The 72,089-nt window shown below is 41.4% G+C and overlaps 3 protein-coding genes across 4 annotated transcripts; 1 reads left to right on the forward strand and 2 right to left on the reverse strand.

The window, feature by feature from the left end:
* Positions 1-8,306: 8,306 nt before the first annotated feature.
* On the reverse strand, positions 8,307-11,777 carry utp11 (UTP11 small subunit processome component). Its single transcript, XM_084556315.1, has 8 exons — positions 11,541-11,777; positions 11,323-11,384; positions 11,129-11,231; positions 10,932-11,051; positions 10,130-10,223; positions 9,871-10,001; positions 9,556-9,666; positions 8,307-9,464 (listed from the first exon to the last, which is right to left on the reverse strand). The coding sequence occupies exons 1-8, from the start codon at positions 11,598-11,600 to the stop codon at positions 9,381-9,383; spliced, it is 765 nt and encodes a 254-aa protein (XP_084412441.1). The 5' UTR covers positions 11,601-11,777; the 3' UTR covers positions 8,307-9,380.
* A 6,738-nt stretch (positions 11,778-18,515) lies between these two features.
* Positions 18,516-43,272, forward strand: fhl3a (four and a half LIM domains 3a). Of its 2 annotated transcripts, XM_084557921.1 has the most exons (7): positions 18,516-18,705; positions 33,616-33,678; positions 38,088-38,260; positions 39,217-39,391; positions 40,957-41,126; positions 41,272-41,458; positions 41,873-43,272. In XM_084557921.1, the coding sequence occupies exons 2-7, from the start codon at positions 33,666-33,668 to the stop codon at positions 42,022-42,024; spliced, it is 870 nt and encodes a 289-aa protein (XP_084414047.1). In that variant the 5' UTR covers positions 18,516-18,705; positions 33,616-33,665; the 3' UTR covers positions 42,025-43,272. The 2 variants fall into 2 exon arrangements, with proteins under 2 accessions (XP_084414047.1, XP_084414048.1); XM_084557922.1 differs by lacking the exon at positions 33,616-33,678.
* A 13,102-nt stretch (positions 43,273-56,374) lies between these two features.
* rspo1 (R-spondin 1) lies at positions 56,375-68,262 on the reverse strand. Its single transcript, XM_084556823.1, has 5 exons — positions 67,547-68,262; positions 65,305-65,499; positions 62,891-63,034; positions 62,091-62,315; positions 56,375-58,039 (listed from the first exon to the last, which is right to left on the reverse strand). Exons 1-5 carry the CDS (start codon positions 67,641-67,643, stop codon positions 57,861-57,863), a joined length of 840 nt encoding a protein of 279 aa, XP_084412949.1. The 5' UTR covers positions 67,644-68,262; the 3' UTR covers positions 56,375-57,860.
* Positions 68,263-72,089: the final 3,827 nt, after the last annotated feature.

Genomic DNA, 72,089 nt, shown 5'->3' on the forward strand with positions numbered 1-72,089 from the left:
AGTGAATGGGCAAGGTCGTGCCAGCCTATTAGCCATATTAAAAACCAGCCCATTATGGTAATTGCGGAAGTCTAATGCATGTACAGGTTGCTTAGCGCCCATGTATTAGCTCTGATAGATGACTCAGTGATTAGCATTGAAAGGTACATTGTGGTACAGCTCTGCTGCTTGCCCCCGTGTTCAGCTTCCACTGGTCCTGTCTCTAAGTGTGGTGACCTCTACTGTGGACACTTAGGTCAGTTATGCATGCCCCTGACCAAAGGTTTGGTGCTGGGAATCCAAGTGACTACTAAGGACAAGGACATTTGCTGTTCACTATGACAATGACACGTAACTTATTTTTGTGTACTTAAATTCCATTTGGCCGGAAGATGTGATTGTGGTTAGAATTGATAGAAGGTACAATCTAATTACCTTAGCTAAATGGACATGTAAATATGGAAACTACAGACAGCAGACTCAACACACTTATACATTCAAAAGAGCAGTACATGCCAAAAAAAAAAAAAGATTCAAGAAGACAATATCTCAGCTCTGACATTATTTAGTAAATTGTACTGATCTTTTTTATCTTAGGATAATCTTATTTCATTTTTGTGAATGCAAATTTCCCCCAGTTCAAAAAGCAACAAGAGATTCTCATTCTCCATTCTCTGAATGGGAGTGAAGTAGAGAAAACCTACAGTCATTCTGACGATGGCATTAATACTTCACAACAAGTTGTTCATTTAGAAACCCATGAGGGAAATGTTTTGCCTTGAGTATCCAAATCACATTTCATTAAATTTTACCATCTGTCCTGAACTACCGGCACCCACAACGATCCTCGTCTTACTCCCAATCCGGAGCTCCCATCCCCTGCTCTGTGAGCGGCCCTGACTGGGTCTCTCAGGGAAGGGAGCACGTTCTCCTTTCATCCCCTCTTAGAGGACAAACATCAGTCCCATCTCGCTGCCCATCCATATTCATGAGCCGCTTATAAATATCTGATAGCAGCCTTGCTACAGCTGTTTAGCTGGGAGAGCAACGTAAAGCGTCTTGCGCATACACACACATATGAAAACACTCACTGGGGTTTGCATTCATGTGCACGTATGTACATGCTTAAAGATGTACTGTATTGTTTTCTTTTTCACATATACATACACTGGTCAGAGGCCAGATCTTAGTGGTTTTTACCGTCCTGGCCCCCTGATAGCATCAGCTCATTGCTGGGCTATCGTTCTCTGTTCTTCTCTCTCTCTGGGCTTTAATTAAAGTGTAAGTGTGACTACAGAATGAGACAGGAATCCTTAAGTGCCGTATTTACCTTTCCTCTGACAGGGCTCACGCTTATCAGTAAGGCTAGAGTGCTGGAGCTAAGAGACTGGGACTTCTCTAAGGCCTAAGTAATCGCTAGGGTCTCTTTCCCTCAACACACATATACACACACATGCAGTTTCTCAATCTGAGCATCGTCTTCCTCATGACGCCTCTCTCCCTGCTTGATATGGACTCAATCTCATTCATTGCAGAAATTAAATTGGTAAAACGAAACATAGAATATGTACAAAGAATTGAGCTAAATCAGCATTGGCAACACCTCATTAAGACAACAGACAGCGTGTGAAAGAGGGGTGTTGAGTCATTTGGTTGTCGTGATTCCAGCTAATTCTTATTTTAATTCAAAACAAACAAAGTATTTTTACTTTTTCTGCACCATGTCACTTCCTCCCGAGAAATTTTCCCTGGAAACAGGACAATTGGCATGTAGATGTCTGAAGCAATGTACATGCTAAATGCTAAATTTGCCAGATTGTGTACGGTTCTGCAGGCTGGGGAAGCAGCCAGACTGTGCAAGGAATGTGCTGCACAGGCTGTGAGGGATGGCCAAGCAGCACAGAGGGTAAAACTGAAAGCTGAAATATATATGACCTCAAAGGCTGGAATATTGTGGCACAGTAACCAATCAATCCTGACATCCAGCCTATATTTGCTGTAAAACATTTATGTTATCATTTTACTATTGAAATAAAACATAGTTCAGGTTTAAGTGTCTAAGATTAGCAACTGTTGTAGATAGAACGTGGATACAATTTTAATTTTCATCCTAGTTAAACTCAACTCAAATAAAATAAATAAATAAAAAAAATGGACATTTTGCGAAATTAGTTTATTTGCTTTCTTGCTGAAGGATAACGGTGAAAAATCAGAAGAAAACAAGGCCTGGCTGTGTTCAAAGTTGTGGTGGATGTTTTTTGACCATGTCTTGGCCAGGACCAGTGAGTAAGCTTTAAAGATGGTGTATTATTATTATTATTATTTTATCTTTTTTTGCTTGGACAGAGTCAGGCTAGCTTGTTTCCAGTTTTGAATTAAAGCTAAAGTCCACTGGTTGGTTCATATTCAGCATAAACAGCATACACATGCATGCAGCATCAATACTGTCACTCGACTCTCTGCAAGGAAGAAAAACCAAAAATTTTGAACTATTCCTTTAAATCTCACATCTTCCCTGTTTTTTTTTAACCTTTATGTTTGATGTAAAACCCTCCTCACATTTTTACATATACGAAGAGTTGCCTTGCGGCCATTTACAATGCAGAATCCATGGGAGAGGAAGGGGCCTTTTTTTTTTCTTGGGGCTCCAGATTAGAGCGGTGATATGAACACCTCCCTATCACTGTCTGCTAGTGGCTTCCTAATCACATCCCTGCAGCTGATACTGAGGCAGAGACACTGGATGTGAGAAGGTGAGCAGAAAGAAGAGAAAAGAAGATAGAGAGAGCAGGAGAGAGAGAGAGAGAAAGGCAGCTAAAGGCACAATCTTGGAAATCAAATGCCACGATCCACCACGTGCTTAGTGCACAGTACAGAGACAATATTCAAAGGTGACATTGCAATCGGTGGACAACACTGGCACAGGTTTACGGTACTTTTGGCGATGCAGAAGCACCAAAACTTCACTTCTGAGGAAGTTTTCTGGTGTTCCTCTTCTTTGCTTGTGATTCTTTTTTTATTTACTGATACCTAACCGCTTCCAGTAGCTCCTCTACTCCTCCAACTCATTAGAAACATTAGAATTGCTGATGCCGGCAAGAAAACACATTTTGCTTCGGTCTAAAGAATATCTTTGTTCTGTTTCCAATACAAATAGAAGGAGATTTAAATATTGCTCCTCTGGAGTGTGTCTGTGTGGCTCTGCGAGAGAGGGAGGCAGAGAGTCTGCATCTGAAGTTGAGCAGCGATTGGTTGTGCATACGAAAAGATGGGATATTGTGCAGGCTTGTATGTATGTGTGTGACTGTATGTGTGTTCCCAAAGGGTGTCTCTGTTCCTTGTGGGGATTACAGTTAAAGCGAACAATAGGCTGTGCTGCACTGTACCCCATGCAGCCTGATACTACGGAACATCAACAAAAGGCTACAGCTACAGCTTTGTAGATGAATCTGGAATCCTGCGTGGTCAAATAAATGGTCCAACATGTTGTTAGGTTTTTGCCTTGAGGTCTTAATGTTACTCACAAAAAAAAACAAAACACATCAGCAGTTGAGAGAGGGTAAAGAGTAGAGTATCTAGAAAGGTGAATTCAGCCATTGTTATAGGTGAAATATAAAAAGTAGAGTAAAAACACAAAACTGAAAAGAGAAAGGGGAAGGGGAATGTTTAAGCTCGCTAGCCTTTCTCATTAACTATGCAGAGCGTCTTGGCTCCTCTCCACACCTCCCGGCTCAACATCGCCTGGGCCCTGGCTGCCAGCGAACCCCCACTTTCATGAACCATTCCTCTCTGCCTCATCCCTCTTTCTCTCCCTCCCCTTCCAGCCCCTATAATCACACCCGCAATCACAGTCCCTAATTAGGTTAATTAATTTGTATCAGCCCTTGTAGGGACTTGGCTGATGAGGCAGCCATAATAGCGTCAGCACCCCCATCTTGAAAAAAAGAAAAAAAAAAACACAGGGAAAAAGATTTGATGCAAGCCCGTCTGTGGCAAGATAGTACTATAAACCACGGGGTCACATTTACATCCCCACCCCCAAACCTTTCTCTCACCAACATCTTTTCTCCCCTCTAACCCCAACACCTCCCTCCCCCCGCTCTCATTATTCAATAGGGGTGACACTGACACCTAAATAGTGATATATAACCCGTCATGTCACAATGTGTCCACTGGAATGAAAACATCCTGTATAATAATAATTGAGTCTGCATCCTCTCAGTGACATACTTCCATGCATATAGACGTGCGTATGGAGGTGTGATGTTTTGCTTGTTTGTTTACACTTTGGCAGTCTGTCGTGGCGTACCAAAAGTGTGTGTGTGTGGGGGGGGGGGAGGGGGGGGTAAGAAAAAGTGCACGGGTATGATAATGATTTTCTTGGCAGTTTGTCTCTGCAGAGAGACCGATCGAAGCATCACATTACAATCAGCGGCCCTCATCGCCCCTCATCAGGCCACTGACGAACAAACTCTGATTAACACCCCCATCTGATTACAGCAATCACCAAGGCTAACCACGCACCAGCACTGTCCCCCACCAACGCACATACACGCTCGCGCTCATTCTCACTGTTTGTACTACTAGATATGTGGCACACGTGTGCACTAAAGTAGCTCTCATCATTGTTGCGTAGTTATCATTAGAGAGGTAAGCATTAGAGCGACAACACACTAACAAATCTGAGAGGAAGAAAAGAGCATGGCACGACGTGAGCGTGTTTGTGTGAAAGACAGAGGTGGATGCTGAGATTTTATAATGAAGCGAAAAGGAGCATGGCAGGAGATGAACTGACATAATGAATGGTTAAAAACGAGCTGCAGTATAAAGCTGAAGTGCAGTGTCCAGTGTGTGCGTTGCAAGAATGTTACTCAGTTTAAACACATAAACCCTTTAATATACGTGAACTGGGTGCATTCAATTGTGATGCGAACAGACACTTGCATAAATATACATACACGCAATCTCAGGCAGACAATGACACTGGGAGGCTGTGAGACAAGGACAGATCCGGTAGTTAAAGCGTAATGAACACGTCCCCAAGGCACACGCCTGGCATTCCCCTGAATGATGGACTGACAATAATACTGGGGCAGATGGGTGCGATTCACACCCCGTTCAACGCCGCACACACAAGTGTAGGCACCCTCCCCCTGGTCTATCCTGGCCCTCTCTCCTGCAGAGAGATACCCCCTGTAGGTCTGATGCGGAGGTGGGGGGCGTAGCAGGGGTGCTGTCTATGTGTGTGTGTGTGCATCTAGAGGTGGGGGGGCACAAGTATGAGGCCCCTGTCATGATTTAGGCTCCCATGCAAATTTAATCAATTCGAGTACCTCTCGCCAGCCAGGGCTCATTAGCGGCAATTTAAAAAGGAGGCTCTGTGATCCCCACCTCGTTGCATGAGCCAGACATTCAACTCACACACAGATGTATACACACACACGCACATGCTAAGATGCACATAGATATCCAAATACTCACACACAAATACACAACAACGCACGCACATCAGGGGCACTGTCAAGACTGTAAAGATTTTCCTTCAGACATCTTCCCCCTGGCATGGAGAGAGACCCTGCCTGCACGCCAACCCTCCCCTTGTCCTCCCCCTCTTCTGTCCCTCCTCTCTTTCCACTACTTCAAAAGCCCCATGACACCGGGCTTCAAGTTAAAGGAGAGAGTGATCCGCAGATAAAGACTACCTCTCATCCCCCACCACTCTCATTCAGAGATACCCTCCCAACACTCAAACCCCAGGCTACCTCTCTCTTCTCCCCACCTCTTACTCGCCAGCTCTCCGTAATTGGAGGATCGATTAGTACTGTCCTTAACCATCTTAACCCCAGCTCTGAATGCCGGCTTTGGAGCGGGGCAGAGAAGCGTCGGTGAATGAGGAGGGTGGAGGTGCAGCACTTGTGGGGTGTAAGGGTCAAGGACCAGGTTAAAACCACGTGGCAAGGTGACTTATTTGTATCTCGCCGTCGTCTAATAATAAGAAAATGTAACCACAAAGTAACCTGGAAGTTACAAACATTGAGAAAATGTTTTTTTCCTAAAAATTGTGTCCCGCTTGATCCACAGAACAAACTGTCAAGCATTTTACAGTAGAAAGCAGTTTTAATGGAAATTGTGCACAATATAGTGTGTAAATATCTCAAGAAGAGTTGCTGTTTAATTTTTCTGAACGTAAAAAGTACTGGAAGCAGCGGACAGGAAATATTGTTCACCCTTACTAAAATCTTGTGTGTGGGCATCTCAAAACATAAGAACAGGTCACAGAGCTGTTACACATTATTTAACTTGGATGAAAAATACGTCACATGAATAATACAAATACTTGTGTACCGTACAGTATTAAAGACGCCAAGTGTGCCACCATTTAAAGGATTTATTTCACTATGGATATGTCTGACAACTAAACCTGGACAACAAAGATCTGTTGTTTTGTACTCCCACTTAACTAGGCTACACTTTTACTCCCTAACAATTCACAGTCTATATATCAGGGTCAGTGTCATACCCTGCAGCTGTGGAACTACCACACAGTACTCCGCTTCCGATCCCCCATTCCAAAAGTGACTATTCGTTAACAAACTTCAAGGGTCATTAATTTTAGAAATGCCGTCTGAGAGGACGGGGTGGCCTGTGCGAGTAGTCAAATGAATTACGAGGCTTTCGACTATACAGAAACGCCTGTCTATATCTTTAAAATCAGAAGGTCATATGCTACCCACCCCTGAGCCCCGTCACTGCACCCCGGCGCAAGAGTCCCGTTGCTGGGGGGAATGAAAGGAGAGCTTGAGGAGGAACAGTGGCTTGTCTGTACTTTCGTCGCATAGTCAGATAGGGGTCCCGGAACTGCGCACACAGTGTTTTGACCCCTGGGCTCTCCTCAGCGACCTCCACCCCCTCCGCTTATGGACAGTGGGCCCCAGGGTCCCGGTACACGCACGCTCTCTCAGAAGAGTGACGCAGTAACAGAGGGCAGGGAGGGTGAGAGGAAGGCGTAAAGAAGGAGCGAGGGAGGGAGCGAGGGAGGGAGCGCTGGCTGAGGTTGTGATTCAATCATGTACAACGCAATTCTGACATGAATGGTCAAACACTGAAATGCCACTGAAGGACCTCGTGCGTGCTTGTGTGACTTTCACTGAAATCCATCCATGCACGCACATACTGTATGGATACATTTACTACACCTGTAGAGGTATTGATGCATTCAAAAACCTCTAAATCAGCATCTCTATTGATAGAATAATTTGTATCGCGAGGCCTAAGGCTTTTAATCCTGATAGTGTTGTATTGAGTTTTAAATGAGAGCAGCTAAACCAAGTGGACACTAGCCATCACTCTTTCCCTTTTTTGGCCTATCCTGAGTTGTTGGCTCACCTTTGCTCTGGTCAGCAGTGTTTGGGCCAAGGCCCCTGGTCCTCCTCCTGTAGCTCCTCCACCTCTCCCTATGCCTAGTGACACATCCACCTGACTTCGCCTTCCAGTGTCCCCCAGGAGAGGCTGATGGATGGGCCCTGTTTATGAAGCTGCTGCCACCACAATGATCAATCAAGCCTGGGTCACTGTGATCTGCTGCTGCTGCTGCTGCTGGGCACCAGGCCTTCAGTCTATTTCACACCATGGACTGAAGGAGAAAAATAGCTCGATGAAGATCAAGAAAGGGCTACAGCTTTTATAAAAATTACAGTGTGCTTGCTTTACTTGAAATACAGCAACTGAAAAAAAAAGACATGAACTGGACTGGAAGGGCTGATTGTGGGGCGGTCAAAGTTGAGTGAGATTACATTGCATAATCATGGCTGCATGCTATTTGGGCACACTGATCTTCATTGGCACACACTTTAATAATTGGCCAAACACAAACCCTGGGTGAGCTGTTAGGCGTGAGGCCGACATGGAAAATGCCAGTCCTTTTTCACAGAAGGCATTTTGAGCCGTCACTCAGAGCAACACAGGTGTGAATAACAGAATTAACAACGGCTGAATTCCATTTAGCTGCTCCCGTCTCCGGGATATGCATGCTGGCTCTCTGTCCCACTGTCATGACTTAATGGGACACCTTAATAGAATGGAGCAATCATTGTTACTAGTAAAACCCATGGTGCTTCTTCTACTGCTGTACAAATGCTCTTTATTGTGATGTTGAGTGAGAGACCTGCTATGATTATTAAATCTATTCGAATACCTGGTGACCTGTGCGTCAAAATGAATAACTGAAGAAACTGATATGACAATTTGTCTCTCGAGGGAGCCTTTAAACAGAAGTCAGTGCATAAGCACAGCTGCAGCTAATAAAATTAATAATGGGTAATTTTGATTAAAGTGAGCTAATGAGCAAGCATTGACGATTGTGTTATTGCCATCGATGCTAGCTAGCTGACACCTAAATCATACTTAATTTTATTAGCTGCAGCTGTGTCTACCCTGCTGTGACACATGAAAAGGGTGTTCGAGGTGCGCCGCATCCAAAGTCAAGGGCTGCAACAAAGACGCGTCCTTCCGAGCTTCTGAAGGCTAAACTGAACCTGCGACTTCACCGCGCACAGTCCAGTTGTGACACTTGGCTCCAGCTGTCAAAGTGTACCAGGTTAATAGCAAGTACGTGCAATTTCAGTACTCTATACAACATGTCATAGCTGCTAGTATTTACACATTTAAGCGATTTCCATTACTTCACAGGTCAACTGGCAGTGACTCAATGAAAACACCTGATTTCCTGACTTTGAGGTGAGGAAGAAACGTGGATATACTCTGGATTACAGAGAACTACTGGAGTATTTTTATTTATTTTTTTGTTTTTTCAAAATTAGATCAGAAGAATATATTCCTTGGCTGCCTCTGAAGGACCTTTGAAATTCACCCGTCTTTTCTGACAGATGAAGACAGAGGACTGTCAAACATGAGACTTGACCACATACTGAATGAGAGAATTCTTAGCTATGCCGTCAGACATCAAGTGACAAATTTTAATAGCCACAATTCTGACTATAAAGTCTAAATGGCAGTCATTTCTGGGACCTATCTAAGTCCACTCAATGCGCTCTGTGTTCCAGCGGCTTCAGACAGTGGCTTTTTCCCCTAAGCTCCATAAAGAACACCAATGCCCCCTAGTGGTGGTACACGATCCAAATAAAATCTACTTCCCGAAACTACTTTTACAACAGTTCCAAAACGTTGTCCAAAAAAAAAAAATATCACATAACTTTTTCTTCTGGTATTTATTTGAAAGAAACTAAAAGTCTTAAATATGTACAAAACTGCATGGCCGCAACAATAACAAGGAAAACAAAAGTATTATCCCATATCTCTGTTGTGATAAACACTGTGCAGTTCCATGGGGGAAGAAGTCCAAGTAGTTTTATTTCTTTGTATTTTTATTTTATTTTATCTTCTTAGCGTTTCCTCTTGGCTTCAAACTTGTAGATAGCTGCGGCATTGGGCGTCTCCCTTTTTACCCTAACTTTCTTGGTCTTGTCCTGGAGAGTGAGGAAAACATTAAAACATATATGAAGACAGTGATAACACGTTGACACCAAAATATTGTGTGTTTAGTAACCTCCTCCTCACCTGTAGGTCTTTACGGGTCTGAATTTTCTGGCTGATGACAAACATTTTCTTTTCTCTGTCAACCCTCTGGGAAAGGATCTTATACTGGTGCTTCCTTTGCTTGGCCAGCTTCTACATGTTAAAAAAAAAATAAAAAATTGATACCATCAGTAAGTTGAACTGCAGAACTTTAAAATCACTACAGTTTGAATGAACTATTTATTTGAGTGTTGGAGGCCAGGGCTGCAATTTTCCCTTGGATATTTTATCAGAACATTCAGTACTCTCAGTAAAGATTGGAATTACACCATATTATAACAACAAAAATTCACAGACCTTAATATTATGAGGTTCTACAGCTCCTTGGATGCTTTTAGTCTCCAGGGTTTTCAGGGTTGGTCTGTTGTACACTCTGTCCACCAGCTCTGGGGCTGTGTTGAGATGGTCTGCCAAGTTGAATGACACCACTGAGGGCACACAAGAAAATAATTATTTAAAAATGAAACTAAATATATGATAGTGTATTAGCACATCAGTTACCATTTATCTTCTGCGCACTCACTACAATTACTACTGAGCAAACGTGTATATTTACCTTCTTTTTTGGAATCTACAAAAAACGTGTGCTTGTTTTTTTGTTTTTTCTCTGCATCCAGAAGATGGAGCTCTCCTTTCAGCCTCTCAATTTTCTGAAAGCACATTATATACAGAGGAGGATTACAACAGGCACCAACATGGACATCTAATGCACATTTAATTGACATTTAATGGACATTTAAAGCTAATAACCACAACACCAGGTGCTGATGCAGAATAGACACCAGCTGACAACTAATGGGTGAATGGTTTCTGCTACTGTTATTCCTGGAATAAGGTGATAGCTCACAAACAACTTGAGGTTATAAATATCATTCATCTGAGAAAATGTAAAGCTTTATTAGTTTATAACAATATTAGTGATTGTTTTCATTTGTGTGGTATGGGTTGAATGAATGACTCTTGTGACATACACTTGTGGGTGCTGTAGCTGGTAACTGTAGCTGTTGGCCAAGAGCAGACAGCATTGTTGTGATCCTCTGTATATACTCTGTCATTATGTGTCTCCAGGAGATCGTATTTTTATCTCAATGATGCTACTGCAGTCATGCTGTACTGTTGATGCTTGAAATCTATAGTCAGTCCTGTCTAAGCAGATATCAAAATAATGAATGTTATTCTACGATGAACAGTGCATGCCATTTGGCAGTGTGAAAACGTCAATTTGATTTGAAAAGCAGTGAGATGAGTTCGTGCTGGTAACTAGCCATTTATGCAACTGTCGGAGTGGATCATCAAGTAATGTCCGTTCTGTTGCGATTTCCTGTATGCTTGATTTATTATGGAGAAATAAATCATACCTTTGCCTCTGCAACCCTTTTCATCTCCACATATTTAACATCCTGTGTCCTCAGCATTTTCTTCTGTTCCTCCGTCACCTCCACCTCCTCCTGGGCCTTTTTCATGATGTGAACTCCATCCTGTCAACATGCCAAGAAAATTAGGATGAATGAATGTACAAGGTCAAGAAATGCTCCAATAGTGACCTTGTTCTCACCTGCACTTGAGAGCTGATCATGTTGAAGTAAAACTCATCCGGGTTCTTCTCCAAAGCTTTCTTTCGCAGAGCTGCGAGGGTATTTTGCTTCTTGTGGTAGTCACTATAATAACAGAAATGATGTAAGCCTCATTGGTTATTAGTGACTTTAAAAAAAAAAAAAAAAAGTGTCTGTTGAAATAGGATTTACGTACTCTGCACGGAGTTTGTAGTCTTTCTTTTTCTCCAGCAATCCCAAATTCTTCCTGAAACCAGGCTGGTCGGACAAAATGATACAGTTAGGACCCATTAAATATTAATATTTTTTGCTATATCACAAACACACTACCTCACATTTTGGTAACAATCTGTTGAGATCTTTAAAGTGGCTTAGTTAGCCAACAAGCTAGCCAACAAAACACCAAAGGCTCACCTGAGATCTTTCATGATGGTTCCTCTGTCGGGATTTTAGCGCTTTCCTGAATGAAGACATGTTTGAAGAAAATGTCCCCGAGTGTAATAACACAAAAATCCGTCAACGCAGACAAATATAGGACTTTTCTGACATGCACAGAAACGCAGAAGTCTCTGCTGCTCAGTTCTGTTTCTTCTCTGGGAGCCGAACACGTGGTTTCCTGCCTTCTTCACAGCGTGTCATTTCCCTGCCGCAGATTCGCAACGCTCGCGGTAAAAACTTCACAGAAGTTTCAAATAATTGCCCTCGCAGTCATTATATTACCTAAATAAATATATCGTCTTTATTATATGTGATTTAAAATGAGATGTAAGCAGTGTGACTCGTATTTTTGATTAAATAAAATGATTTGAATTTTTGTGCCGTGTGCTGTAGCTGTGTGAAAAATACACTAGGGGGCACTGTTGTATTTACTGTATTTATGTTCTTTAGTGGGAGTCACCGCTTGTTTCCTGATGTGTGATCCTCGGACTGTGGACACAAAATAAAACTGTTACACAGAGGTGGTATAAGAATAGTTTGAGATACATGTATTTGATTGTGACGATTTTCTGTCATCTAGGTCATGCTAGGCTCACATCTCAAACAAAACTAAAACAAAGGCAACTGAGGTTTCTTGAAGACGTGTCACCACCACATATGCCGGAATTTCCTTTTTTTTTTTTAACTTTTTTATTTATGGACTATTTAGTAGCTGCCTTACCATGTACAGTAACATTTTACAAACACAATATTTTCAACATATTATAACTGGTAAAATGTTTTTTTTATGCTCCCCAGTAATATTGAGGTGAATATATATCCAATAATATTATCTAATTCTGCAGCTATATAATTGAATAAACATTCACAGGGATCTTTGTGGTGAAAATAACACTGCAGAAGACTCACATGTAATAAAATATTTTTATTTTCATGAGCAATCTCAATACTTTTTCAACCACTAGTATATTATTATTAAGTCATTTAGAAATTACTACATTAATTGAAATGTAATAACATTTGAACATTCATTCATTCATTCATCTTCTGTAAACGCTTGTTCCTGTGAAGGGTTGCGGGGTCTGCTGGAGCCTATCCCAACATTTGAACATATTTGGCCAATTTACTTTTCATTTCCATATCTAACGGCATTATATTATTTATTTTATTAAGTCCTGTAATGTTTCATTCAGATCTGAATATGCAGTTCTATAAAAGCTCCATGGTAGGTCTGACTGGCAACGGGAAATAGGATTAATCGTATTTATCCAACTAGAAGGCCAATGCATTAGGTATTTGCCATTCTCAGGTGGTCTACAAGCCAGGCTTGGCACAAGAAAGATTAAAACAAGTGAGAGTCAACTTAATTGACCCGGCTTAATATGTTTTGGCTGCGCTGTTCATACATCAAATTGCTTTGGTCATTATAATAAGGGCCAGCATATGCCAGGGTGAAGCATTAACGCTAATTGGTAACAAGTTTATGTTTTTCCACTTAGAACATTTACTGCATGTTTGCATTGGGATTCCAAACCTCTGATTTAATTTATGTCCAGACCAATACAATTAAGACATTACGTGCAAAAAGTTCTTTAAAAAGGCCTGCACTCTCAAACAGATAACAATGTTCAACTATTTAACAAAAAAATCTGTGTTTTTCTCTCCATTTTAGAGAAAAACAGTGCTCCAAGAACTCAGAAGATGAGGGGGGTCTCTACTCTTCCCTGGGAAAAAAGACTATCCACTTCCTGACATGATACTGTGGGGTGAGAGAGACAAAGACAAAGCCGCAATGGCACCAGTAGTCTAATCTCACCCAGACTCCCAACTCTTTGTGGATGTGAGAAGAAGCCAGACAGAGAATGATATTCCACTAAACAGCCGTTTTTTCCCCAAGGAAGCTTGCTATCCCCCCACTGACCACAAGGAATTTCTTTTATATGTGTGAGATTCGCACGGCATGCTGAATGTTTTGCCAGTGATGAGACCTATGAATGGGATCAGTGTTTCCACATTATGTCACAGCCTTGTTTATCAGTCTGATGGCTAATGACCCCGATTCCTGTGAAGGTTTCACCCCAAGGCCTGACTGATCCACTCACCCACAAACATGTGTTTAACTGGGCAAACACAGACAGAAGCCAGGATTTACGGGTTAAATGTCTGCGTTCTGACTTACTGGGCTCCGTGCTGTTTAATTCATGTGAGTATTTATCATTACAAGTGAAACGCGTAGTGAGCCACGGCAGGGGTAAATACTACTTTGGAAATCAGGGGCTTGTAACCACCCGATGCAAAAACAGGAGCACAAGAGCTTGTGGGTTTGTCCAGGGTCAGTAATGGAGGAATGCCCTTGTTGGGCAGATGCAGAGCGATTCGGTTTTCAAATATGACCCTATAAAAATAACACTGCTGACATATTGTAAGACTGCTGCACTTGGGCTGATCTCAGGACTTTGGTATGTCTCCCTTGACCATGGTTGGTCCTCATCGGCAGCAAGTCGTCTGGCCAGCCCTGTTGAAAAATGCCTGAGCCAGGAGTTCCTCTTGTGTTGTTTAGCTGCATCTCCTAAAATTCATGCAGTGAAGAGAGATTCAGAACGATACAGATGTCAGCCTGTTAAACAAATGAAGTAAAATGCATACTTGTGCTCCTTCTTTTTACCCTCCTACATTTATTTGACAGCTACAGTTACAAATGACTTTCTAGATTAAGAATGTATTTAAACACATGTTATGAGCTAATAAAATATGAAATACATCAGAGTTCCCATCATTTTTGACCTCACTAGTCCAGTTGGAATCCATGTTACCTTTCAGATGTGTGTGTGTTAGCAGTTCCACCAGCAGTGTTTTTCCTTACTTAGTGCATTTCCAGGATCCAGGGCATACGTACAGCAGATAAAGCTTGGGGGAAATGATTTTATCCTGAAAAAAAAGTCTCAGTTTGGAAAATGGGACAGAATCTTTTTTTTTTTTTTTTCAAATACAAGAACTTTGGGGCTGGGGTTTGCTTTGGTTGAATACTTTCAGCAGTTTGTGCCTGATGACCGTGAGTGCATTTTAGTCAATCTCCACAATAGCTCATAAAGTCTGTTTGCTTATGTAAAGGCTAGCATTTCCAGCTGTTTTAAATCTGCTTTGCTACTTTTGCTTTTCCAGCGTCGACCAGTTAAACCCCATTTGAAAATGAGTGAACAAGATCTCTTCCATGGTTACTATTGTTGCAGTGTTGATGCTTTATCGTTGTTGTACAGTCTTTCGCATCATCCACTGCAAAAACTCTCAGCAGACTATTATGCCTAATCTTTGCAGGTCTAGCTCACGGTGGAAATGCAAAGAATTACCGGTCTGAGGGAACCTTTCAGTTCCTGGGCCTTAAAGTTCAGTGTACTTTAGCTGGAAACTAAGTGTAAAAAAACCCTAGCTAAAACCAGTGCTGTCCCTCCACATCCCTCCACCCTCCACATCTGTAAAATACTTCTTACATATTAATCATCTATTCAATAACATAATCTATAATAAAGTAACACTTGACATTAATTGTGGACTTTTAGCTAAATAACACTTAGAATGGAGAGCTTTTCCTTTGCTTCTTGATGCTTCATGTGCAATGCAGTATAGGTGCACTCCTGGGTGGGATTCCCCCCATAATCCCTTAACCACCAACTCTTGTAAAACAAAATTGTCTAAAATTACTGCGCTCATTTTCTCTGCTTGAGTTTTGAGAGTGTATATCGTGGCATGGCTGGTTTTATACTCAGCAGCAAAGAGCGGAGAAGTGGACGGGTTTTCAGATGTTGCCCAGTATACTTGAATGGCTGTAAAAAAAAAAAAAAAAAAAAAGCTATAACTGCTGATGTTATCAAAAGCTCCTACTAGTTGATGGTCTTTCAATAGATTGTTTTGAGCAGCACTTTGGCTAATTCCACATATCACTATATCCAAAGATACATTCATTCATTCATCTTCTGTAATCGCTTGACCTGTGAAGGGTCGCGGGGGGCTGTAGCCTATCCCAGCTGTCATCAGGCAAGAGGTACGGGGTACACCCTGGACATGTCTCCAGTCTATCGCAGGGCTAACACAGAGAGACAGACAACCATTCACACTCACATGCACACCTACGGCCAATTTAGAATCACCAGTGAACCTGATGAGCATGTCTTTGGATGGTGGGAGGAAGCCGGAGTGCCCGGAGAGAACCCACGCAGACACAGGGAGAACATGCAAACTCCACACAGAAAGGCCCAAGTCTAAATAATGGCTTTTCAGTATCTAAGTTCTCTTTGATTGTGTGAGACTTGTGCTTCATGCTACTGCATATGATGATAATTTGTTACGTTACAGCACCATGCCATTCCAGTTGCTGTTATGCATGTGATGAAACAGACACATACAACAGACAAGCCTTGCATACAAGTGGGACATTTAACAGCTTAACTGTCTCATTAGTCCAGTGCTGAAGGTCATGATGCTCATAAGAGTTAATTTCATTGAGGTGTTCCAACATAATCCAAGAAAGGAGTCCACAGTTTAGAATAAAGCACTAATTTAAATTTCATTTAGCAGAACATGACTGTCACTTGAGACGTTTTGATGAACATTCACATGCTACGTGAATAGGTGAAGTATGTAGTGTTTAAGCAGTCCTGTCTTCTTGGTCTAAAAATATCTTGAGTAAAGTTAGATTTTCATTAACCTTATCCATGTGTTTTTTGTTTTTTTCCTGTCATGTGTTTTTAGCAGTATGAATTTTGATGTTGTTACTTAGTTAACCCCTGTTAACCTTTAAACTTGTTTTTCCAAACTAAAACAGAAAGATGTTTCATGTAAAAAGGTAAGAAAATCTACCCTTGATCTTTTTTTCAAAGAAAGATACAGTGACGAAGTCATCAGGCCCTTTGACAGGGAGATATCCTCTAATTTGTAGCACACAGTCTGAAAGAACCACGCCTCAGAGTGTAAAATTAGAATTTATAATTAGGGGGTTGTGGGGAGTCATTGTGGGGTCAGACCAGTACGGATCACAATCTTTGAGTTGTCACAGGACCATAAAAAACAAGAGTCACATGTGTGGGAAGTTATGAGCAATTCCATGTGTGGCATTTTTTTAAATCTTCTTTTTTGTTTTACAAAAAAAAAGAAAAGAAAGAAAAATTACCTCATGGTTGTATGATGGAGCTTAATAAAAGTGTTTTTGTGGAACATTATGCTGTGACAAAGAAGTTGACCATTGACCTTCAGGATAGTTATCACTTCATCGTTTTATCCTATTACACAATTCCCAATGACATTTTGTCACAGTTTAAATTTGTTATGGCAAACCAAAAAACATGTTGTTTTGAAGTCACAGTGATTACCACCAAAATCCAATCAGCTTGTCTTTGAGTCCAAGAGATCACATGTGCCCAATTTTAAGAAATTCCCTCAAGGTGATCCTGAGACATCACGTTCGGACAACCTGACAACATAATGAATATTTAATAATTTTCCATTGTTTGCATGCCCAGCTTCACAGAACTGATACGGATGATTAACATAAGCATAAAGGTAACAGGTAAAAGACAACACAACAGAAACTTTTTGTCATTTGTTACACTGACTTTCTTATAAATATCTTGCTTATCAACGCTGAATCATTTAAATGATGCATTGTATCAGGAGGGTGGTTGTCAGATATCTGAATCTCCAGATATCTGAATCCCCACCCCACGTATTTGCACATTTGCTCTTCAGAAACCATCAGTCTGATATTTGCATGCCCATTTCACACCACAATTTAGAAGGAGTGAAAGAAGGCATGGTTTGAAATTCTCTTGAAAGTAGTTTTTTGTTATTGATGTAGCTATTTCTTTCACTTTCTTATACACAAACATGTACAAATGGTTCTGGAGTGACAAAACTAATCCTCAGATGAAACACAGGCAGGCTGCTTGATCTGTGAATATGTGCCTGCCCAGTATTTGGGAGCCTGGTGCAGTTTGCTACCTGTTTAATGATTGTGGAATTTGCCCAATAGATCATTTCTGTAATTTCAACACAATTTCCTGTGATAAAAGCTTATATAACAGGGTGAACGCTTGCTCTCCTGCAATAGGTAAGACTGAAAACACCACAACCGCTGCAAGTGTACCGTGACTGTTTGGCTAAGTATTATTCACAATATGTCACAGGCACAAAGCTATCTGTCATACAAGGTGGTGCTTCTGTCAACAATGCTGTGCTTTAATGTGCGGGGCACTTACTGATTAACCATAGTGACTCACATGATAAGATGTAAGGATCCTTCCATTTACAACAATACAGCAGGCAGCTGCATCCAGGGTAAACGTCACTCCCACTTGTTGAGTCATGACAAGAAATGAAACATCAGGACTGGAGAAAGGGCCTGCCCTGTAAAATAGGGAAGTGTAATTTAAGAGCTGGGCTGGTCCTTACCCTGTTCGGTACTGCTGTATAAGGGTTTGCTTCTTAGGAAAACTGACATGTTTTGTAGCTCACTCTGACTTTATGCAAAATATCTACCACACAATGATTCCTCTTATCACAGTGATCTGGTGTGGAACACATATTTAACATTTTAGGTCTATCTTGGTAGATTCATTGATTAATTGGATGACTGACTGAGAAGAATTCAGCAGAAAAAGCTCTAAAAGTAGCAGACAACACTTAATGAAATGCAGAGTTGTTCATTCGGCATATACAATACACTCAACAGTAGTATAATTTTACAAATAATGGCAGAATATAAGCAGCAGAGACAAAGGGCCCTGCTGGGATCTACTCTCCACTGCCTGGACTTCTCTCTGGTCTCGTTTGAAGTCGCTGGAGAGAGGCAGGGAGACAAGAAGGGAGGGAGGGAGGGAGGGAGGGAGGAATGCTTTTTGGGGGGGAGGCGGGATCTTGTGACTCACCAGCAACTTCCTCAGTAGTAGGACAAAAGTAGCCGGCAAGCTGCATCCTTCTTCGCCGCAGAGCTTTGACTACAGTCAGAAGAAGCACAAAAGTTTCACAGCTGGCCGGAGACGCTCCTGAGCCGTCGGAGGAGCGATCTGTTAACCGATCCCGATCTATCAGCTGGCAGAGAGAGAGAGGAGCGGCTTGTGAAGGTGCCTCCAGACTTCAGACATTACTCCTGGTAGGACTTTTTATTTATAGGCTACCTACTTTGACTTAGTGTTTTTTTTTACGTTTACAGTGATCGGCTTCACACTTTACAAAACAATGGATTCACATGGATAGACAGCTGTCAGGAATGCAATTAGAAGAGTTTATAATATTTTATGGATAAGTAAACTTTTCATTTATATACACCATAGTAATTATAGCTGGAAAAGTCACAGAAAATCATTGAAGTCAATGAAGTTGTTAAAATTAGCTACAGCCATATCTACAAATAAATAAAAAATAATAATAGTTGTCGGAATAATGCGGTTTTTTATTCAAAAGATCATTTCCGAGACTTTATTATTGTTTTCATAATTACTATTACTACTGGTGCTTGCACTGTAATCTTGATCTATTAATGTGGCTATAATTTAATGCCTTAAGATCATATTTACTCTGCAGAGACTTTTAGCTGTCTGGTAAAAAAAAAATGTGAGTGTAAAGATGAAAGCAGGCATGGGCTTGACGTTATGACAAGCCTTAATACTTCACACCTTAATCAAACACAGAGCCTGAGGGAAAACCTGGGAAGTAAAACCCACACAACACAAGTGAGGGGGGATTTTCTGCCGACCTGTGTGTTTTTCTGCCTTCCTCGTTTCTGGCTTTTTCTTCTTTTCCTGTCACACAAATCACAGTCTCTCACCTGCAACTCGTGCAACTCTGGCAAAATAAAATAATCAAGCAACATCCTCTCAGCGGAGGAACAGATTAGCTTGTGTGACCCACTGAACTGTGTGGAGGAAGGATTAAGGAACAACTGGTGAGTCACAGCAATTCCCAGCTGAGCAACGTGTGAAGGCCCCAGACAGCAAAGTCCCTGAGGCTGAACTTGTCTTCGCTCCAGTAGCAGGAAGAGGGATATGGCAGAATGTGTCTGGGATGGGTATATCCAAAAAGCACTGAAGAATCGCAACTGGTCTTGCAGAGTTTCTCGAAAAAGAAACTCTACAAGTTCAGTTGCCATTCTTTAGCATTTTTTAGATTCACCACAACCTGTGTGACTGAGAACCTTCACAGGCATCTGGGATGGGTGTGTCTCTGCCGTAGATTCTGGGTTTGTTATGGGGATTCATCATCCCATCATTGTGCTCAGTAGTAGTAACAGCGTCATCTCTGTGACGACTGTTTGGCATTTCACCTGTTGCGTCATGTGGGTGCAGTGGGCATGATGGAAAAGCAAAGTGTTCAGGCTTGTCCAGTGGGAAAATGGTGCTTTTTTTCTCTTTTCCTTGCACAAGAGTACTGACCTATTTTGTCTTGGCTTTTATTTGGAAGCACTTGCAGGGACATGAAAACAAATTTGGCATTTGCTCGCAGAAATAGATACAAATTTTGGATATTAAAAGATTCCTCGATTCCTTGAAACGGGCATCACTAACATCTTGGTCATTTGGGGACAGCAGAAACAACACTGACGTACCCACTGGCACATTTGGTAGAGGCAAGGTAAGTGGAGTGGAACAAATGTATCTATAATATATAATATTCACTTTCCTTTTAGAGTAGTTTTGCTCTCTGTAAGCTCCTGATGGAATAAAAAGTTTGTCTAGATGTCACACATTCTGCTAGTTGTCATCTTTGTCTGTTCAGTTTTCAGCAGACAAAGGAGTTGGTATATCAGGTATATATTGATCTACTGTTAAAGATATTTCCTCTGATTAACTCTAGACTGGAGGATTAACTTGGAGATTGAATAATTATTCAAGATATAAAGGACAGTATTTTCTTAAACCCAATGTACAGTATGTCTTAGCTATTGTTGAAATCTTGAATAATGTAGTGGCTGATATTTGAACAAATACTCAGAAATGTTTCCCGTCTGTTAGCACAGACCTTACACCCTGACAACATTTGGTCTCTGTGGAATCACACTGTGCTTTCACCACTGACAAGTTATTTTTATGCGAGCTCTCTTGTCACTGTAACGAGCAGAAATGTTGCCAAAGCCAAAAAATCTGTCATTCTGTCCCATTTAGCATCTGGGAAGCTTGCCTTGACAGAGCCACGGGCTCTATAATGTATTTGTTTGTTTTTTTCCCCTCTTCCTCTCTCTCCTCTCTATTTCATTGACCGTGGTCACATTCTCTGGAGGTCTCAGTGTTCTCCAAAGGTTAGCCCCGCATGGTGGCTGGACCGAGGCCAGCTCTAAACTGCAGCGGGACTGCAACTAAATGACTCGGACTGGGTTTGTGGCGGGTTTTATGTGTTGGCACCATTTGAACCCAGGCCAACAATAATGATGGAGGAATCGGCGGTCAAGTGTTTGCAGGTGGTTTAGGAGCAGAATTTAGATTTGTGTTGAAGTCGTTCTCTTAAACCATCATGCAGCTGTCTGTCTCTGTGGTGTTTCAGAGGGCATGGGGCACAGTTTGTGCTTTTTGTGATTACATCACGCTACATACTGTAGCGCTACATTCACAAAGCATGTGTATAAGCCTAATTGCTTGAAGTTTTACTACAGATTCTGAAGTCTCTTCACTCGTTTCAAATACAGTTAGTCAAGGCATGTGTTTTATATGTGAGTGTTCTTTGTGTCCTGTTTTGGCTCAAATACGGACAATTTGAACGGCTATGAGGGAGCATACTTTGCTTTCAAACTCCTTCTCATGTTGTTCCAACCAAATTTAAAGAATGCAACCCAATCCAGATTTGAGCTACTTCATGTGATTAAAGAAATATCACATCTGTGCTAAATGCAAGACCAAATAAGGCAAATTCAAACCCTCACGCTTTGGTGTTAATGGAACCTTTTAGAAAAGCAACTTTCATGTTCCCATGTGATCTGCATCTGTGACTAAAATTAAATTTTTCAAATTTTAGATCCACTATATATAGACTCAGTGTTTGTTTTTTAGTTTTAAAGTGTGTCTCTCCCATTGGTAGTCATTTCCCTCCTCGGTAGGATGTAGGGGCGCGTGGCTGGCAGCAGGAGTGTGTCTGCATTCCCTGAAAGTGGTGAAGTGACCTCAGATTTCCTGTGCAGGGTTGGCCAGGTGCTGTGGTGTTATTGTGATGGTTGCAAGACTTCCTGCATGCATGCTTTGTTGGTAAATGTCTGAAACTTGATCCTTTCAGGGCCCCTTTGGGAGGCAGTGTGCCCCCCTCACAATCCAGTCATCTTGCCTCACTCACCTTCCCTCTCTTCTTTCTCTCTGTGGCATTCTCTGCCACAGTCTTTACTCCATGTGAAATTTTATGAAAAGGGGAACATAAACTTTATATAGGAAGCTAAGGAGTGTGAAAGGTAACTGACTCTGTACTAATGGGGTAATTATGTTCCTCTAGGGATACAATTACAGGTCTATACCTAGTACTTACCTGCTCCTCTCAAAGGAAATGCTGTTTTCAGAGGAAATACCACATTGTAAGCACAGAATGGCAGATGCCTCACAACCACACATTTACTAGTTTAATACTAACTAATTATATGCCATAAAAGTATGTTGCTAGGTTTTGCCTCACTCCACCTTTCACCTGGTTTATTCCACATTCTCACATCTGTCTGTTATATTTGTTACGCATTGATTTAATGGATACTGGTTCAGCCTTATCACTGTTTCCTCTGCACTGTCTCGCATGAAGCAGATGTTGTTTGGCTCCTGGAAGCCTATCCATTCACTGATGCATTATCATTTTCTGTCTTGAGTTGCTGAAGTGTAGGTGACTCAGCTGTGACTGTTTCCCTGCACCCTTGCCTAAAGGTAAGGGTAGGATCATCCCAAAAGAGATGTTAAGCACGTACAAATTCACAGGACTTGATGAAAGAACTTTTAGCAAAACGTGCAGCATTCACCAATGTCTTCATTGTGTACCTAACCTTCTTTCCTGGAAACGAGATCTCAGTTAAACCAGTATTTCCTTAGAACTCCCTATCCTCTGCTGTGATTTGAACAAACCTTTGCCAAAAAGTACACGCACCTTTCTAGAATTGCATAATGTCATGGTTTGCTCAATACGTTGGCACCCATTATCAGTGGGAACGTAACGTAACAGTGCATTTCTTCACTGAGAAAAAATGCTGCAAGTCACATCAAGGAGCGAGAAGAAGAGAGAAGGGCGAGGGAAGTCAAAATCTGTGGACAAATTGCAGTGGTTTTATACAACTGGTAATGCAATGTGTATTATACATTCATATAACTAATGGTTATGTTGGACTGTGGCTAAATCATAGGATAAGCTATGGTTAATGGAGGCACTTGAGGAGAAGAATGTTGAGTGAGGAGAATTTACCAGAGCACAGAGTAATAAGAGGTTATTCCACCCCGATACGTGTATGCGAAGAGACTTGACGAAGAAAAGAGTAAAGGCTCACACTTCATACTCTAACCCCACATCTTTATAGCTAGGATGAGAGAGAAACCTTTGGGATCATATTGTTATTGAGGGAATTTCTGGTCCACTGAGGCTGGATGACATTGCTACCCACCAATGTTAAATGGGGACTTGTACCAAAGATTAGCAAATCTAGAAGCAGCCAGTAGCCCACATACAACTGACAAAGTGGTTTTGTTTCTATGGCAGCAACAATGTCGTCATCCTCCCCATTGGATCTTCTTGTACACTGGCTTAATTGGGCAATAATTTGAGAGCATGTGGCAAGCAGTCCTCACCACGAGTGACACACAGCAGGCATCAAACAGGGCAACAATGCCTGAAGGTCAAAATGCCACCTTTCAAAACACTGTAACCCCCCAGAGAGAGTGGGCTGTTAACAAAACATTTCTCCACACAACATGCTAGCAGGGCTCTGTTCTCATAACAGATGTCTTGGAGAGGTAATGAAACCTTGGCTCTGTGTTTGTGCACTGTTTGTTCCACTATGCCACTACCACATCTGCACCTTAACCTCCTGCTGCTGTGGTAGTTGTGTCTTTATATGGCTTGTAACTTCAGTTTGCCAACTGCAAGGGTGTTGATTGCTTCCCAGATACTTAAACAAGTTGACTACCACATCTACAAAGAATGAACCTAGACTTTTAAACCAGATAAAGTGCACTCAGACGAGTTTGGGTGTATGGCAAGGTGTTGTACATTCATTTTTTATTTCAGTGTGTACAAATACTCTTTGTTGCACAACCCATACATGAACCATAAGGACTTGACTTGGACTGCATGAAAAGCTGTTACTTGTTCAGATTAGAAGTGTATTATCTTGTCTCTGATAAATACAACACTGTTTATTTGGAGTGCAGCTGTGTGAGAGAGCATTCCCCTCTCTGAAAGTAAACAGTAAAAGCCTGTACTGAAGCATGATGAAACTAGCAAGTGATCAAGAATGTGGTTCCTCACGCAGAATGTCTTGCGCCATCTCCCTCCGTCTTCATTCTTTATGTCTTTTGCTCACTAGTATTTACAGGCACATGTTTACTTTATCTCACCCTCTCACTTTCGTCTCTATGGTTCTGTTGGAGAGACAACAGCCTCTGCAGAGCAGACAGGCTGAGACAAGCCAGACACGCTACATGCAGTGAGGCGAAGTGGATTTATGTCAGTCACTGAATTGAACTGTATATGACAGTTGTGCCCTTTTCTAAACACACAGAGGAGAGTGCATTTGGCACTGCTCGGGCACACTTTTGGCGCTAATTTGTAAAGCTGTCAAAGTAGCATTGAATAGGAGTAGGAAGTGGGCAGGATGTTTGCATGGCCCGCTTTGCTTCCCTGTCTTCTCTCCCCTTCATGGCATACTGAGCATCCCACATGCAATGCATTGAGGCGCCATAAATGGCAGAAAGTGTCCTTCTTGTGGCTATAAAAGGACGTCAGCCCCCCAACAAGAAGATGACCATGATGTATGACAGGGAAGAGTAACAGGGAGCTAAGGAGGGATTTTGTGGCTTCTTCAGTTGTAGGTAATAGAGTGACTGAAAGGATGAGATGGAGAGGAGTGGCCAGAGTGCACTATTATGGCCTGCAGGCACATCTATCAACGGGCTGAAAGGTGTAATTGAAGACAAATGCAAGTCCGTACCGTGTAAAGTTTACACTGTGAATCGCCTCTTCATCTTGCAAGTGCTTCTATAAATCTGTAGAAATTTCAACAACTATTTGCTCTTATCACAACAAATGTACACGAGTAGAAGAACATGTTGCGACTCCCAAATTGCATTTGGCTTCATCTCTCTCTCACCTTACGCAATTAAATTCCTGGAAAGGGGTGCAGTGAGATCATTACAATGAAGCACTGCTTTGTTTGACAGCGCGTTCACAACCAGCAGATCGTATTGAGCTCAGGATGTTTGTACTGATCGGACATAACTCAGTCCAGAGTGAGCTCATTTACATTTAACACAGATACTAAATGATTCACAGACCTCCAGATCCAGAGAATCTTTTAGGTGTTGTTTTGCTTTGACTGTTATTTAGTATAATCATCTGCTGCTGAAAAACCCTCTTGATACAAAAACCATCAGGGCTGTAGCAATAACATCTTTTTTTGTCTTTTACCAGGCTCCAAATGTGACTGAAAATGGAGCAATTTAAACATGGTTTCCTCCTTTGCCAAGTGTATTTCTAGTATGTCTGTTTATCTGAGACATATGAACTCAAATTTTGGAAAAAAATAAACAATTTTAGATATACGGTAATACTAATACTATAATCCATGGTACTTTATGATATAAACACCAAGCTGTAGAGATTCTGTCTCTGCCACAGCTGGAAAAGCACTGATGGGCACATACAATAGCCCTTGGTGCAGTTCATGTGGTACAGCAATGCATATACAGATGGCAAAATGAAGTAGAAGAATAGTTACTCGGTGTGCTTTTGTAGCAATTTAATTTCACTTGACTGGAAAAAAATTACAGATGTCTGAACCTCACTGTCGTCAGTCGTAAAGAAATACATTTTTGTGTCTGTGGAAACGTCTCTCCTCCTGCCAATCATAACCTTTTATCTTCTGGAACGTCACTATAGTCAAATGTGGATTTCTCTTCTTGCAGTAAACCATATTTGTGGGCGATCCCTTATCTGAGCATTTGGAGTTATTGTGCAGTTCTCTGCCTCTATGGCTCCAAATAGAGCTGTTTCAGTAGAATTATGTGACAGCTAGCAGCTTGCTGTACTGTACATGTCTTGGGCAGTCGGCCAAACCACCTACAGAGATGGTGCTTGACTGCATTAGCAGCAGTAGAGTGCAAATGTAACACATCTCCGCCACCAGTCTGCACAGAGATGTTATATACATGGACATAAACAGAAAATGCTGACCCAGCGAGTAGCACAAGCAGTTCAACCAAGTGGCAGGCTGCTCATATTTGAATATAAGAAGTGATATTTGTTATTAGGAACATTCATTTGAAGCAGCAAAAAATAAGGATGAAGGAAGCTGGTTAAGACCAGGTGTAGAGTTACATTTTCCCACTCCACTGAATGCCACCCAAAACAGTACATTCTGTTTACTCCAGTCCTCTGAAGAATCTGGCAAACATCACTAAATTGTTTTCTTCTTTACTTGTCCTAAGGTCCCCCATACGTTTGCAATTCTGCCAGTCCTTTAATGGGCCTAAACATTCAGCTTCAAACAGAACCACATCCAATGTTGGCAATGGAAATTAGATCAATGGGTAAAATGCGGGCCAGACGGTGAGCAAAGTACAGCAGAGAGCCAATGACACAAGCACCATGACTTCACTGTGGAAGTATTCAACCCCCCTTAAAACCCCTCATCCCTCATCCCATCACACGCATTCTCAACACTGGTGAGTGGAAACTGTTTAAGGCTTAATGATTACTGAAAAAGAATGGAGGAAAAAGTGTCCTACAGTATGAGATTCATTCATGCACAGTGATGATTATGGGTCTCACCGTGTCATGCTTTTGGTAATCGGTCAGGGGAGTTTTGCTGGGTGTATGCACAGCACTGGGTGCCATGAAGCTTTTGACCTTCATGCACTTGTGCCACCGGATCCTGCTGGCCCAATAAAGAAGACAGAAAAAAATATCTTGTTAATTTACATGATGCTTGACATACATTTACACTTCACTTGATTGATGAAGAGGCCATACAGCCAAGCCGAGAACCTTCAGTATACTTTTCAGTTTGTTTGCGTCTGTTTTGTGTTCAGCGCTGTTCGCAAATCCCTCTAGCCAAGAATTCTCCTATATAGGAAAGCGGAGCAGGATAAAAGCAGAACGAAGTCGGACAACAGTCAGGTGAGAGTTAATAGATTGAAAAAGATAGACGGGTCTGCTTGGGAAGCAACATAATTCAGCAACGCTATCAGTGTTTACCAAAGCACCTGTTTTCACATTGCCTCTCCATTTAACAACTGCAGCTGGGACTTTGCATTTTATCACTGATAATGAATTAGGTGGAGAAGATGAATGGTGTTTTGCATGGCTGCATGATAAAGAGATCCCAGCGTGTGACACTCTGAGATAAGGACCTGACGGATTGCAGCTCTGTTCTGGCAAAGTCAAGAAACTAGCTACAGGATTTCTGAACTTGGAGCTATTCCTGAGCCTCAAATGAACCTCAGATAAATCCACTGAGATCTGTTGTCTATCAAATGGAGTAATGTTTTTTGATACCACTGCTAATCGGTTTTAGGTTAGTTCATGTTTACATATATCATTATCACTACACTGCTCCCCTGTTCTTCTGCTGAGTGATTTAACATGCCATGCTCACTGCTAGGTTGCTACACCTATCTCATTCCGGCACTGTGGGTGGATGCTAAAGCTCAAAGCACAAATGACAAATAAGAACTAGTTACACATAAAGGTGCAAGTTCTGAACCTACACTGGAAGAGAGAAAAAAGGAGAAAAGGGTAGGTGGGTGAGCGATTGGGGGACGAGGCGAGCCAAATGTGGAGGCAGTCCTGGACACATGGCAGCATGATTTATGGACACCTTTGAAGTGAGCTCATTGCAGCCACACGGCCTGCCTGCTGCATTTCAGAGCCGAGACATTCTCCTGGCAGCATGGCGAGAGGGATAAACGACCTTCAGGTCACTAACCTCCATTAACATATACACTTCCTGATTTTGTTGCAATTCATCAGTGTGTTTGTTTTTCTATAAAAGCGTGCTGCCATAACAACGGATGGACATGGGACTTGCTCCTATTTGAAGGTCAAAGCAAACAGGGAGACTGTCAGAGAGGAAAAGGAGGTGGTCCCTTTCTGGATCTTACAATTTGGGTCACAAGAGATATGTTCCTCCACAGTTCTTTTTTTTTTTTTTTTTTGCATCAGTATGCAGAATTATCAACGGAAATTTATAGTATCTTCACTAGAGTCTGAATGGAAACAGATTTTTATCGTCCCTTGCAGTTTGCATCTCTCTCTCCAGTAGTCTCACCAATGATGACATCATTGTTTGAATAAGAAAAGCTTCCATCTCCTGGTTGGCTTGTGATGGGTGAGGGGTGAGGACTAAGGACGGTAACTTGGCAGCAGTCAGTTCCAGTTCATCAGTTTAGTTTGAATTCATCTCAGCGTGTTTGGACTGTTATTACTGAGATCTTCCCTGCTTTGTTTGAAATTCATTTCCTAAATATATCAGATTGTTTGATCTTATCAGCTTCATTTATGTGAGCAGAAAAGCTGGGGATCGTGAATATGAGAGGTAATTACGCTCAACGGGCAGTCCCCGCAAAGAGATGCAAACAAACTGTGGGTGTGTGTGTATGCAGCTGTTCACTGTGTGTGCTCTTTGTGCACAAGTCACTCATTGTCCCTGAGTTTGGCTGCCGTATTTATTTTTTGTTTGATCCCTTTATCTACCCTCAGCTTTACTTGTTCATGTGTGTGTGCATGCATAATAGATGTGTGACTACTTTTACACGTGGCTGCAGGTGTGTCTTAGTGACTTTGTCCTTCTATAAGAGTGTGTTTAGACATAACACGCCTGTTTTTCATTGTGACTGTGTCTTTCTGAGAAGTCCCAGAGATGTCTCTGTTTGGGGTAACAGGAAGAAGCACAGTGTATGTGTATATGTGTGTGCACACTGGCTTATACTCGTCTTTGTTATCAACCCGGCACTGGTGGAAGGGACAATTGCCCAGTAGGAAATGAACCTGTACTTGAGTCTCGGGCCAAATACCATGGTAAAGGAAGAAGACATTATCTTTTTATAACAGGAAAATGGTACACAGGGTTTTTTCAGAGGTCACTCGACATTATCACATTTATTTTTAGATCGATGGTTTTATGCTTTAAGATTTTACAGTGTGGTTATTTCCAGTTATGCATTTAACTGCTCTGTACTGTTGGATTGTTGATTTATTTTGGTTTGACCCTTTTTTCAACATGTGCATTACAAGAAATAGTCTGAAATCGCCTTGACTTGCTTGAGTTTGGGAATGTTTTAATATAATACAAGTTTCCTGAGGGATTCAATATATTTTATGGCATAACACATCAATTTTCACATTGCCACAGCATCCCTAATAAAACTCTGGGTTGTGCCCTCAGTCAGTGCTCTGCAGGAAGAAACGAGAGCTACACGTCACTGCCAAGAGGTTTATGGTCCTGGGGAATGAGGGCACTGTTTACAAGTTGCCATGGAAATGTCTCTGAGAAGGGAAAAAATGGCTTCATATACTGGAAATGACTTCTAAGATATTCGTCCCAGCCGGTTCACATTTGGCAGGTCTGCCTCAGTTTTCTAAGCCAACGTAATACTTTTTAATACATGAACCCATCTTCTCAGGGTTACAGAGTCAACAGGGGAGAGAGGTGAGTATTTTGGTGTGCTGCGGTTCTGGAAGATGCTGTAATTTGTGCAGCTGTCATCAAGAATGTAGATTAATAGTAGTCACTTCCTATATTGTATACCACCTACGAAAGCCCTCTGCACACAAGTGACTGGAAACATCCACGTGCTTCTATCAACACAGTGAATATTCATATCTGGGGATGGTGGGGCATATGTTTAAACAAAGCAAAAAAAAAAAAAAAAAAGCCATCTTGTCGGGGCATTAACCACAAGGTCAGGTGCCATCGCTGCAGCCACGAGCCACAAGTCTGTATGGGTTATAAATAATTGCTTGCAGTTGTGGCCGTGCACCACACAGTTGTGTGTGGCGTGCTTCGATTGCCGAGTGTGCAGCCTGTGAAACCTTAGCCCAGCTCCTTGGTGTCCCGTACAGTTGTGCTGAGTCAGCAACATTAGGGGACCACCTGGGAATGACCAGGAGTCTGCAGGAGCCATTTTGTGTTGTGTTTGGTTTGCAGTTAACCCTTAGTGTTTAGTCAGTGTGTGACTAATAGCTACAAAGCTAGTGTGGAAACAGCAGTGGTCAGAACATGCTAAGGTGAAAATGGCGACGCAGTCATTATTATCATTTTTACTGGGCTTTCTCACCTATTTGTTACGTTTATATATTTTAAATAACGTAGACATACTGTGCAATTGTGTAATTAGTTGTTTAAGTAGTGGAGGTAGTAGTCACGTTCCTCATAAAAAAAAAAACTTCTCTCAACACACCAGTCATTTAAAACAGAAGAAGCTATATGGATGAACTGCGAAACATCTTTAAGAGACCCAACAAGACCAGACAGAATTAGGTATAGGATACAGTGGGCATTTATTTGTGATATTACATTTTTTGAGTCTTAATGTAATGACAAATGACAATTTTCCTCTTAAAGAGAACACTTAAAGACAGTATTAGAGCTTGCTTTAGAGTCAGTAGCTATGCCACACATATTTCAACCAAAGTTCAACAATAAAGACATAGACATAGCAGGAAGGCATGAATTAGATAAATATCCGTGTCATTATGATAAGTTTTCTGTCATATCAAAAAGCATAGACAACAAAGCTCTGCAACTCCATAGGTCAAAGACGTGTGCCTCAAATCCATGACAGGACGTGTGCCAAATTTGCCCCTAAACCTTCTGGACTTAAAGGAGTTTGTTTTATTTATAAGAACGTTTGAGGGGCATTTCTCCATTAGGGACTTGAGAGAGATCTGCTGAGTCATGAAGCAAAGGCGCAACGATGCAGACAAAAAATGTTATTTTTGTTTTGCCACTGAAGATATTGCATCAGAGGGACTCTTTCTATTCCCTTTCTGGACGTTGGTCTTGTGAAAACAACATCCTCTCCTGGGGCTTGCAAACCAGTAACTGAATCACCCTGCTTGCAAGTGGAAGTACCCTGACCTCACCAAGCATACTTCTTATTCAGCTCAGTTGTGAATGGAAACTGAGCTCTCGTACACATGCTGCCTATACTGTATGCGTAAAGCAGGGCACATTCAAACAACAGCACACAAAACAAAGCAAGTGTTAAAATGAAGAAAGTTCTCCGGTAAGCAGTGGATTACTGAGGGATTCCCTATTCTTTGGTTCACAAGCTTAAGGAAGACCGTGAGGATGCGAAGATAGCGGGAAAGATAGCCTTGTTTGGGCACAAATCTACCATGGGAAACTTTGGAGTAACAGGGTTCCAGGGAATAATGGTAGTGTTTGTTTAAAGAGAAATAATATACTAAATATTCTCATACAGCTTCACAGAGGCCTTAGAATGATTGCACTTATTTATTCTAAAACCAGCAGCCACCTCAAAGCACTGAGTCAGACCCTTGGTAAATGTAACTGTTGCCCTGTGATCTTTCAACACATTTCTTGGGTTTCCTCTTTAAAATTTGATTAATTTGTTGTATACCGCCTGTTTATCACACATTCTTTTTAACTCAGTTGTTTCACATTCCTCTCCTCTCTCCATGCTGTTTACCACCTCAAATTGTTTCAAAGATCAACCAGCAGATTGTCAAGATGTGCTTTCAAGATTTGCTTTCTCCTTTCTCACTCGCACTCCAGTTTTCCCTCTGCCATCTAAACATTTACCGGCAAATACCAGCACAGAGGAAGAAAGAAAAAAAAAAAAAAGACAACCTTTCTCGCATTCTCGAGGCAGTGACTCTCCAAAACCTCCACTGGCACACAGGAGTTAACTGCATAGTTTCTCCAATGCAAACCAGATGTGAAGCACTAATGTATGGCAGTGTTTTTTTTTTTTTCTTCAAAGGAAGACAAATGTAGGCCAAATATGTAGTCTTTTGGCCATCCACACACAGTGGTATAAAAATAAATTCAGATTCATTTCAGTTCCAAACTTTCCCTCATGGCGGTTGGGGCAGTACTGTATGATTTAAAGTAATTGCAACGTTATTGTTTGGTGCCGGTGGAGTATTGTGGAGCACTGGGATTGAGACAGACTTCTGGAAAGAAGGGATGACGTGACGATCGCATTTTCAGCTGTACTCCTCTAAAGTTTTGTCATCCATGTGCACATGGAGTCCTCCTTGCGAGCACGTCCTCAAGTCTCCATTTGCCAAGAGACTGTCAGATCATGACAAATTTTTGTTGTAAGCATGGCTAAATGGACGTCAGTGCAATAGGCTTTTGCTTATCTTTTGTACTCATTTAAATCACCGTGTGAAATCCTTTTATTAAATGACTTCGGTACAGTTCTTTCAAGGCAGCTGATACTCACTTGTATCTCTTCTCTAATGCTGCAGACAGAATGAAGGCTAATATTAAAAAGCATCAAGTCATATCCCTGCACTTGCATGGTCATTAAAAGTTGCCAAGAAGGGACAAATTACAAAGGCCGCGGTGACATTTTCTGCTGCAGGTAGTCATTTCCGTCCTTTATGTTTATGGTGCTGGCTTTGATTTGAGCCTCCTGTCACCTCCCACTCCACACCAGGCGGTGTTTAAATGCTCAGGGACAATAACAGGTTAGTGTTCCAGTGTCTGGTCCTGCAGCCTGCACTCTGTCGTCAAGTCTGACCCAGGCTCCCACAGAAGAGCAGTCACAAGAGCCCCTGCAGCAACCCCTGTCTACTCCCCTCCACCCTGCCACATCTCACTCATTAGTGTACCTTTCTCAGTGTTGTTTCCTGGGTATGCATTCATGTTATGTACTGAGAATGTGGGTAGCACAGGCTTCCCTCTAATGCAACACAGAGATACTATGAAAATGACAACACACACACACTATGGCCACTGGTTATTTACCATTAGTATCACAACAGTTGCTGAGTGAGAAACCCATCATATAAGCTTTAAATGTTATGAGGATGATTGCAGGTTTGGTTTTCTGGCATAAAATCAGTGTCGTTTGACTAAACTGGCAGTGCTTTATTTTGATATTTTCAAGTAAGCAAAAGTCTTACTTAATATTAAAATTAAAATGTTTTTTTTCCATTTCCCCAACCAGTCTGTGAAAGTTTGTTTAAGAATACGCATTTGTCTATGAAGGGAGCTGTAGCATTATCTCCTTCATGAGCAATTTCCTCTTCTTCCTGTGATAAGATTCATTGCCTCAGTGTGTCCTTTTGATTACTGGACTTTATTTATCTGATTCAACAAAAGCCAACAGGAACCGCTCACCAAACATTTGACTAATTTGAAACAAATAGATTTCATTGCCCAGCTCTGGTGTTGTTTTACCACGTCCTTAACGGTTCTGGCCACTTTCAGTGATCTTCATGAAAACAATTAGTCATGTTGATGCGATTTAGTTTGCCAAGTGACTCGTCTCAGAGAATATGTGCATCTGGAAACTTCTCCCAAAGGGATTGACCTCAGTTGCCAGTTGCTTGAAGAAAAGCATGAATGTAATCCTTCTGGCACTGTGTCATAAACTTAAGTTATGAACCATTAAAGTCTCCATTGTCATTTCATGTCTTTGCCTACATTAGTCACCAAATGGAAAGTCTTACATTCTCATGAGGCGCTGGAATGAATAAGATCAGACATCTCGATCATCCTCTGGAGTGGCCACTTGACTGAGATACAAATGAACTTCATTGAAGTGTGGTTTTGATATTGTATTTGATTTTGATATGCTCAACCAGTCCCTAAAATGATATACTTAAGTGTCCAGTTCTGTACTTTTTCCCCATCTTAAAGTTGGCCAAAGAGCTTTACTGGGTCTGGAAGATGTCAACGCACCAGACAGGATGCAGTGTGATGGTATGTGTTTATCAAACTGCAGCTGTTTCACTTTTCCTCTAATTTCATTGAAGACATCACACTCATAGGGTTAACGTCCTGCTCTGCCATTTATTTCCCTCCAAATGTCACCTTTATCGCTAGTTTTCCTTCTCTGATTTGGTGTTTTGATTCTTTCATCACTCTGTTTCTGGGGCAAAAGGAAACAGTTGTGTGTTTTTGAAGGCAACCTGCACACTACTTCCTCTGGTGTGAGTCTATATGCTGCCAAAAATCCCGACAGTTAATAGTGATCGAGTGGCTTTTGTAGCTGCTACTCTTAAAGTAAATCAGACCGTACTGTGCACAGTAAAATCCACACTTCTTGAAGTATCCACTTGGATATAAAAGCACACTAGTCTTGATGGACCTATAAACACAGACATAAATGGTACTAAAATGGTTTCTTCTTCACTATATTGCTTGCAGACCTTCTACTTAAGCACAGACACAACTTTTGTTCCCTTTCCCACTTGGTATTAAACTAAGCCATTTTAAAATCAGCTGCCAATGCCTCAGTGGCAGCCTGTAACTGTTTCTACCACTAGCCATGCTGCCTTATCAGGGTGGATACTCTTGTACCACTTCCGCACTGTGGCTTTTTAATGTTTTAGATATGACATTCACACGCTAATCATGCAGTACCATAGCCATAAAATGTATTTTACTTGTTGTAAAGAAGAAAAAACATGTTGTTCTGCATCAACATGTTGTGGTCATGACGTTAATTTGAGGCTGATAACTGGGAATACGGGATGGCAGAAATCATTTTCTTTATGATAATAAGACATGTGGGACAGCGTGATGTTGCAGTGTGTGCATCTCCTTGTGCCTCTGTGGGTTTCCTCTGGATACCCTGGCTTGCTCTTACAGCCCAAATACATGCATCTGAGGTTCATTGGTGGATGGTTGTTTGCCTCTCTGTGTGTTAGCCTTGCTAACCCTGTCCAGAGTGTACACCGCCTCCGGCCCAGTGCCAACTTGGATAGGCTCCAACAGCTCGCAACCTTCCACAGGGATAAAGTGGTTATAGGTAATGGATGGTCAGATGGCTGAGTAGCCACAAATGTCTTTACATATATGTGTCGTTTGTGGTAGTGTATTTCCCTGTGCATTGCACAGCCGTCAGCGTACAGTGATTAGAGTGATCTATCGCCTCTATTAGTGTAACAAAGTCAAGTGCTTTGTCTAGCCTGGTAAAATAGATGTTTTACAGGCATATTCTTCAAAAGGACATTAGAGAAGGAGGAGAGCTGACTGATGTGTTCCCAGCAACTTAAATGGACTGTTCATGTGGAATTAACCAGAGTGTAAGCAAAGTTTGGGCTGGGATTAGCAGGCCTGCCTATGGTACCAGATAGAATCTCTGCTGGCTCTTCAGTAACCAACCATGATTATATTGTCAAACAGCAGCGTACAGTCTGCTTGCTTGCATTGGTCTGTTGGGGTGTTTTGTCTCAGAAGTTTTTCACCTACTCCCAGTCAGGGAGGATTGTAATGACTAGTAGAATGAAGCCTTGGCATTCCCCTGTTATCTTACAGCCTGATGTATTTTGCCCTTCAAGGAAAGATCACAGTGTCATTGGGAGTCGGTTTACTGTTCAGAATTTTGGGCTGTGGGTGGTGCAAGAGGATAAATCACAAATTGATGACAAAGTCTGCATTTGCATTCATTTAATAGTGACGGTTTTAGAAATCATCTTCTATACTATAGAAAATATACTATACTATATTTCCTCAGCTCACATCCCTCTGAAACAATATAGAGAGTGAGATGCACTGTAGCCTGTATTAAACAGGTCCCTATTTTGTGAAGCAATACTTTAATTAAACTTAGAGCGATATTTCTGAGCCATTGTCCTGTGTGGTGATTTCCTTGAAAAGCCCACACTTTTCCCAGGAGGCTGAACTCAGTCACAGCTCTGGTATCTGGGAAGGTTATTAACCCAGAGTGGGGTTCTTAGTCACTGGGCACTGGACATGAAGATAAGGGATGTCTGCCAGGAAGCTAACATATACAGTAGTAGATACAAAGCCCTGTGAGAACTGGCCTCCTAGATCCGTCTTCTCTTCTCTTCTCTTCTCTTCTCTTCTCTTCTCTTCTCTTCTCTTCTCTTCTTTTCTCTTCTCCTTAGTCACGTCTTCACCCCAGGGGTCAGATCACTGACGTCATGATCATCTCTGTGAGAGTATATCCCATCAGGAGTTCATTTCAGGCTCTGCACTGGCCAGACAAACGCTGGTGTTTGCAGTCAGTCTCTGACATGGAAATAGTACAAGACCTGCATGTCAAAACAAGCCCTTCAGCCAATGTTGTAAATAAATGTGTATTAGTTTGTGGAATTTTCACAGTTGATTGTGACATTCACATCTGTGTTTCAGTGAGTTGTCTTAATCTGATTGCTGGCAGACTGCTTCTGCCTCAATCCCACATTTCTGATTTGACCATGAAACATTGGCAGAGAGGGAAACTAGCCAAAGGTACATTTAAGGCTTATTTAAAAGTCTGTATTTCTCCAGACCTAAAAAGTTTCTTTACCTGCTTCTTTGCTTACATGGACATGTGACTGAATGCATATGAGTTTAGGGAGAGCAATAAATAGCTGCATTATTTGCTTTAGATATTAAATCTGACATCAGATGTGATGGCTTACTTGGTAAGTAAAGGCAGCAGATGCTATACCTACCAGGCACCGCAGATAACATTAAGGTCGAAGTGCTCTTTTCAGCTCTATACTTTGTTGATCTTATCTTGACGTTGTGGTTATGGGGGATGATGGGGACAGACTGAATTTATTGACGGATCGTTCGTCAGGTGTATAGAAACTAATCTCAGAAAGTTGCATATTCAGCACCTCGCTGTGCAGTACACAGACCAGCCACATCTACTTAATCTGAATCTTTGCCACAACTTCCAAGTGGGTATTATAATGTGTATAATCAAGATATATCCATAGATATATCCAGAGCTACTGTATACACATGGGCTCAGGGCTGCCAAGCATTTACACTTTATAATTTATGTCTTGAGGTCATTGAATGTGGTGAAAGTGCCTCTCCAGTTCGGGGAAGCAGTGTTACACTATCAGAAAAACAGTCACTGGGTTAGATATGAGGACTGGGAGCAGATGAGCTCTGCTGGATCTTGACTTTCTAACCCCAACTCATTAAGAGCTTGTGTTGCTGAAAGGGCTGAGTTCAGTTGAAACCTGAGAGTCTGGGACTAATGTTTTCTTTGATGATGGATTGTGTGTGATTTGGTTCATACTATTCCTTTTTTCTGTGTGTGTGTGTGTGTGTGTGTTTGCATTCCTGCAACATGCTTTATGAGTACTGTGCTTGTGCTCTTGCACCCATGGATGTTTTTGCATGGGGGTAAGACAAGCAGCACAAGGCCAGTTTGAAGTTTGATTGATTATTATATCAGCGATGATTATTATTGCTGGGTGGTGGGAAGGAATAGCCAGCAGTGCACCCTGCCAGAGGGTCGTATCACTTATCACTGGGCTTTCCTCCAGCCATGCTGTAATGTTTTGGCAACCTGATATTGTTGCCATAATGCTCTGACAGTATTATTCTGTCACTTTGTTGTGTGATCAGACATGATCAAGGGGCACACTGCACAGCTGAAACCATGTTCTTAGACAGTGTGCCTCCTGTTTCTGTGTGTGAGCATGCTGCACTTGCATCATTATCTTGAAAGGTCATGTTCAGACAGCTTGAGTTGTCTGCGCTTTTGACACACACATGCACACACACACACTTCATGGTATTTCTGTATCTGTTGGTGGTCTGTGCTCTGATCACACGTAGATTTTGCCTCGTAAATATTTACAGGTGTGTTGACTTCGTGTGCAAGGATATGTTGCTCCAGTCCCACTTAGTCACGACAGAGGTCGTGCAGTTTGTACTGTCGCGTTGTTCTTTTCAGATTCTGAGCAGTCAACAGTGACAGGAGGGTGTTTTACGAGTTACAGAATGAATGCAAGTGACAGCTCCTTCTTTTGCCCGCACCCTCTGCATCTACCACACTTTAATCACACAGCAATAAAACTTAATAGGCATTTTGCACTCCTTCTCTCTCACTCGTTTCTCTGTCTCTCATTCTTTTTCCACTTGCTCCCACTTGCACCGTGTGTTTTGTTTGAGCTCAGCTCCATTGCTGGTACAAGCCGAAGTATTTACAACATAAATATTGGCAGTGAAAGTCTGCACTGATGTCCAACTGCTGTGATGGAGGAGGTGACTGAATTATTCTTCAAGACTCGCCCTCCTTTTCTTCACTATTGTCCTCCCTTCTCTCCTTTTGTCCTTATCTCCTGCAGTTTCATTTTGTTGGCATTTATTCTTTAAAACACTTCTGACATGAGTGTCTACTTTCTGTGTCACAGACTTGCGGGAAATTACAATGGCTGACCGATTCGACTGTGACCACTGCAAAGAATCCTTGTATGGCCGCAAGTACATCCAGTCAGATGACAGCCCCTACTGCATCCCCTGCTACGACAGCCTGTTCTCAAACACGTGTGATGAATGCAAAGAACTGATTGGCCATGATGCAAGGGTAAGGCATTCATTTTGACATGACCGGACATGTAATCAGCTACGTGCTGCACAGCAACAGTAACTGCAACTGAAAAGAACATTTCTACAAATTCTTGTAAAATTCATTCAATTTCAATGTTTCTCATTGGGATGAATGACACATACAGTATGGTCACTCCTTTTCCACGCTGCCCCCCACCCAATAACGGTTTAAACAAAAGTAAACCACATCACAGAACCGCTTTTGCAGTGTTTGAACCAGCTTTGGATAGCTAAAACATCAGTTATGTCATGTTAATGATGTGTAATTCATGGTAAATGAGGCGTGTTCTATATATTTTCTGTGGCAAGACACCGTAAAGGCTAATTTAACATGCAATTTCCACATAAGCCAACAGACTAATTTTGTCTAACATTGTAAAAATTCTCCATGAGAGAACGTCTCCCTCTACCCCACAACCAAGTTAAAATTTAATCTTCGCTTAATGGAAAACACTAACATGAAGTGGATCATTTAAGACCAACAGATGCTCAGAATAGGGCATGCTACAGTGCTGGGTAGTTTGCTTAGCTAAGAAGGCCTGTGAGTTATCAACACCCTCATGGGTGGTGAGCGATAAATAAAGCCAACATTTTCTCGGCTCAGTGCCCTGTGGACAATCACTTCACTCCCATCCAAGGACTTTTAAAACAAAAGCATGCACATAAGTATACGCGTACTTGTTAGTACATATGCAAACTGCAAGTGTCAGTTTGACCCAGACCAGTCCAGCTCTCCTCTACGTTCCCATTGTAAACATGAACCTCTGTTCGTCCTCCTTTAGAAGACTGCAGTTCTCAAACCATAAAACATATGAAAAGAAATGTTTTGGAGGAAACCCATAATGACAAATGTGACTTCGTTTCAGTGACACATTTCTAACTAAACTAAATGACCTCCAGTATCCTTGTTGTCTTCCTTTGTTCTGCTGCCAGGAGCTCTTCTATGAGGACCGACATTATCACGAGCACTGCTTCCGCTGTTTCCGCTGTGATCGCTCATTGGCAGACGAGCCCTTCACCAGCCAGGATGATGCACTGCTCTGCAATGACTGCTACTGTAATGAATTCTCCTCCAAGTGTGTAGCCTGTGACAAGATTGTCATGCCAGGTAAATGGAAGCTGTAAGATATTTCTAAACAGGCACCTTGATGTTGCGAAATGTGGGATTTTTCCAGCTCTGAATGACTGTTTTTGCACCAGTTTAGTGATGTCATTGTTTAGAGAATATACTGAGATTAGAGTCGCAGGTTTCTGGCTTGACTGTCACCTGATGAACTAGCGTAGAGATCCATGAGGAGATTTGACATTATATTATGTCACTCACTAAGCCCTCCTTGTGCATCATTTTATTTTCCATGAAGCATGCAAATTGAAATTCAAAAATAGGCAAATCACTGTGGAAAAGAATGACACGGGAAACTCCAGGAAGCAGGGTACAAATTAAATAAAATAAGAGATCAAGCAGATAAATAAAGAAAAGAAGACAAAAAAGATGGGAGAGAGAAAGAGGCAAAGAGAATGGTCCAGAACTGAGCAGCACTCAGAGGTGAATGTGACACAGTAACTGCCATTCTGCTTGACTTGTTGATTGTTGGCCAGATCTCCAGGGCTGGCGGGCTGCCAGCTAACTGATATAACCAGAGATAAGCAAGCCAGTTTTTCCAATGTCCCTGCAGCAGCTTACACAGCCCTCATGAAGTTGCAAATTAGTCCAGGAAGACTACAACTTGTCCCTTTATGTCTATATTTTTGTTGCACTTGACATGAGTTCCTCAAAAGCTGTTTTGGTTACCAGGACCGTTGTGATGAAGCTACTAAAATGCCAGAGATGATTAAACAGATGTTGTGTTGTTGTGCAGTCTCAAACAATGGTCCTCTTCTTTTCTCTGCTGGAAAATTCTTTGACACAGACAGCAGCTCTGTTGTTGTCAGTGTTCACTGTGTGCAACTATTTGTACTGTGCAATTTGCTTCCACAGATTTGCAATGTTAGGATAGAGGTACTGAAATGAGGATTCCAGTTTGTGCTAATTTTGCACTCTACACCTTTGTTATGTATAATAATTATACTTTCTGTCCAGATATTTGGGGCTTTGTTGGCATCTTTTTGGAATGCTTGCAGAAAAAAAGCACACATTTTACATTGCAGCTTTTTTTTTGTTTTCTCTCTCAAGTACACACACCTAACAGCCAATATTGTCCCTCTCGAGCCACGGTAATTCCTGTGGGCGTATAATCTGGAAAAGTTTTTGATTAGAGAACACCACAGCACACAGCCTGGAGCAGGGAAACGTTAGCAGTCTGCAGAAAGCAGTAATGCAAAATGTCGACCCCACACGAACCACTGCGTCACTGTAGAATAAACCAACCAATATATTAAAAAAGTCAGCAGCCAAGAAACGTAAGATGGAATTGTTGGAGACGTAGCGGGGAAAATGGCATCATGCTTTTCTGGCAGGGGAAAGAAGTGTGGAGCCTGCGGTCTTATGATTTAAAATACAATTCAAATTAAGTGTTTTGTTTCCCTGTTCAAGAAAACCACAGAGGAATAGCAAAATCATCTCAACACTCCTATTAAGACTTGTAACTGATGCCAGCTCGCTGCCCTTTTATTAATTTTTCCCGTCCCTCTTTTCCTGCCTCCTCTCACATTTCTTTCCCCTCACTGCTGCAGGTACGAGAAAGCTGGAGTATGCAGGCTCCACATGGCACGAGGGCTGCTTCATCTGTCACAGCTGCGAACAACCCATTGGCTCAAAGTCCTTCATTCCTGACAAGGATGAGCACTACTGTGTGTCCTGCTACGAGGACAAGTTCGCTCCACGCTGCACGCGCTGTAAAAAGGTCAGTCAAGCTGTCAAATAATTTAGCACTTCTGCACTGGAAAACAAATGACGGACATGAGTGGCATCAAACCTCTGAGCACAGGAGTTGATTTCAAAAGTGAAATATAAGTATCTTCACATGACCTTTGACCTTTTTTTTTAAGACCCTGGCTAAAGGTGGCGTGACCTATCGGGATGAGCCGTGGCATAGGGAGTGTTTTGTGTGCACCAGCTGTAAGACGCAGCTGGCGGGTCAGCACTTCACCTCCCGAGACGACAGCCCTTACTGCCTCAAGTGCTTTGGCAGCCTGTATGCCAAGAAGTGTGAGGCCTGCGACAAACCAATCACAGGCAAGATTGCATCACTCACTTAATTAATTATTCAAAAATGATTCGTGATGAATTTGTGCTTCCTTCGGTGCCCCTCTTGAGCACTAAAGCACTGCAAGCTTGACTCTTAAGATTGGCAAGTCTTAGAGTCTTTTTTTATTTCAATTTGTGGTCTACAGGATTAAACTCATACATTTACTCCACTTCCTTTCCGTGAATCAAAGTATTTATGAAGGCTTCAAGATTGTATTTTCTCAGTCAAAGACAACGCAGGTTAATTTAGTCAAATAAATCCTTATCAAAAAAAAACACACATATTGTTGCGGCCCTGGAGCCAAATCACATTTTTTGTCATGCATATCAGATTTTAAACCAAAAAACTTCTATCCAAAGCACAATATATTTACATCACTTTTCTCATTTCCCCTGTCCCAGGTTTTGGAGGAGGAAAGTACATCTCATTTGAAGAACGCCAGTGGCATCAGCCATGTTTCACCTGCTCCCAGTGCTCCGTGTCACTCGTGGGCGCCGGCTTTTTCCCCAGCGGTGACAAGATCCTGTGCCGCGACTGCCACAGCAGCCTATAGAACAGTCATTTACCATACCGTTGACTCAGCCTTTTTTATAGCTTTTCAAGAACCACAAGTCGTTACCAAGGAAGGTAAAATAGGCTTACAAATGCCTCAGATCATTTTTATAAAAAGACATCAGTTCAGATAGATTTACCTGATGCTGTCATTTCCATCCAGGGGCTATAGAGTGCAAAATCCCAGTTTGATGCTGTGCTGTTTGCATGAACCACCCAAGATTTCCCCTCTAACCAAAATGTTAATGGAGTGCCTTAACAACAGCTTTACTTGTATAATATATACTGTTACTTGTCACTTTGCAGTAAATGTCTTAATTTTTGTTAAAAAAAAATAAAATAAAACATCACTTCAGGTGGAAGTCAACCTCCGAAGAGAAGACGCAGGACACTGAGACAGTACAGAAACCAGTGTGTATTTTAAAAAGTATGATTTAGTTACTGTTTAAATGCTCTTTTAACTGCAGTTTTATGCATTTTGAATGTTGCTTTATTTCTTTCTTGCTTTAGCATTTTGAACAAGTTACTGTATATAATGTCACAGAATGAGGCGTGACACTTTTGTTGAAAGCAAAAATGAGACCAATTGTAATAAATTTGGGTGGCAAAGTGAAAATGAGAGGAAGAAAACTGATGATGCTGATTATGCTCTCAGTAATGTAGTCAGTTTTGGTTGTCAGTACAGTTTATTTGCACTTTGGGTAAGATATACTGTTGTTACCATGTAATGTGCACATAATTACACATTTCACAGACATGGCACACACAGACCACTTTTTTTTGTCATGTATCCACTTATGAACTTTGCAATGACATTTATTTTACATAAAGTTTCATGTTATTTCTCTTTTTCAATCATTGAATCTTTATTTTATCATCATTGCGCAAAGAGCCAGCATTTGTAACCCCAATAGAAGCTGTAATGAAATGCATTACTGTTGCATGTCTTCATCTGCCATGATTTGCCTCGATAATTAAGTTGTTGTTAACGCTGTTAGTGTTTTGTTTTTCATTGTGAATTTGTAATGTGTTTGTGAATGAATATATCAGAAAAAAAAAAATACCTAATTTGATTATTTCAGCTTTGATGCTGGTGAGTCAGAGTTGGCAAATATACACGTTAAGATGGTAACCATTTAAACTTACTGTAAAACAGATAACAATTGTTATGGCTGAATGCTAAGTGATATGGCTTAAAGGTTAGTTTTATTTTTTCGAAGTCTAATTAAATAAATTCACACTGACTGATCTTTGCTGAGCAGTTTTTATATTCTGTGTGTCTTTTGTGGTTGTAATGAAATATCCATGACTGGTTTAAGAGCTCATAGCTTTCTGTGGGCTAGTGTTTACCGTCTAAGCCAGAGAAAAGCCCTTTGGTGCATTTAAAACGTCTTTCTAGGAAAGATCAGTGTACGTGTGTGAATTCAGGGGGAAGGGAAGAGAAAGGATCCATGCATGTGTAATAGGAGTGTGTGTTTGCATGTGTGTTCAAGATACGTGTGTGCGAGACAAAGACAGAGTAAAAGGGGGAGCGGGTGCACATCTGTGTGTACATCTCTGAATGGGCATTCATACACTGCTGTTTATGCTGAGTCGACTGTTTCATTGCCTTGTTGAAGCACACATACACAGACCTCCAGATACACTCTCCTGTCGGCATTGGTGAAATGTCCTCCTCCCTGCCTCTGTTTCAGATTTTTTCACCAAAAAAGGAAATGGAAAACTTGTAGCTGCATGGGGGAGGGCGGGTGGACTGGTGGTGGAAGTGGTAGAGAAAAGAGTGTGGGAGACAGAAAGGAGAGAGAAAGAGAGGGAGGATGTTCACATCTGGAGTTGCTCCATGGAGTTGCTCCATGGCACTTTCACTGTGGGGGTCAGCTCCACACACAGCCCCCTTTGGATTTATTAGAAGGAGGAGACAAGCGGTAAGGTGACAGCTAGCAGGAAGGGTCATCGTCAGACAGTTAACTGTTTCATATGGTACATGCACTCTATAAGCAGGTCAATCATTTACAGATATTACTAGTGAGAGGACAGGGATGGGATTATTTCTTTGAAACACTAAAGTGTTAGTTGTCGCCAGTCAAGTTTACTAAAGAGAAGTTCCTCAAAAACAAGACAAGTCTGAGAGAGGATGACATTTTCTTTGGCATTTTCTTTGGCTTGAAGTCTGCAGACAGCATTTAAGCATGTTTGGTCACTTTATACAAAAACAATTAGGCTAATCGTTTTGCTGATATATATTACATTTCATACCTCATCAACCCAAAAACGAACAATGTGACTTGTATTTAGGGTTAAGCAAAAATAGACTTAGCCAGTCTCCCTTTCAGCATAGCCCATGTCAGTGTGTATATTGCATGTAAAACTGAACCGTTATGACGCTGCTCATGGGCTGCAACATAGAGTGGAGACAAGACAACAGAATTTTCAAAAACTAAGAGTTCATTTAAAAAAATTTAAAAAAATAAATAAAGAAAAAAGAAAAAAAAAACATGCGTCAAAACAAGACCATGGTGAGATTTGGCGTGGTGACTTCTTGCAGGCCTCTCCATGCACTGCTACTTATTCACACCTTCTCATCTGTGACTGATTATGGCAATCAAGCCCATGCACCATGCAAATAAACATTCACTGCCACTGAAAGTCAGCCATAGAGGAGTGTAGGAGGATGTTACATGAACTTAATTCACTTATAAAACTCCTGTATATAAAATACACCACCTGGCCATAAAAAAAAAAAAAAAAAGCCGCCACCTGGATTTAACTAAGCAAATAGGTACGAGCCTCCTGTTGGATAATTACTGCATGGGTGATTATTTTTCAGCTGGAAACAAGTTATTTAACCCCAACTGATGCAATGAGTAGCTTCTCATTTCTTAAACAACCATGTCAAAAGACACATCCCGTGGTTGTGGAAAAGATGTTAGTCTGTTTGAGAAGGGTCAAATCATTGGCATGCATCAAGCTGAGAAAACATCTAAGGAGATTGTAGAAACTACTAAAACTGAGTTAAGAACTGTCCAGCACATTATTAAAAACTGGAAGGATAGTGGGGAACCAAAAAAAACAACAGTAGAACTCAGGGCTATGTTTAATAGTGAAAGTAAGAGCATTTCCACACATACAATGTGAAGGGAACTCAAGGGATTGGGACTGGACAGCTGTGTAGCAAGAAAACGACTAATCAGTGAGGCTAACCAGAAAAAAGGCTTCAGTTTGCTAGGGAGCATAAAGATTGGACTCTAGAGCAATGGAAGAAGGTCATGTGGTCTGATGAGTCCAGATTTACCCTGTTCCAGAGTGATGGGGGCATCAGGGTAAGAAGAGAGGCAGATGAAGTGATGCACCCATCATGCCTCGTGTCTACTGTACAAGCCTGTGGGGGCAGTGCTATGGTCTGGGGTTGCTGCAGTTGGTCAGGTCTAGGTTCAGCAACATTATGTGCCCAAAGAATGAGGTCAGCTGACTACCTGAATATACTGAATGACCAGGTTATTCCATCAATGGATTTTTTTTCTTCCCTGATGGCATGGGTATATTCCAAGATGACAATGCCAGGATTCATGGGGCTCAAATTGTGAAAGAGTGGTTCAGGGAGCATGAGACATCATTTTCACCCATGGATTGGCCAGCACAGAGTCCAGACCTTAACCCCATTGAGAATCTTTGGGATGTGCTGGAGAAGGCTTTGCACAGTGGTCAGACTCTCCCATCATCAATACAAGATCTTGGTGAAGAATGAACGCAACACTGGATGGAAATAAATCTGGTGACATTGACAGAAGCTTATTGAAACAACGCCACAGTGAATGGGTGAAGTAATCAAAGCTAAAGGAGGTCCAGCAAATTATTAAAAGGTGTGACCTTTTTTTGGTAGTGTATATAACACGACAACAATCTTAATTCAGGAGTATGATGATAGTTCTGCATTTATGTCAACCTGGAGGCTTCAACGTTTACATGTTTTCGTTCATTCCTTCCTTCATTATCCTTAACTGCATGTCCAGAGGGTCATGGGGGTGGCTGGAGCTTGTCCCAGCTGTACACCCTGGACAGGTTGTTCACATGCCTTGATTAAATTAAATTAAATTCCTTTTTAGAACCCTGAGTTACGTATGAGACGGCTAATACATTTGTCTGTGGAACAAAAACTAATCAGATTCTTTGAGTATGCATCAAACTGTGTGGAGCCTGGTTGAACTGATGCCTGGTGAGATAGGAGAAGTTTATAGTCTGCTGGATCCATGTCACACACTTTCTTGTTTGTGTGATTGGATTAATGTAACAATATCCATGTGCACCGATTTACTCAATGGATTGAAAATAGGTAATGTCTTCTTCTGGCAGTTTCACAGGGAAGAGCAGATGAGGTTATCTGATCATTTCCAGAAGCAACTGGGTTCAATATATGATTTTTTTAGTGGAAATAAAAATTCTGCCTCCTAAGGTCATCAGTCTTTAAGAAGCTGTGTACATAATGTGTTTCCGAACAGATTACACTTGATTATGCAGTAAAGTCTAAATTGAGAAATGAAATTGCCAATCTTAATAAAATTTGATTTGGTGACTCACTGATGAAAGAATATAACAAAACAACTCTGTATTGAGTTGTCGTTATTTAAGCTTTATACACTCATATCTGGAATAGTAGCATGGTGGTTATCACTGATGTCTCACACATCTCCTTGGTTCATTGGTGATTCTAGATTGGAATCACCAATGACTATGCATGTGAGTGTGAATGGTTGTCTCTCTCGGTGATAGACTGACGACCTGTCCAGGGTGAGCCCCCCTCGCCCGATGAGCTGGGGTAGGCTCCAGCCCCCGCATGACCCTTCAAAGAAGATGAATGAACGAACACTCATATCTGTATATGAACGATGAATGTTTAATGGCCAGCTGCTAATGATATAATAACAAGAGCTTACTTACTCGTATGAAATAATCACAGCTTGTTTGTCAGTGAAATCAGCATTTACTGCTATCATTCATTAAAATATTCATGGTCATCTTTGTGACAGTGAATAATTGAAATATTGCAGGGAGTAATGGATTAAGAAGGAGCAGCCACAGTGAGCTGATAGATGAGTAGCTACAGGCTGCACACGTACAACTTCTCAGCCCCATCATGCTGTGTGGTCGATTATTGCTTGACGACAATTGTTTGTTGTTCTGCTACCTCCACCCACTGCATTTGCTGTTGCCACCAGTAACTACAGATTGGGACTAACTGAGTAAATGTCAAAAATCCAACAATGTAATGCTTTGTTTTTTTTCTCTCTTTGCAACTTTTTTGTCTTTCTTTTTTATACTTCTTACTGTATACACCTCAGTTATTCATACAGTAGTGTCACCCAGTTTCTAACAGAGTGAAACAAAAGAGCAGAAAAAGAACACGCCTGTGTGGACGTGCAGGACCATTTGAGCAAACAGGATTACAAAATAAACATCCTGTTGCAACATTTAGTGTTTGATAATTGAACCACTTCAACACATGTTTTGGAAGGGATGTACTATTGCCTCAGTGGCATAAATCTCTGAGAACTCATGCAAAGTTACACAGTATTAACTTGAACTTCCAACTGTTTAAGGAACTGTGTTTTTCTGATGAACACAATGCATGTTCAGTCATCTAGATTTTGAATTACTCAGCCTGGATCAGGACTTCTGTTCCGCTTTCAGGTGAATTTAAGCTCTTGAGTCATTCAGACACTATTACGGAGTGGGCCACTGTAACCTGTGTCTTTAAACGCGTGTCCCCTCTATAACCCAGAAGTAAGTATAAACACTTCAAAGAAACTTAACAAGCTAATGAATGAAATACTGAAACAATGACCATCCTCCTGGTTTTCATTTTCCACCAGGACAACTTGATCAAGTTAGAACTAGCGGTAGTGAGTGTTGCTGCAACTTGAGGTCATGTCCCGAACAATGTCTAGACCAGAACACCATAGCATGAGTCACTCGAACAGTATCTTACAGGAACACTGCGTATCTTTCACGCTCATTTATCAGGACAGCATCATTTTTGTAGTCCCTATGATTCTTGTGTGGCTGCAATGGTAAAAACTAACACACCTGGTAGGAACAATAATTGTGTCAGGGTGCCTCACCTGTTAATTACTGACTGGAAAACACACCTGCGATGAGCGATAAGCTGTATAAATACCGAGGTATGGGAGCGACTCTTGTTGCTGCTTGAAGAAGTTCGATGGAAAAAAGCAGAAGTGCTTCTTTTTCCGATACATACATACAATACATTAGTGGTCGGCCACAGTTTCAGATGAGCTCTTTAATCCAACCACAGAGTGTAACAGGAAACGTGTGAGCCCGGTTATCAGCGCTGACAAAAGCTGAAGGATACCCAGTGAGAGAGGCAAGGTTTCTCCTTTCACACGACACCCATTATAGGGCTTACTGTATGTAGTGTGTGTGTGGTAGTGGTGGGAGTCAGTCTGCAAGTTAGCGACAGGTTTAATGTACGTGGGAATTAAAAAATGAAGTGCGTTATTACAAAAAAAAAATCAGATGCAGGGTTAGCCTTTGACCGCACAAAACCAGAAACACACTGAAGAAGCAATGAGTGTGGTAGCTCGTCCAAAAGTACCATTAGGAATCAGACCATGTTAATTCATTCATCAATAATATGTAAAATATTCTGTGTTTACTGTGCGGAATTTGAGACAAAAGCAATAAGTCTTGATAGACTTTTTGAATATTTTCCACACTGGATCATGTTGCTGACTGAACGTAAAGCCCAGACCATACATCACCATGATTTCTTTCTGCTCTTCGCTCTGGCCCGTGGACAGTATTATTCAGTTTAGTGCTCGGTGTCCACTTGACAAAGTGTGCTGGTCCACCGCAGTCACGTCTGTAGTATGTAACTTCAGCAGACGTGGGTTAACCCCAAATGTCTGAGAGATTATGCTCTCATTGGTAATTCAGCATACCTCAGTGACTACTTAACTGCATGTTTGCTACTGGAGAGGTTGCAGAATGGGGTGATGGCAGTCCGTCAGAATGAAATAAAGTTACAAGTCATGACAGTTTACAGTTTAAGTCAAACACTGAAACACTCTCATTTGAAGATGAGTTACCAAGCAATAGTTTCATGCGCACTGGTGACCCACTGCAGACATTTGCTTACTCACCTGTTTAGTTTTTACAGCATCTTTTTTAAAATAAACATATTCTCATTTTAATTTAATCACTCTTCCTTTACGTTAAAGAGTATGTTGCAGCTTTGGGCTGAATTTCATTTGAATATCCCTCTAAATGTTCATTGACTTGTGTTGATCCCCTCCCTTTTCTTTTAGCGCCACCATCAAGTCAGAATTTCAAATTGTCCAACATATCCTGAAATGTTGGTACGTTAAAGATGATGCACAAGGAAACATTCTACCTGTTTAACATCAGTGAATTGCTTTTTTAAATAGGGAGCATGATTGCATGTTGAAGGTGGCTACCGTGCCATTTCCGGAGGTGTCCCTCCCAAGCCTCCACCAACAGTGATGAATGAAATAGACACTTTCTGATTATGTAGATATAATTTAAGTTTTATAACTTGGGTTCAGGAACAAGTTCACGCCTCAAACATCCAATCACCCACACCTACCTACAGTATATAGGTGCGCCTAACTTCTCCTCGTCCGCTTGTCTCAGTTCTCAACCCCCCCCCCCCCCCACACACACACACACACATCCTTCTCTGTCCTTTCTTCTTCTCTTCCATGTCATTGCAGGAACCAGGGGGACATGAAGCCTGCTTCCAGAGACAGAGACCCTCACCCTGAATCTCTCTCCCTGGGTTCCTCCGCGTGGACATCAGAAGACCATCACCAATCTCTGCATCTTTCTTTATCCTACCCCTCCAACCCCTATCATCCCATCCCCTACCTTTACATCCTTCAACTTAGTAGTCAATTTTATTTTATTTTATTTCATTCAGTTAAAGGACAGCATGTGCTTACATTAATCCTTTTAGAGAAAAAAGATAAGATGGGCGCATCAGATTTGGCAGAAGCTAATTTCCATCTGTAGTCCTACATAAAACATAAAATAGACACCACATAAAAACAAAATTCACTCAGCCTAGAGCCAAACAATGAGTACAAGTACCAGCACTCAATACCACACAACATATGTGTACAGGACATTGCCACAAAGTAAAAATGTCATACATATGCCACACATTCACTTGTGCCTGACAATAAAATAAACGTCCTCATACTGAGGCGTGGTCTTGATAGTGAATTTTATTCTAAATTTATTCTGTTCCTTTGGCTGAAGTACCACAACAGAATGTAGGTCTGTACAACAGCTGCAGTGGCTCACAGTGCACCAAAGGCCTGCTCACAGTGGATGGAGAAATGACAACAACAGCATACATGTGTGTCCCAACCTGACACTCACAGGGCTGGTGCTTGTTGGCGAGGTTTGGGAGTCTGCCTCTGCGGCTTGGACCAGACCTTTGTCCTCTGCATTCACTCTCATCTGAGGTCAAGGAGCTGTGCTTGCTTGTGGAGAGCTCCCTCATACTGTCATGTAATGAGGGCTCTCAGCAGAAAAACATGGCCTTGTTTTTCCAGAGTTCAGGGTTAGATGTGACCGCCGCTCGCATTCGACCCCAGTTAAAACCTTTCCTGTCCTGAGGGTGACTGAAGACAACCCCAACTTTGAACGGCATTCTTATCAGTATGCTGTTTAATATTCTTTTAAAGCATATGTGACACTTTGGTTGTAATAGCCGACGTATCTGAAAAGCTACTAGAAGAAAAAAGACATCATGCTGATAAGTGTAGTAAATGTTCTGTATGCAGTCAGCTTGTGTTCACTCTACGTCACGCCCACACTGCATTTTCACACATTCGGTGCAGAATGTGTTAGTACACACAGTTTGTTTGTTGCCGCCTCCACAATTTGAAGGGTTTGGTGTGGTTTTGGAACTGAAAAGGTCCATTAATGTGGGAGCACAGGAATGTGATAAATTCTTATAAAGAAATTCAGACTTGAACATCCTTGGAGACACAAGAATATTCCTAACTTCTTTTGTCTGACTGCGGTTTTGAACTCTTTGTATTTGGATATATATAGATTGCCTAAAATGCACTATATGCAGTAGTTTTGGTGAGGAAAGCTATTAGCGTTAGTAGATTATTAGCATAACATGCATTTTAGCTTGCTCTTCTGGCTTGCATAGAGAGAAAGAATGTAAATTTGTTTACTTGTAATGCTGTTGACAAATTCTGAGATGTAGCAAGAAAGCCTGAAACCTTAAGGCCAACCCTTGGCAGCAGAAAATAGAGAAATGAAGACAATTGCTCTGAACAACTTCTCTTTGTTTTTAAGATAACTTCTTAAATAATTTTTTTAAATGTGACTTTGAGGTTGAGTAGTGTGTCTGTGTGTCAGTGGTGAAAAGAGATAATGAAGGGGTTTTAGACTGCAGGATGAAGGATGGAAAAACAACTGTATCAAGCAGTAACAGGATTCAAGACAACAATGGAGCGCAAATCACAGCTCAGTGATTCTCCAGCAATTGTTTGGAAAGAATACGGCAGTCAAACGAAGGTCAACAGTGAGAAAGACAAAGGAAGAGGGATCAAATGAGCCAAAGCTGCTGACAGGAAATGAAGAGCCTCTTGATTGCTTTTGTGCTTCGGTGGGATTGAAAATTGTCTACAGTAACTTTTCAAATGGAGGATGCGAGTGAATCTGAACAGGTTTATGAAACCAAGGTGAATTGGGGCTAAATGAAAAGATGGGAATTTGCCGACCGTGCATGCTTTTCTTTAACCAGATTAATATTCACACAGGCACATTGCTGTGCATGATGGAGAAGTTCAGCATTACTACAACTTTTTACTGCTGGCAGCTGGGCAGCTCAATTGGAACAGTTGTTTGGAAATGTCATGTTTGGAATGCAAAGAGTTTGAGGAGTGGATTGACCACGACTGACTGCAAGTCAGAGCGTCAGTGAAAGATTTAGCAAAATGAAAGGAACGCTCCAGTTCTTAATTTAGGAGTGAACTGATTCCCGACTAATTAAAATAAAATAAATAAAGACATAAACAGTGGTGTGGTGGTTAGCACCGATGCCTCACAGCAAGAAGGTTCTGGGTTTGAATCCATGGGCTGACTGGGGCCTTTCTGTGGTTAGTTTGCATGTTCTCCCTGTGTCAGCGTGGGTTCTCTCCAGGTACTCCAGCTTCCTCCCACTGTCCAAAGACATGCTGGTTAGGTTCACTGGTGATTCTAAATTGGCTGTAGGTGTGCATGTGAGTGTGAACGGTTGTCTAACTCTCTGTGTTAGCCCTGAGATAGACTGGCGACCTTTGCAGGGTGTACCCCGCCTCTCGTCCGATGACAGCTGGGATAGGCTCCAGCCCCCCCATGGCCCTTCACGGGACAAGCGGTTACAGAAGATGAATGAATGAATGAATAAAATAATACTAGAACTTTTAGGAGAGCATGTTATCAAACGGAAAAGCTAATCTAATTATTATCCATCTGATATCAGACATACCAGCCAAGAGATCCCAAAAAAAGCAACTATAAAACACTAAAAAAAAAAAAACATTATGGAAAGGAATGTGTAATGAAATGGTTGAGGACAGAAATGAAAGTCACAAGTGTGTGATAAGTAAGGTCACCGGGGACTCCATCAGAAGGCACAAACACTCCAGTTTTTGTGTAAATATAGATTTTGTTTGGGTGTGACCGTGATTGTATGATATACTAGAAAATATGAGAAATTAGATTCTTGGTAAAATAAAATAAAATAGAGGCTGATCATAAATTATTGGTCACATAATCAGAATAGCTCAGTTTAAATGTGGCATATGGTCGATACAATTACAACAGACACTTGTAGTTATGGTTTAAATGAGTTGTGTTTCTGTCTTTGTTTCCTAGCTGAAAACTTAATTAATGCTTTGAAAGGAGTCTGGGAAAAAATCTAAACGTTTCTTTTGAAAAAACTGGAATGTCAAATGGTATATGACCTTTACTGTGATCTCATAATACAAGGTACCTGCTAATAAGGCCCATTTATTGATGCCACTGTCAAACGTCTAATTTGCGAGATGAGGAGTGTTGTATGTGTGCATGGTTCCCTCTTGTGGTTGTTTTGTGTATTGCAATTTCATATTCATTCTTTCATCTTCTGTAACCGCTTGTCCTGTGAAGGGGGGGGGGGGGGGGGGGGGCTGGAGCCTATCCCAGCTGTCATCGGGCGAGAGGCGGGGTACACCCTGGACAGGTCTCCCGTCTATAGCAGGGCTAACACAGAGAGATAGACAACCATTCACACTCACATGCACACCTACGGCCAATTTAGAATGAGCATGTCTTTGGATGGTGGGAGGAAGCTGGAGTACCTGGAGAGAACCCACGCAGACACAGGGAGAACATGCAAACTCCACACAGAAAGACCCCAGTCAGGGCCCGGGGCCTTTCTGGGTCAGCTGATGGATTCGAACCCAGAACCTTGCCGCTGAGAGGCATCAGTACTTGGATGAGGCGCAAAACCTCCCCAAGAAACTCTACAAGTTCGGTTGCACTTGTCTCAGCTTGTTTTTTGGACATACTACGAGCTGAAAGGCCTTCACCTCCTCATTTCTCAGTACATTTTACAAACAAGGACCCCGCTAATCATACAAAACAATCATGCCAAATGGTGTTTGATTCTTGTAAATATCACTATTCTTCATTTTTCTTTTCACTCGTTTGGTCATCCCTCTAAACATACATGAACACAGAACCACAGATATCCTCAGTTTGTCTGCACTAACATAAACAATTTCTTGTTCCCATGTAGTACTGATTAGATTCAAAAGGGGGCAGTATATATCAAGTCTTTGCCTTGCCATCATAGAAGCATCTTCTAAACTTTTCTTTTCCTGTATCAGCAGTTTCTGAATCTTCTCTCCTCCTGAGGCATGCTCGAGTTAAATTATTATTTTTTTTCCCCCTGCATTTGTTAAAATAATTTTCCTCGGTTCTTTCTGCAGCTACAGACAAAGAACTCCACTGACTCGCTCAGAGACACATACGTAAATGTCTGGGACTAACACTGAACATTGAACCCAAGCCCCTATACTCTCCATGCCACTCAGATGCATCAGTTTGGATTTATATTTCAGCTGACTGATGTCTTTTAACTATTATCAAATCCAGATTTGGCTTTCTCGCTAAGAGTGTTGGCTTACCCGAAACATGAAATAGTTCTGTTATTTTGATTTAGCAGCGCTGCATTTATAGATATCTGTTGCTGATCAAACATGCCAGGCTGTCAGTGTTGATGTAAAATACTCTGGAATATTTTCGAATCGAAGAGGACGTTTTCTCTTTGTGGATTTCCAGATTCAACCTCTCAGATCTTGAGCCACAGAGAGAGGATGTTTGTGGAACTTTAAAGATGGAAATTATCATGCATGAGTGGGTTTGCTGACGGGACATCTGTGAAGGCTAATCTTGAAAGAGCTGGAAGCCACAGCGCTGGGAGACGATAGCTCAGTATGGGCTTTTACTGGTGACTCCAGTGGCCTCATGTGCCCTAGACCTCTTGTTCACTGATGATGCAATATTTAAGAGGGATTTCTGGACTATACGGTATATTTGGTAGACGTTTTAAGTAAGGTGTATGCTTAATCCAGATGCATTAAAGAATGTATCTGCTTTTCCAGATTCTCTCTTCTCCACCCTTTTTTTCTGTCTCTCCCTCCTTGGCCGGCCTCAAGCAAACGGATCTCCCCCATATGAGCTGAGTCCTGCTCAGGGTTTCTTTTTGCCACCCTCATCTTAGCGCTTGCTCTGTGGTTTCTCGGGCTCTGGGTTCTGTAAGACGCTTTGAGAGAATTTGGATTATTATTGTTATGACACCTGCTCCATTCACTGATGAAGACCATGATGGGAAACTACACATTTACCCTTAGTTTGAGAGTATAACAAACTATAAAAAGCATTTAAAAAAAACTATAGAACCTTGATTTAGTAGTTTTCTGGTGGTCATTTGTTTTTTCAACCTAATTTTCAGATTTGGTTTAGTGAGCTTCCCCTTCTGTTTACATTTGGATCTGTAATTGTGCGTTAAAGTCAAGAGGACATTGACGGGGTGTTCCCTATTGACGTGGTCCACTCCCTGGGGTCTGGCTTGAAAGCCAAACTAAAGTAATGAAATCATTCAGTGTTAAGGATCTTGGCAAGTCAAGGGCACCCATACACTCCAAAGATTTACCATTCATTTCTCTTGGAATACATGGGAGTGGGGAGCGAGAGAGTGAAAAAAAAAGAGAGAGTGGGAGGTGAGGGAGAGCTCCGTCCAATGGAGCCAGGGTAATAATTTATGGTCAGGAAGAGCGATGAATGTGTAATTTACGGTGCATACTCTACCATTCCCCCCTGCCCTCCCCTTTAGTAATGAGAAACGGCTGTTTTGTTGTGGGGCCAGTGCATGGTATACCCCCCTCCCTTCTGGCTATGACACACCATTAGTTTTTATTTCTGTCTCTGCTTTTACGACCCCTGCCCAGGCGCCAGCATTTGGCCAGTGATCGGGACCATCACGCCATCTAAAGCTCTTCGGCCTCCTAAGATGGCTTCCATACCATAGCTGCAGAAGGCTTTTGAAGTGGAGATGGATAGCAACATACTCCCAGTGGAAAGCTTGCTTTATCTTTTGCATTATTTTCATGTCAGAGAATATACGATGGATACTCATAGTATGAAACTGTTAAATAAATCCAAACTGACCAAGATGGACCATCCTTTTCATGTATTTGCTTGCAGTCTTTTGTTATCCATTTAATAACAATAATTAATAATAATAATAGTCTTAATGTTGGTTAGGGCTATCATATATATTTTGATATAATGTATATATAAAGAGGCAACATAGCTACACTGAAGTTTGATAGGGCAGAAACAGAGCCACAGCAGATAGATAAAAAAAAAATGACACATTGTTAACACAGCAGCAAGAAACTAAAAGGAAAATGCGCCACAAATGTGGATTATAATTCCTGTGTGTGACCATAACTACGATGAATTAGAGGACATCAAAGTTCAACCACAAAATCAGTAAATTACGATGAAGGTTTACATTTTGGTTTGCGTGTTCCTTCCAAATAAATTTGACAAAGCAAGGGATTTGTTTAAAACCAGTATGAGTTAGACTGATTGTTTCTTCTTGCCCCAGAGTCCACAACCAACAAGAAAGAATTGACCAAAAGTAAGCAAATAAGACGCAAGCTGTGATAAACTAAGTCAAGTCACCATCAGTCACCAGAGTCTGTGTCAACAGACGGTGGAGAGCAGTGGATTGTTTTTAGGAAAAATCATATATATATATATAAAGTCAAAAATCAAACAGACTTGGTGCAAAATTAGTGCATGAAATGTCATCAGCTTCATCTGAACTTTATTTAGGCTTTCATAGAATAAGCTATACATGATGATGCTAATACTTTGTACGTTTGATGATAAACACAGCTTGACATATTCAGTATCACAATCCATAGTATGTATGAATAATGCAGCGTGTGCCTTCTCCTGGAACCAAGATCTTGTTTAAAACAAACAGACCCATATGTCATGAAGCCGGCTTTTTGAGTATACATTTGTAAAACGCTATGATCGTTGGAAACATTATAGTTGTGCAAAATCCTAAGACCCTGTGGCAAACATACTGATTATTAGACAGCGGATGGTTTGATGGCTTGTATAATAATTAGTGGCTTGTATTTATATTTGATATATCACTGTGCATTTACACTTTCTTCCTCTTATTTTCCGGACCATATTCCTTCACTCTATGACACCAGTATTAACACATATGTGCAAACGTCAACACACATGTACAAATAGCCAAGTTCCGTCAACAAACATCTTGAATCCGTGCAGAAATGCATATAACGTACGCAGACTTCAGGTAGAGACACACACTAAGACACGCACACATGCACAGACACACACACGCACACATAGACTCTTGCACGCACATGCAGCCCTGTACCATGCAAATACTCGTTTCTGTGCGGAGATATTTTCAGATACAAGCATCAGCATTTTATTCAAAACAAACACTAAGCTATCAAATGGCAAAAGTTTGCGTCGAGAGACCAGAGCAGGATATGATTTGTGTTCACACTAGTCCTCCTCTGCATCGTCTCTTATGCTTGTTTTGTGACAGAGTCCCCTCCTCAAAATGATATACATAGAAGACCTCCTGTCCTCAACAACCACAAATGATTTCCAGTGCCTTTCTTTTAGTTTCATCACACAACAGGAAATAAAGGTACCAAGTCGTAATACTATTCATAGTCTTTACATCACATATGGTGACTGTTGAGAAAATTCATCTGTCACCTCTCACAAATACGAAACAAACAAAGAACAAACTACAATTAAATCAGACTGGAAACAAAATACGTTTTTGACCAGAGGAGACTTAAGAAACCCTTCATTCATGAGCAAGCTTCCAGCTTTAATGCTGTGCTTCAAACACAGGACTTGTTCTTAGTATAAGAGGGACACATGGTCAGTTCATGACACAAACCATCTTCAACGTGGCTTTTCTGTCCAACAGTGATGCCTTACACTCAAATGAAAATCAACAAGTCTTTCAGAGTACCACACCCTCCGCAAGATATGTTCAGTTATTCAAAAAGGTTCAGGAAACATTGTGTGTTGCAGCAATCCTCCAGTTCTCTTTGCATCTTCTACAATGCAGCATAGCAGCATTAATCCATCCCTTAAGCGCTGATCTTCGTCTGTGGCTGGTGCTGCTGGGTGAGGAACTGTCTTTCGGCCTCATCCAGCAGGCGTGCGAGTTTAGGTGACGGAGCTGGTTGTGACGCTGGGAGCAGTGGTCGTCCTGCTCTGGCCTTTTCTCCGCTTCCCACCTCCTCCTCCCCCTCGAGTACCATCTTTGCCTTCTCGTCCTCGCCCACGTGCATTCTCCCTCTCTCTCCTGCTTGAATCATCTTGTCTGTCTCCCTTATTCTTCTTCTCTGAAATGACAATATAGAGAAAACATGATTAATAGCTTATAGTATAGTATAGTATAGTATAGTAAAGAGAGTACTATTAGCCATATAATTCAGTCTAGAATCCTTCATAAAATTCAACATAATATTATGTCTAGCAGTGCTGACTGGATATATACCACCAACTAATGTGCAACAAGTTGCCAACAAATAATAATTAAAACCATAACTGAAAAAAATAATACATCTAAGCCATTGGAAGCTAATGTTTACGGACATGTTATATAGACATTTCAAAAATCTCAAAGGCTGTTGGATCAGTTGCAATGAAATGTTGTGCAGACATTCATGGCCCCGGGAGGATAAGTTTTTCTGCATCTATATAATGCTTTTCTAACCCCAGCACACAAAGAGCTTTATGGCCGTTTCTTATTCACACGCTCGCGAACTAATTGCAGCAGAGCCTTGCTATGCAAGACCCCGCCCTGTGGGGCCGTCTTAGCCTACGGTGTCGCGCCGGAGCACGTGTGAAGGGGCTTGGGAATAGTGGACCCACTGCACCATTTGAGCCACCACAACCTGCAGAATCACCATGAGCTTCACATTTGCGTTTTTCAGTAAAATATCTTGACAACCATTGGATGCATTGCCTGGTAAGAGGATACAGACACTTGAAGACCATTGTGAAATCATATTGATGATCAATTTACTTTTCCTCTAATGTCCATTTGCATCAGTTGTGTAATCAGGAACTGTTAGCATGCTAATATGTACGCTAAACAAAAAATGGTGAACATTTCTACAGTAACATTGTATGCATGTTAGTATTTTCCTATAATGCTAGCATTACAATGTTAGCATAGGTCAAAGAACCATAGTAATTAAGAAGAGCCTCGTAGAATTGACATCCTTGCTACAGGCTCTTAGTCTGTTTAATTTCTATTTCAACAGCTACTCAATCCAGTGTCCCACTTGACACGCTCTCTAACCTCCCTTGAGCTCCTCTCCGCTAGTACTCCAACATTCAGATTCGCACCTGTCACACATTTTGAGAGCATAATTGCACTCAAAACACACATCCATCACAGTGTGGTTAATTTCCACAAAATCTGTTCAAGAGGGTCTAGATCTGCTGTTCATTTTAAAAATTGCAGAACGTGTACTGAATGTAAAAGCACTGAGGACAGTGAGTGATAATTTTCTGTCACATAAATCACCTTAAAATCACTTCTGGCATAATGAGTTAAACATTGTCAAGGGCCCACTGATGGCCTGTAACAAGGTGAAGCGCTGTCGCGAAGTGGAAATGGTCATTATGTCTAGTGTCAGATGGCTGTTGTTTATGCAGCACTCAAAAGTATTTGGTTTTGTATATCTGAGGGAGGGTAGTTACGCTGGAGGATGTTTGTTATGAACTTGTGTGTTGAGAGTCTCTGCACATCCTGAAAACTGAGTGAACACGTGCCAAGGGCTGGACAGTGTTCACTACACAGCTGACAACAGGAGAGCTTATGGCGCCACCATGTTTGTCTTCTGCTATGCAGCAATAAATGTCGGTCTGTGTTTATCTGCCTACCAGAATTTTTTAACTTGTCGTACAAACAGTTATGTTTTTTGGTGGAACTGCAAACTAAAACAAGAAATCCAAAAGCTATAACATTTCCCAAACTTCAACAAAAACACATTTCCACAAAGCCAGCGAAAATCATTACACACTGATGTAGATTTGATGTAGTCAAATGTGGACAGACCTAACACAATAACATTTACTCACCGCTGACCCATGCAGAGTCACAGCTGCTTTCCTATCAGCTGAAAGCTACAGCAGAAGGCTCAGTCCCACACAGTAGTGCACACACAGGAATAACACATATTTCTGAGAGCCATTAGTGGCTTAATCACTGAAAACTAGTTTGTTGAGTTGGCTCATATTGTATAAGATCCTGTCCAGTATGCTCATCATTTACGTCCTGAATCAATAAACATATTCAGAGCCCTAATAGCACCTATTCAAACAAACACTTAATACTGAGCAGTAATTGTTTCAATTTAAATCAATGAGACAGAATGAATGAGAGTGCAGCCTGAGTGAGGTAAGGGTCCTCAAACACACTCCTCAGCAGCTGAGCTGATGTGCTTACAGTGTAAGGACTTAATTACTTCTCTAACAAATCACTAATGGAGCCAAGAGAGGGGGACTCCATCAGTTTATGACAACCCTGATTGCGCACCCTCTCCATCCAAGCTAAACAATTTTGCCTGACAAATGCAATAACACATCCAGAAAATTCTGTTTTCGCGTGAGACCTTTTTGCAGGGCTTCAGGAAAAGGGGGCGGGGGGAAATTTTGCAGCCAAATCAACACAAAGCGTGAGATCTGCAGACCACTAAATCACTAATGTTATACAAGGTCTGCCCCCTGTGTTTTTATATAGCCAGCCTGCCAGCCACCTCTCACAGATGAATCCACAGCTGCGCTCTTATGTATAGAGTTTACCCACATGAACTAGTTCACTGGAATCATGGTGCCATCACCCATGAACTGCCTCACAGGGGGAAATTCATTCCCGTGAGTTTGGCAGCCAGATGCAACTTGGTATTTAGCGGCAGTATAGAACAAAAACAAGGCTGAAAAGCAAAATCGACAGCGGCCTGTTTCACCATCCACAAAGCTTCGATGACCAATCACAGGTTAAACCTCACATATCATCCTTGCTTTTTCTGATACGTCCTGCTTTTGTTTCAAGTTTGGAAATTTGGCAGTCAGCAAAGCAGTCTGCATTGGCGAGTTTATAAAATTTCATTGTTAATTACTCTGAACCAAATGCTGAAATTGTTTCTATGAAGCAGGCATCACGCAGAGTAAATTAGCTTCTCATTTGTCAGATTGTGCTGTCACAGCCGGTCCAGCGATGAGCCCACTGAGCAAATACCAGCCTCTTTCCCCGCAGATCTAGATTGAAACATGTCAGATGATATTCTGTTCTTTAGACTCAGGGCCCTAAAGAAAGTTTGAGAAGAATCCTAGAATATTCAAGCCTCCTCCATGTTTACTCACATATATCAAGACATGCCATGTTGCAACATCTCTACTGTGGCCAAAACTGAGAAAATATTGTTACGCAATGCTGCTATGCCCGAAATCCCCTAAGCGTGCCACTGTCCAATAAAGACTTTAAATACTGCTCGTTCACAGTTCTCTCAGTTCTTGTAAATAAGTTGCAGCTCTGGTGAAAACTGGCACATTATGCAAACTATATTATTAAATTGGGGTATTTAGAGACAAAGACATTTGCAAATGACTCTTGATTAGCAATAATCCCACTGCAGTTAAAAATAAATAAATAAATCCCACAATGAGGAGTTGCACGCTTGAGCAGCTCGAGAAGCACTGCTGACAAATATTTGACTTATTTGCCTCACATCTAAGAAACAAATATTTAAAATCAAATAATAGGGATCATTGCTGTTTTTCTTGCACTCAATACCCCCTGGACGAATTTGGCCGGATTCGTCATTTAATAGGTGCAGAGGCCAAGAGCAACTAATAAGCAGTTATAAAAGTTGATAATGGCCACTGACTGGTGAGAATGACTGTTAACCTGCTGGAGAGCAAGCTGCTGTGTGGATGAAAAGAGCCCAAGCAAACATGTCATGGCTGTGTAAACCTCGCGCTTCAACGGTCTTCAGGACAAATAGCTCTTCCTAGCTCTGATCCGTGTCCAGCTTTGCAGTGCGTAATGTCCACCCTTCATCTGCCTGGCTCGTGGACGAAGTTTATTGTTTACATGCTGAAAAGTCAGGAGATTCTGTATCCTTCTGGGTGCACTGCCAAACCAAACCCAATCAACGCGCTGCAGGTCACAGACACACTGAAGGAATGCAGGCCTTTGAATACTGAGCAAGGGCTCCATCAGTCATCATATTGAGGCACTTCATAAAACACATGCGGCATATGCTTGTTCATCTGTTGTCTAAGCACTGTCATCTGATTTCAAAGCTTTAGCAAAGTGACCTTTTTTCTATTTGTAGTCCCTATCAAATGTGATTTCTTCTTCAGATTTCTTAGTTTTACCTCTCGCACAAGGCGTCTTGCTCACAACGCACTTCCTCCTCTCTGTGTCTGGAGAGCAGGCTTGTGGAGGTACAAAGGCAGGGGAGGTGTCCGGACTGTGAACCTGCGGGAGGGGTAGCCGAACCCGGGACTGGGTACCTTTCTTAAATCCACATGTTTTGTTCTTCTTCATACAAGAACTCCATTCACTCCACTCACCCAGTTCACATTCTGAAGCAGGCTGACCTGGAAAAAAAAAGAAAAAAAGAAACAGAAAAAGTAGAAAGGTGATGAGTGAATGGTCAGTTCCAACATCTCATATTTGATTCACAGCCTTAACGCTTGTATTTTACAGCTCAAAATAATGAGTTTGGGGGATTTACAAATCTGAAAGCTTTGTTTGATCTGTGTACAGGAACCTTAAAATGGCCATTAAATACAGCGCGCATGGGTCACACAGAGTGTATTCTCTGTGCATGAGCATGGTCAGTTTAAATGAAATAAGTCATTTCAGGGCTTTGGATCTTTGAAGTGTTGCACCTAGATGCCTATGAGTTTCTCTGTTAATGCTGTTGATTCTACCTTATGACAGAATTATCGACCAAAAGAAAAAAAAACAAAAAGTGAAGATCAAGATATTTCTGTTATTTTTTTCAAGAGTCAAGGGCCCACTTGAGAGTTCATTTCTATTTCTCTGGGCAGAACAACTGAAGAGAGATGGCTGATAAGATGAAGTGATAATAGTTTATACATTACAACAGGCTGTTTTCAGTGTTTAGGTTTTGTAGACAGTAAACTGTAGAAGGTTAAAGGTGACTCACCAACACACTCCATAGTCTCATTGGCGGTGCGCTGGCCTGGAGGGCAGCTCACATAACATCGCCCACTGTGTGAATACAAGCCCTCCTTACATTTTGTGCAAAAATTGCGATTGAAACACGCTTCACAATTGTCTATCTTACATTCTGAAAAACACAGGGAGACAGAAAGATTGGATCAAATAGGGATCAGGTCAGTTTAAAGTCACAATGAGTCTGCTTTTGGTGATCTTTTTCTGAAGTAAACACATCAATAGAGATTCTTTTAATGGCAAATGAATTGTTCTCATTCACAGTTCTGGAGAGAGCAGACAAAAGCAACTTGAATTTTATTTCCACTGAAAGGTGTTTAAGGTGATTAAACAATATGCAGTCCATTTCAGGGGGGTAACACTCATCTCTCATAAACACATGCACCACAGGTCCTGTTCTTTTGGAAAGCGGGTGTGAGAGAGTGCAGCCAGGAGTCTATTGCTTCAGTGGATTTCTCAAGAATGGGTTTCTCCACACCTCAGGCTCATTAAAATCCCTGACTCAAACAACCAACTTCTTGAAATCTGGATTAATTACAAACACAACAGGATAAAAACCAGACATCTTTAAAAGGCTCCCAAAAGCTCAGGTTTCGTGCTTGTTCACCTAATTCATTACATCTGACAAAAACATTGGAGGCAGATGGGCACCTCTAAATCCAGGTCTGGATTTCCATATTAAAATGCGTTGAGATCTAAATTTGGAATTTTAATGCGTACTAAACTTATAAATGTCTCCTCTGCTGCTGATTTGTTGCCACAATCAGAAATGATCTAACATCAAAACCCTGAGTAGGATTCTTATGTTTTTGCCTCCTGCTCCTAATTACTTTTTTTAAGCGCCTGACAGCTAAATTTGACAGTATTGACATTTGCAGCCCTATAATGTAAGACAAATGTTGCTAACAAGACATTCTGGGATGACATGTATCAAGCCATGATGATTGGATAATAACCCAGGTTAGCCACTGAGGGCCTCTGAAAAGAATTTGTTGTAGAAACTCAGCCCACTCTGAAACAAAGCAGCACAGTGAAAGAATGCTGCATTAATAAAAAAAAAAAAAAAAAAGCAGACAGAAATGGGATTGTATTTGCTGCAAACTACTAGAATTCAAACATCATCGATAATAAATCCATTTGTGTTATTTGTGCGGATTAAAACTAGATCATTTTCTCAAAATAAATCTCTCTGTGTAATCCATACAGTTAATTTAGAATGAAATATAGATTCTAACAGGTCCGGTGGGGTGTAAAAAATGGGCTGTCAAGAAAAATAAACACACTGAGAAGCAGAACAACTCTAAGCAATGAATGCCAATGGATGTCATTAAACAGTGAAAACCATGAGCCCTCATTATGCTTCCTTAAAAATAGCACAGACGTTGCCGTGCAAAGGTTTCCCATCTGCTCACGTTCAAAGAAGCACTTTACTCAGTACTTTGGAACCCATATATAGTATACACACACACACACACATATATATATATATATATATATATATATATATATATAATCTGTGTAAAAGTGTAAATATAACAAACATGGATTTTGGCCTGGCATGAACCATGCACACGAAGACCAAATAAAAAACACAGACTTCCCCTCAAAAACAGACAAACAACACATTTGAAATGTTTTTGTTGGGATTTTGTTCAGATCCTGTTTTCTGCCCAAACATAAGAGGAAACAGACAACACACAGAGTTGCTGGGAGTCCTCGCCTACAAGTACGGGACCGGTGCCACCAGAACCAACAAAGTAGATTTGGTTAGTGCCGTGAGTGTGGTCGCCCATTCGCCCACCTTCTAAATGAGCCAAACCTGCCAATAACCATAATGAGGACGGCCTTATATAAAAATTCCTCCAGTTTACTAAATGTGTGGTATTTTTGTGCCTCTTTCCCCTGGGATAAGTAACAATTACAAAATTATAAATATATTTGATTGTTTCTGACAGCAACAAACAACAAGGGGGTAGATCGTATTCACTCACACACATGATCGAATTAGTGATCTATGTTGTTGTGTAACAATGAGACAACATAATGACACATGAGAAAATAAACAGATTAACGCAGGATCCCTGTTTCCTCCATTAATACTTTATTGTTCTCACAAAGTGGTGACGGAAAGTGTAAATATTGAAATAAAATACACAATACAAAAAGCAATCTGGGGTGTCCTAGTACTCCCATGTCATATTAGACATAAACAGGAGGTGATCAGGCAAAGATAAACTTCCACTTGATTTGACACCAGCTGTGTAGACTTTTACAGAGTAAGCTGGAGCCTTTGTGTATTTGGAAGATTCGCCATGTGTACGTACAAATTGAATGTGCCTACTCGTGTGTACCAGTGACCCCTGCACGGCCAAGAGTAAAACTCACGGGTGCATCGGTTGTTGCCTTCTGGGTTCCTCATGCCAAAGTATCCCACAGGGCAGGAGGCGAGGCACACGCCTATCTGACGGATGTCATTGCGCTCCAGGAAGATGAAGAGTTTGGGCTTACATTTAATGCAGCCGTTATACTCAGAGCATCGTTCACAGCCTTTGGGGCAAGATGGTGGCCCCTCCGTACTAACTGTGGAAGTATAAGGTAAACAGTAGAGAGAAAGAAAAAGTCACGTTGAGGTAGGTAACAGAACAGCATGACGTACCTTCACATAAAATGATATTCTCTTTCAACCCGCATAGTTTAATGAGGAAATAAAAAAGGGTATTTGTTGACAATCGGCCTATGAGGGCAACATGCAACATTTTGTTGGCATCTCCATGGACGGTCATAAACAAACCGGCACGTTAATATTCTAACAGCGGTTAGGATCTTGCAACTTAATCTAAAGTGGAGCCATGCCAAACATCTTTGCATGAGCAGTTACTCACTGTTTACTTCAAACTGCGCGCCGGTGATCCTTAACAGATTTTCTTTTGGAGAAACTCAGGTAATTAGGATTGACAGTCGACCAAGAGGCAGTGAGAATTAGACAACTAACACTGGGGGCACAGAAGTGGTCTTTGTGCTGAAACACTGCTACAGTAACAGACGTGACCTAGCCTGCGGTTTAATGTAGTGTTACTGACCAACAAGCATCCCGTCTGAAAATGCTCTGAAGACGCACTTACAATTCCCTTACATGTAATCTCAGGCTCAGACCTCGAAAAAGGCCCGATACCAACAAACAGCTATCTAAACTATTTCTAGGAAAAGTGTGGAAGTAGACATCCTTTTTCTAAGAAACATCCTGAGAAAAAACAACAGTCATCTGTGTTGATTCGTAGTCCTCAGCTCTAAATATACAGCAATCAATCTGCCGCCCTGCCTGCCAGAGATAAGTCGGATGGTAAGTGTTAAAAAGGTTCTTTCATGAACCAATTACTCCACGTCTGAGTCACGATTGCTGAGTAACCAGCAGCAATAACAGCTAGGGCTTATACCCTGCTATCACTAATAATGATATAAGTCACGATGGCTCCGGGGAGTCATTTTTAACTACGGCAAACAGGAGTGTAGAAATCCAAGAATGTGATGTTGTGAACCGTTTTTGAAACGGAGAGTTTGTGCAGTCTGAAACTTAAAATATGTTCCTATGTCTAGTCCTTTTTGATGATTTCAGTGTGATCTTTGCATAACACTGAATTCATTCAGAGAGAGATCACAGAAAGAAGAGAAAAGAAAAGAAAGAAAAACAAGTCGTTCCGTCCTCAGCAATTTGCCTACCAGGGGGGATGGTTGAGGAAAACTGAATGTGACTCCATTAAAGACATTAAAGCTTTAAATCAGACGGGTAAATTGCAAACATCTTCCCTATCTGGAGGGGAAAAGTCTCAGCTGACTATGATAATACAGAGGGCACTCATGTATATGGTGACTGACCCAAATCCTTCTGTCTTCATTACAATATCAGAAGATGAACTGCAACAGCATCATTGTGCGTATATACTGTATGTGAGTGTACTATACACTGTGAAAGTATTCCACTTCTACAGCACAAACAGCTCTTCCTTCCCAGTATGTGTGACTTTAATAACATCACATCTGTTATGGTATTATATGAAATCTGGTTGAGAGAGGTTGGGGTGAGCTTGGCATTGGCTGAAAGCTCATCGTGTGTAAAGGAATAATTATTTCAAAGCTGGCAGGAAGATCAGCACCGAAGCTATGAGGCTCAGAGATAAACTGCAAGTCGACCTGTGTGCCTTTGTGGCCGTGTGTGGTCAGAAAAATGCTTACAACAACATCGGCAGCATGGATCAATTGTGAGCCTAGAAGAGTCAGGTAGTCATTCCATTATGTGCCCACGCAGCCAGACACGGAAGAGTCTGAGAGTAAATCCTTCAAAACCCCTCTATAAACAACTCTAACACCCGTTAAAGTTTTACATAAACCAAGAGGAGTAATCTTAAAAACTGGAAGAAAGATGAGCCACTCTGGGGAAACACTGAACCAAACAGAATCTGCCTAGGAAAAACAAATAAGACTGAGGAGAAAATAAACAAAATGTTATCTTTACTTTGCATGTTAAATGTTTACCAGACATACACCGCGGTGACTCAGACCACAGAAACGAAAAGCAGCCGGGCTGCCGTGGAAGACGAGGTCAAAACAAAGTGACGAAGTGAGAACTCACCCCTTCTCTGTCTTCTCGCCTTGGAGAGCTTGAGAACATCGCTGTGACCCATGGAGCTGAGAAAGACCATTGCCAGCGCCACCAGTCCTAGCTGCATAGTCCCTGTTGCCTTCCAGGCTATGCAGGGTCCCCCCCTGCAACCAGATGGATCAGGTGGGGGGTCCCCCTTCCTGTGTGGGACAGGTGGATCCCTCTACTGCTGGGACTGAAGATCCCACGTCTCTCCTGTAGTACCGCTCTCCCTCCGCTGGTGTCAGCCTGTCCCTCCCCTCAGTCTCTCTGTATCTTTCACTCTAGCGACTAATGAATTCGTGAGTCTGTGTAGTGGAGTGTGATGCTGTGGCTGCGAGTCCAAACAAGCCCAGGGCACAACAAGACATCACACCGGTGGTGGTGGCGGCAAAGGGAATGCAGAGAGCGGAGCAGTAGGATGGAAGGGGAAGCACAGCGATGTGCGGAGGATAAAGAGGAGGAGATTGCTAAACTTCTAGTGGGTCAACCCATCAAGCTTTGGGGTTTGCCGTCAGTGTGTGCCTGAGCTCCCAAGCATGTGATCCGTAAAAGGAGGCAGATAATGGTTTGTAGACTGACAAAAAGATGGACGCAAGATTTGACTATGCGTGACTACACGTTCGCTTGGACCAGGAACAGCTGTGAAAAGACAGGGGCAGAGAAGACAGACAGACGGCAGGTTTAGGAGCAGGGTTGTTGTTGGAATCTGTAAAAGAGTAAATTAATGTTTGGAATTTTGGAAAATGGGCTTATATAAACAAAAACGCAATGGCTTTGTCATAACTTTATGATAATTATAAAGTAAACGTGGGGCAAATCTTTGTCCAAAGGTGACTAAATCTGCCAACTAGCGCCACTAAAGCTCACCCAGTAGCACAGCATATCACTACAAAATGATAAACTGAAAAAAAAGTTGCAGTCTTCTGTAAGATTATGGTGTTATTATTTTTATTTATTGACCAGATATAATAAGGCCCTTGGGTCTTCTAGTTTTCTGGCAAACTAATAGTCATGATACTTCTCCAGAAGTTACGGCACCAGGCCAAGAAATAGCCCCCAACTTAACCCCTTGTAAAACTACAAAGACTTTACCCTTGTATACACTTGTATTTAACTACTTTGTATAGGTTATGTCTTATATTTATCCTTGTATTTTACCATTGTATAGGTTTAGATTTTTTCCAGGACTTAATTGTAAGTTAGTTTAACCAGCTGCAGGCCATATGTTCATATTTGTAGATACAGATATGACAGTGGTATCAATCTTCTAATCTAACGCTGAGCAAGAAAGCAAGCTTAATTCATTCAATGTGATGTATACAGTACTATACTTCTCAACAACAAAAACCCCTGTAATCTAAATAGCTAAAGTCCTAAGTGGCTAAATAAAATGATTATTCGTGCAACAAGAAAACTAAACACCACTAACACTTTGCGGTCATGACATTTTAAGCTGTATTTGGCTCTGGATGACAAATTGAACACAGCTATCCTTTGGAAATGCAATAAAGTCAGCTCTCCCTGGGAAATGCAACAGACTGAAGGCCTTTGTCATATTTGGTGCCGAGATCTTTTTTAGATAGTGTCATGCGCTGCCTGTATTTACAGCTCTTGTGTGAAGAGGACACACAGAACATGTTAGCATCTGAGCAATGGGAGGTCCTCCCTCGCAGCTCAATAAAGAAAAATAGGACCATATTTGGCCGTTCAGTTGGTTGTGCCTCTGAATCACACTAAGGACAATGCCATTTGGTGTGTCTAAACAGCAGGCAACATTGCATTCTCTGCAAAAGAATAAACAGATTAAACCATAAAATGTTGAGCAACTAGAGTGTGAGTTACGCTCACAAATGGAGACAATACACAAGAAAATCTTTCAATTTCTAAAAATCACATCCATGTTTTTATTTCATTTCTTCAAAGCTGTACCCTACTAAACAACGTAAAACTACTAAACCTCTTGAATGGAGAGTAGCCAAAAAAAGAGGGTCGTCTGTGAAGTCCTGCTTGTGCTGAAAAAAATATTCAAATACACACACAACCATGCAGAATTTCTTCATTCTTTTCTTTTTCCCAATTGATAGCATAGCTTTATACCTAAATTAGAGCAGGGGTTCCCGTATCATTTCCTAAACGGGAAGCTGTTCAGACTCCTTCAGTTTATTTAATTCTTAACACTTAATGACTCACTTCTAGGATAAAGTCATATTTATAAGAAAGAGCCAAAAGAGTGGTGGAGCCAGTCTTCTGCAGCACCTGTTTTTCACTTGGGAGAATGGTGATTGGAGAATGGAACATGCTAAGTCTCTGGATCAGTCAGAACACAACCTTTCCAGCACTGAGTAACTCAAGACATGTGCCAGAGACTCTTTCATAACCCAGCACTCCCACGACTATGTGATACTGGCCAAAAGCCCACCTCAGAACATCCATATATGCTCTTGGAGTCTGTAGCGATAAGACACGGGACTGGGCTGCAGAGTACAGAAATCGGAGAGAGGTTGCCATTCAGTCCACCGACATGGTATTTTTTAACAGGCCACATCACAAACAATCATTTAATTAGGCACCTGCTTTAAATGTTCTCTGTCTCTGCTCCCTCATCCATGTAACTGCGTTACAGCAGAGCCTAAAGAAACTAAGCCCGGCTCATCAAATAGTCAGGAGATTAAATTGCCTCCTTTGAAAGCCCCAACTTTGATCTATCAATTATTCAAATGCTGAAAGGGAGCTCTCACACTGGGAATTTATTGAACTTGAGAAGGTGCCACAATTCTGAGCTCAGAGTTACAAATGCCTGTGGATGAACTTTGGGCCACTAACTCATCCGCTTGACATATTTAAGAGCTGAGCAAACATTCTCTATGTATATGTATAATGTGTGGCTGTATGTCACAATCACATACAGACCAAGTTGAAGGAAGCAGGGTAATGAAGCCATGAGCTCTGCTGGTGCAAACCAACCTAGTCCACAATGAAAAACAGAAAGAGAAGAACATGAAAAGATGATGCAACAGAAAAAGAATAATGAGGTGTTGACTGAGACTATCTTAGGAAGACAGATCTAGATTCATTAGCAACTTTTAATGTAAACCTGTAAAAGATAAATGGCCTTTCAGCATCATCTGCACGCAGTGTGGAGAGACACCTGGCTGAACCGGCAGCATCCACAGAAACATCAGCTATTTTGGTAATCACTTCTTCTCCTCTGGCTTGGTGTGGTCAGGAAGCGAGAGGTCAAGTATGCAGCAACTGCAATACACTCAAAACTCAGGGGGGAGCAGAAAAAAAAAATGTCATGTAGGACTGAAGCCTAAACAGCTCCAGCAGCCCGACTGTTGATTCTGCACCGCTCAGTTAAGCACAGGTCACGCCATCCTAGATTACAGTTATTTGCGTTACGCTGCTTTTCACGAAGAAGGAAAATCCCAGGACAGACCTCCACCTGTCTCTAGCCCAGGATCTCTGCTGTCGCCTCCTCACTGTCCACCCCTGTCACTTTGAGGTTGTGGAGGCTGACATTTATGCAGCTCCAAAGGATGAGCTAGTGTGCATATGAGTGTGTGTGTGTGTGTGTGTGTGTGTGTGTGTGTGTGCGTTACAAAAGCTATACTGCAAGAGGAAAAACAGTAATAAACTCCCTTTAAAATTAAAGTTCAGTCTTTAAACATAACTCTTTAAGTGTCTCTACGTACTGATGTGCCAAAATGAAAGAAATATATATATATATTTATTATTCCTACAACCATTGATTTAAGAAATGAAAGCTTTAAAAACTACACCAGCATTCATGAAGGCTTCATATGGGGCACTTGAGACAAACAACCACAAAACTGAAATTAAACAATAATTAATTAGGAATAAAAATATATTAACCGTGATATTAATACAAATACTATCAATAATAAGAATAATAATATGTAGCAAGTTTATGAATTAAACAACGTCACATAGAGTTAATTCTATAGATTTGATTTAATAATTAAAAAAAAATATATATATAACGCCAAAATGAAACATTTATTCGTAAAAACTGTGATAGAGCAAAAACAACTATCGACTCACCTGTACATCTGAGTCCCCGAATAAAGCTGCTCATTGAACGGCAGGGACTGAGTTTCCTTTTTTATAAGGGAAAATCCGTTACTTGTTTGGTCACAAAAAAACTCCTCCTACAGGGTACCCTCATGCAACTTTTCCCTGTCATCATTTAAAAAGACATGTGATTTTTATCAGCTGTCACAATTACGAGGCAGCTCGGGGCTGCTTTAATGATGAACAGGGCAGAACGTGAGCAGCGGGTTTAGGATGAATTCCTCCAGCAAAGCATAAAATGATTTATACAGGCTGTGTATTCCGATGAAACGGGTCACCCTGACTTTTCTTCGCCTTCCTATAAGCCAGAGCGCGCGTTTACACTGACCGTCCCGCGAAGTGCGCTTTTTAAAATCCCCTTTGGAGCTGGAACTGCATCCAACTCAGGCAAGTAGTCACAAAGCCGTGATATTTGCATCCAAACCTCAGCTTTGCC

Source organism: Chelon labrosus (assembly GCF_963514085.1).
Source record: "Chelon labrosus genome assembly, chromosome: 12".
NCBI lineage: Eukaryota > Metazoa > Chordata > Actinopteri > Mugiliformes > Mugilidae > Chelon > Chelon labrosus.

Coding starts and splice junctions, on each gene's coding strand:
- utp11 (XM_084556315.1), bottom strand. CDS start 11,600: ATGTCTTCATTCAGGAAAGCGCTAAAATCCCGACAGAGGAACCATCAT. Junction 11,232..11,322: donor GACTACAAACTCCGTGCAGA/GTACGTAAATCC, acceptor CTGTTATTATAG/TGACTACCACAAGAAGCAAA. Junction 9,465..9,555: donor AGACCCGTAAAGACCTACAG/GTGAGGAGGAGG, acceptor CTCACTCTCCAG/GACAAGACCAAGAAAGTTAG.
- rspo1 (XM_084556823.1), bottom strand. CDS start 67,643: ATGCAGCTAGGACTGGTGGCGCTGGCAATGGTCTTTCTCAGCTCCATG. Junction 65,500..67,546: donor GGCGAGAAGACAGAGAAGGG/GTGAGTTCTCAC, acceptor ATACTTCCACAG/TTAGTACGGAGGGGCCACCA. Junction 62,316..62,890: donor TGAGACTATGGAGTGTGTTG/GTGAGTCACCTT, acceptor TTTTTTTTCCAG/GTCAGCCTGCTTCAGAATGT.
- fhl3a (XM_084557921.1), top strand. Junction 38,261..39,216: donor TGATTGGCCATGATGCAAGG/GTAAGGCATTCA, acceptor TTCTGCTGCCAG/GAGCTCTTCTATGAGGACCG. Junction 39,392..40,956: donor TGACAAGATTGTCATGCCAG/GTAAATGGAAGC, acceptor TCACTGCTGCAG/GTACGAGAAAGCTGGAGTAT.